Source organism: Citrus clementina, unplaced genomic scaffold (genome assembly GCF_000493195.1).
Source record: "Citrus clementina cultivar Clemenules unplaced genomic scaffold, Citrus_clementina_v1.0 scaffold_4, whole genome shotgun sequence".
NCBI classification, from domain to species: Eukaryota; Viridiplantae; Streptophyta; class Magnoliopsida; order Sapindales; family Rutaceae; genus Citrus; species Citrus x clementina.
The window spans coordinates 11,214,685-11,270,322 of record NW_006262274.1 but is presented as its reverse complement, the minus strand read 5'-3'; the positions used below and the strand labels follow the sequence as shown (position 1 = coordinate 11,270,322).

The 55,638-nt window shown below is 33.6% G+C and overlaps 3 protein-coding genes and 5 non-coding genes across 9 annotated transcripts in view; 2 read left to right on the top strand and 6 right to left on the bottom strand.

Moving 5' to 3' along the window:
• The first annotated feature begins 21,094 nt into the window (after positions 1-21,094).
• Positions 21,095-22,780, top strand: LOC18043598 (S-norcoclaurine synthase 1). Its single transcript, XM_006436714.2, has 4 exons — positions 21,095-21,429; positions 21,524-21,771; positions 21,874-22,198; positions 22,319-22,780. Exons 1-4 carry the CDS (start codon positions 21,184-21,186, stop codon positions 22,559-22,561), a joined length of 1,062 nt encoding a protein of 353 aa, XP_006436777.1. The 5' UTR covers positions 21,095-21,183; the 3' UTR covers positions 22,562-22,780.
• A 14,697-nt stretch (positions 22,781-37,477) lies between these two features.
• On the bottom strand, positions 37,478-37,572 carry LOC112099396. The gene has a single exon (XR_002906200.1). It is a non-coding gene; the product is annotated as a small nucleolar RNA Z101 (small nucleolar RNA).
• A 7,421-nt stretch (positions 37,573-44,993) lies between these two features.
• Positions 44,994-45,088, bottom strand: LOC112099395. The gene has a single exon (XR_002906199.1). It is a non-coding gene; the product is annotated as a small nucleolar RNA Z101 (small nucleolar RNA).
• A 136-nt stretch (positions 45,089-45,224) lies between these two features.
• Positions 45,225-45,322, bottom strand: LOC112099394. The gene has a single exon (XR_002906198.1). It is a non-coding gene; the product is annotated as a small nucleolar RNA Z101 (small nucleolar RNA).
• A 72-nt stretch (positions 45,323-45,394) lies between these two features.
• On the bottom strand, positions 45,395-45,479 carry LOC112099406. Its single transcript, XR_002906210.1, has one exon. It is a non-coding gene; the product is annotated as a small nucleolar RNA snoR14 (small nucleolar RNA).
• An 84-nt stretch (positions 45,480-45,563) lies between these two features.
• Positions 45,564-45,654, bottom strand: LOC112099402. The gene has a single exon (XR_002906206.1). It is a non-coding gene; the product is annotated as a small nucleolar RNA U61 (small nucleolar RNA).
• A 2,509-nt stretch (positions 45,655-48,163) lies between these two features.
• Positions 48,164-49,739, top strand: LOC112099083 (protein FAR-RED IMPAIRED RESPONSE 1-like). Its single transcript, XM_024186186.1, has 2 exons — positions 48,164-48,738; positions 49,337-49,739. The coding sequence occupies exons 1-2, from the start codon at positions 48,164-48,166 to the stop codon at positions 49,737-49,739; spliced, it is 978 nt and encodes a 325-aa protein (XP_024041954.1).
• Positions 49,740-54,151: 4,412 nt separating this feature from the next.
• Positions 54,152-55,638, bottom strand: part of LOC18043596 (ribose-phosphate pyrophosphokinase 1) — a 5,304-nt gene continuing 3,817 nt past the window's right edge. Inside the window, exon 8 of one of the 2 annotated variants that reach the window (XM_006436712.2) lies at positions 54,152-54,575. In XM_006436712.2, the coding sequence (XP_006436775.1) occupies positions 54,395-54,575 (181 nt within the window). In that variant the 3' untranslated portion in view covers positions 54,152-54,394. The remainder of the gene's footprint in view (positions 54,576-55,638) is intronic. The other variant, XM_024185681.1, reaches the window with a different exon arrangement.

Genomic DNA, 55,638 nt, shown 5'->3' with positions numbered 1-55,638 from the left:
AAATCCAACCAAAAATTTGAGATTTATTATAATAAATAGATACATAAATGTAAAGTTGTTAATGAAAGACAACTTGGAATTTCTACACAAATGTTGTAATTCATTTAAAAAATTTAAATATACAAATAATGAATTGTTGGGGAGAAGAGTTAAGTAACTGAACCTATTATTAGGAATAACTAACAATAATTTGGATACAATTAACGCAAAAAGGTATAAAATACTTAACTTGAAATATGTACCAATAATGTTAGAATTCAATAGAGAGTAGAAATATGCAAGTAAAATATGTTGAAGACAGGAGTCGAATAGCCCAACCAAAAACTTAGCATTTATAACTGCAAATTGATAAAGTACAACGTTAAATAGGTAAATGTGCAGATGACTTGGAACGTCCACGCAAAAGTTGGAATTCAATTGACAGGTGGAGAATACAAATAATAAATTGTTAGGAATAGAGAGTTAGGTAGCTAAACCTATTAGTAGGAATGTCTTACCACAAAATAAAGATGATTAACTGGAAAAAGATATAGGGTAGTCTAACTTGAAACATTTACCCATAATTTTAGAATTCAATTAAAATAATAGAAATATAAGACCCAAAAATAGATGAAACAAGATTGGAAATAATTATCCAAAACTGAGAATAACAGACTAATTTTTTGATAAATTAGAGCAGGAAGTCAGATTCTATAAAGCGAACTTAGAATATTCACCTAAAATAATGGAATTCAATTAAAAAAATAGAAATATAAGAGTCAACCTATCATGCAAGGAATGTTGGCTCTACAATTGGAATATAAAACAAAAAAATTGGTAGAAATAAGAGTTGAAGAACTTAACCTAAACGTTGGGACAGTTTACTAATGATTTGATAAATTTCAATGGGAAATATAAACATAAAAAATGAACTTGAAACATTGACATAAATGTTGGAATTCAATAAAAATTATAGAAATATACAACCACAATATGGTGGGAAAAAAGTGAGAGTCAACCAAAAGTTGGAATTTGTAAACCATAATTTGATAAACTTCAAAGGAATTTTAGATGAAAAATGGACTTGAAACTTCTACCAAAAATATTGGAATTCATTAAAAAAAGATGGAATATAGAACAAAAAAATTGTGGGAAAATAGTTGACGAACTTAATCTAAAAATTGTAAAAAAATTTCCAAAAATTTGGTAAATTCTAATTGCAAGTAGGAATATAAAACCAAAAAGTTATGGGAGGAACAACTGCACCCAAAATTGGTAAAAACTCACCAAGAATTTGAGTACTTTTAACTAAAAGTAGGGATACAAAATGTAAACTCAAAAATTTGACCTAAAATATTAAAATTTAATAAAAAGAGTATAAGTATAAAACCAAAAAGTAGTGGTAAAAATAGTTAAAAAACTTAACCTAAAAATAGAAATAAATTACCAAGAATTTGATAAATTTAAACGAGAAGTAGAAATCTATAAAGCAAACTTGAAATATCTACTTAAAATGTTAGATGTTAATACAAAAAATAAGAATATAAAACCAAAAAGTAGTGGAAAGAATAACCTCGTCCAAAATTAGGAACAACTCAATCACAATTTGAGTAATTTCAATTGGAAGTTGGGATACAAAAAGTAAACTTGAAACATCCACTTAAAATGTTGGATTTTAATACAAAGAGTAGGAATATAAACAAAAAAAATGGTGGAAACAATAGTTAAAGAACTTAACCTAGAAGTAGAAATAAATCACCAGAAATTTGATAATTTCAACGAGAAGTAAGGATTTAAAAAGTAAACTTGAATCATCCACTAAAAATATTGGATTTTCATAACAATAGTAGGAATATTAAACCAACAAGCGGTGGGAAGAAAACCTCAACCGAAATTTGGAACAAGGTCATAGAATTTGAGTATTTTCAACTAAAAATTGGGATACAAAAGTAAACTTAAAACTTCGACCTAAAATATTAAAATTCAACAAAAAGAGTGTAAATATAAAATTAAAGAGTGGTGGAAACAAGAGTTAAAAATCTTAACCTAAAAATAAAAATAAATTATCAAGAATTTGACAAATTTCAACGAGAAGTAGAAATCTAAAATGTAAACTTGAAACATCCACTTAAAATGTTGGATTTTAATACAAAGAGTAGGAATATAAAACCAAAAAGTGGTGACAAGAACAACCTCACCCAAAATTGGGAATAACTCAATCAGAATTTGAGTAATTTCAACTGTAAGTTGAGATACCAAAAGTAAACTTGAAATTTCGAACTAAAATATTAAAATTCAATAAAAAGAGTATAAATATAACACTAAAAAGTGGTGGAAATCAGAGTTAAAGAATTTAACCTAAAGGTAGATATCAATTACCGGGAATTTGATACATTTCAACTAGAAGTAGGGATTAAAAAAAGCAAACTTGAAATATTGACTTAAAATGTTAGATTTTAATACAAAGAGTACAAATATAACACCAAAAAGTAGTGGCAAGAGCAACATCACCCAAAATTCGGAATAATTGAACCAGAATTTGAGTAATCTCAACTGGAAGTTGAGATTCCAAAAGTAAACTTGAAACCTTGACCTAAAATATTAAAATTCAACAAAAAGAATATAAATATAAAACCAAAAAGTTGAGCAAACAAGAGTTAAAGAGGTTAACCTAAAAGTAGAAAAAAACTTACCAAGAATTTGACAATTTATAACGAGAAGTAGAAATCTAAAAACCAAACTTGTAACATCCACTTAAAAAGTTGGATTTTAATAAAAAAAGAGTAGGAATATAAACCCAAAAAATGGTGGAAATAAGAATTAAAGAACGTAACCTAAAAGTAAAAAATAAATTACCAAGAATTTGACAAAGTTCAACGAGAAGTAGAAATCTAAAAATTAAACTTGAAACATCTACTTAAAATGTTGGATTTTAATACAAAGAGTAGGAATATAAAACACAAACGTGGTGGAAACAATAGTTAAAGAACTTAACCTAAAAGTAGAAATAAATCACTAGAAATTTGATAATTTCAACGAGAAGTAAGGATTTAAAAAGTAAACTTGAAACATCCACTTAAAATGTTGGATTTTCATAACAATAGTAGGAATATTAAACCAACAAGCGGTGGGAAGAAAACCCCAACCGAAATTTGGAACAAGGTCATAGAATTTGAGTATTTTCAACTGAAAATTGGGATACAAAAGTAAACTTGAAACTTCAACCTAAAATATTAAAATTCAACAAAAAGAGTGTAAATATAAACTAAAGAGTGGTGGAAACAAGTGTTAAAAATCTTAACCTAAAAATAAAAATAAATTATCAAGAATTTGACAAATTTTAACTAGAAGTAGAAATCTAAAAAGTAAACTTGAAATATCCACTTAAAATGTTGGATTTTAATACAAAGAGTAGGAATATAAAACACAAAAGTGGTGGAAACAATAGTTAAAGAACTTAACCTAAAAGTAGAAATAAATCACCAGAAATTTGATAATTTCAACGAGAAGTAAGGATTTAAAAAGTAAACTTGAAACATATAATATAAGTATTGGAATGTAACAATAAAAAGTCGGAATATGACTATTTTGTGATATTTTTATAAATTTTTATGCTATTTATAAATTTAAAATTATTACAATTTTTTTAATCTCATTTGAAGGTAATTTTTTAATTTTCCCTTTTTTAAAATAAAATTTTCGCATTAAAAACAATTAAAAAAATTTGAATTTGCATTTATTAACCGGTTGAAAACCGGTTGTACCCGTACCATGCATGCGCTGCATGAGATGCAGCGGCAGCGCTGCATGGTAGGTTGACTTTTGCGGATTTTCAACTCATCTTTAAACTCATCACCCTCCCAAAATTTTTTGAAGCACCATTTAAATTTGGAAAAGTACAAGCAGTTATTAATTTTCTTATCATCCTCGAGCTTTATTTGTAAAGTTTTCAAGGATCTATGAACTAGCTCATATCTTTACATTATAACAATGTCGTTATTTATATGTTGTCATTTATAAATATAAAATCATTGTAAGTAATTATAATAGACACAATGCTATTAGAATGTTTAAAGGAATCTCGGGTAAAGTGGACCATTTTTCCCCTGCATTCAAGGCATTTTTGACTTTGCACCTTAAATAATAAAATTAAATTAAAAAAAGAAAAAAATAAAACCCAATAAACTCTTTATTTCAAAACAAAATTCACCAACGATTTTGATCCACAACCACAATTTCTATCTAATCCTTCATTACCCACACAAAACAAAAAAACAAAAAAAAAAAATAAATCACACTATATTCTTCCTTATTTTTTCTCTCTCTAAATTTTTAGAGTTCATAAAATTTGTATCAAATCTTTCAGCACTAAATCCTTCAACCATTTGCAGTAATTGACAATAACATAAATTAGGCTATAAAGACCAGCCACTGAGGATTCTTGTGGTGGTTGCAACTATTTATGAGGCTGGAGGAAGTAAATTGAGCTTGATTGGGTGTTTATGAAATCAAATTTAAAGATTGAACCGATTAGGTGTTTGTGAATTATGGTTAAGGATAATTTGTAAAATGAGTTTTATTATGTAAATTTGTGAAGTTAAATTAAGAAGATAAATTATTATTATTTAAATAAGGAAGACATTAGAGTGTAAGTGTTAAGGGTGTGTTTGGTTGTAGTATTTAGGGGGTATTAAATTACTATTTACATTAAATTAATACTAAATCCATGTTTGGAACAAAAATGCAAGGGATTGGGGTGGGGGGCTAATGCGTCAGTTGACGCATTAGCTTTGTTTTTTTTTTTTTTTCTTTTGCTTTTTACTTTATTATTATTATAATACTAAAATAATAAATAAATATATCTTTTAATTTAATATAATATTTTTATTTTATTTGTTTTTACATTATAATTATTAATATAAATTAATAAATAAATAATTTATCATTCAATAATAGTATTTTTTTATTTTTACATTGTAATTTATTAATAAATTTATAACTTATTATAACTAATAAAAATATTTAAATATAAATAAATTTGAATAATATTAATTTAAAATTAATAATAATATAAATAATAACATAAAATATAATGCAATTTAAATATATTAATATAATATAAAACATTAATATAATATACTATTTAATTTAAATTAATTTAAAAAATAATACAGTACAGTGTAGCACCAAACATTGTACAACATTATTATAATACAGTGCTAATACAATACAACATAATACAATACACCAGCATTAAAATAATGCAATACAGCATAATATAATACAGTATGCCAAACGCACCTAAATGTATTAATTTAATATTGGTTATAAAAAATAGTCATTTTATTTTTATATTGAACTCTTAATTTATCTTTTATTTAGCATGCTAAATGTATGAATTATCCTTATGATGTCATCAATTATAAACAATAGTTAATATTTTGGTGGATGGTTGTTACAAATTAAATTGGGGTGGAATATTGAATAATAATAAACTTTTGTATTCCTTTATATGAGAAAAATTCTATAAATAAGAAAAACTTAAAATTTTGAATGATATTTGATAATAGGATATACTTAAGTGAATTACTGATAATTTTTCTTTTATTTTTTATTTAGCATCTAAATGTTTAATGTACTCTTATGATGTCATCTAGAATAAATGATCGGTAACGTTTTGTTATACAGTTAATACAAATTGTAAATTTAGGATTAAAATTAAATAAATTCAAATTTTTATAGTATTTTTTAGTAATAGGATAAACTTAACATGAATAACTGATAATTTTCCCTTAAATTATTAATGTAGCATTAAAAAATGATTAAGAAATTGAAGGATAATAATAATCTAAGCTATGCAACACATAATATGATAAGGACAATAGAGGGCTAACAAAAATAATGGTACACTCGGCCCGAGTTTTAGTAAGGCCTGAAATTATCTGGTTCGACTCGACCAAACCAAACTAAAACCGATCGATTTTCTAAAACTTAAATCGAATAGAAACTGAATTTTGAAAATGAACCAAACTAAACCGAACCAAAATATTTCAATTCGGTTTTAAAATTTGGTTTGATTCAAAATGGTTCGATTTTGTATAATTTGGATGACGAAGCCATTTTACTAGATGAATACTGTTCATTGGTTTCTTGATTGATCCAAGCATTTATTTATAGAACACCAACAAATTATACCCCAAACTAATAAATCCCAACTCACAAATTAAGCAAAAAATTAAAGAATAATCAATGAATAAATAAAAATCAGTAAATTATAGCAACAACAGGCTGCCAACGAAATTATAGCAATGAATTAGAGGGAGGCTGACACGATTGTGATGAATCGGAGGCAAGGCTGACACAAGCAGGATAGAGTGAACTACAATAGGTTGGGTACAACGGCGATGACAGCAGCGTCATAGCGAGATGAACGGTAAAGGGGTGGCTGATAGGTGATCGTGGTGGATTGGGCTGTGTGTCGGCAATAGTGAGAGAGATGGTGATGATTGGTGAGTGTGTCAGCTAGTGTGAGAGACAGATAGGGTGGATGTTGTGTGTACTTGTCTGTGGTTTTATGGTTTAGAAATACTTTATTTATTTTTATTTTTATTTTTAAATACTTTTTAATTTTAAGTAAAGAATTGATTGGTTTGTCGGATTGGTTTTACATTTAACCAAACACAAACCAATTAATTTGTTTATTTTATATCCATTCGGTTTTTACTCTTTGAATCGAATTAAATCGAACCGAGAATTTTCGGTTTGGTTTGACAATACTGAATCATTTACCCACCCCAAATTTTTAGTGTTAATTGATTAAATTTCAATCACCAAGTTAGAGAGGGAGCTAAATGTTATAAAGCTAATTTGTTTAGGTCAAAATGAATTACTAAAAATATATAGAGGCAATTGATGCACCAAATCCCACTTGTACTGACAATGGACGTGCGGATGGCCATCGGATCACGGGCGCACAAACCCATCACAAAGATGACTAGGACAATCAGAGCGAATACTACGACGGCGGTGAATCACTGAGGCAAACTGTCGACAATTATAACGACAACCTCGAGTACAGCGACAGTGACGACGGCCGCCCACCCCCCACCCACTATGACAGGCGGCTTTACGTGCTATAGAATTCATTTTATCAAGTTATTATTTTATAATCTATTTTGTTAATACAAATTTCATGGTAACCTTGAACATGATTATAATAAGGCAGTTTCACAATTATAAGATAGTGAAAATCATAACTGAATTACATTGATTTACAATTCAAATTATAGCCTATATATTGATTGGTACATGTTGATTCATTTGTTAGTTCCCACCAACAACAGAACGAGGGAGTGTTATCAAAATGGATGAATTTGATTCTTCATTTAGAGAACGAACTTTATACAACCACTGCACAGCTGATTGCTCAAGCTAGGCCCAAGAGACAATTCAAAATCCCTTTCAAGCTATTTTTCACTATTTCTAATTTTGGAGGACTCCACCCTCTAAAGTGGAAACTAAAATTCCAGAACTTGCTGCTGCTTCCATTCTTTGCCATCATTTGGTGCTCTCATTGAGAGATGACAAACAATGCTATGCAAACACGATATTGAGTCCTTGAAGAACAGGTCACACAACTCAAAGAATCTACCCAAAAATCTCTTGAGGACCTATGCCAAATCATAATACAACAGCAGCAAACTAACCAAAGTTCACAACAAACCCTACAAGGATCTCAACAAGCCCTACAAAACTCTATAGCAGAGCTTGTTGCCAGAGTTACCACGATGGCACCCTCTCAAATTGGGTCCTCCACAAACCCACCAACCTCTACACCACCTACACCACAAAATACACAACCCATACAAGTTCAACTACAACCCACACAAAGCACAAGATCCATACGATGTGATCTATCAACATTTGATGGATCTAACCCTTTAGATTGGATATTTCAAGTTAAGAAATATTTTTCTTTTTATGAAACCCCAGAGGAGCAGCGAATTGATATCGCCAGTTTCTATATGACTGGTCAAGCACTCTCTTGGTTCCAATGGATGCACAAGAATCAACAATTATCTTCCTAGGCAGCCCTCACCCGAGCTATTGAAAGCAGGTTTTGCCTTTCCTCCTATGTTAATCATCGAGCTACTTTATTCAAACTTACCCAAACAAGTTCTGTATAGGCTCACTAATCATTGGAAACATTTGTAACAGTGTCACCAACCTTCACTCAGATGTCATCTTAGATTGCTTCATCTTAGGTTTAAAACCAACCATTCAAAATGAGTTAGCTATTCACAAACCCTCTAACCTTCCTCATGCAATTGCTTTAGCCAAATTGATTAGAGATAAATTGCAATCCTATAACCAAAAATCCATTTCTTAGAAACCAACCAATACACTAATACCCACAACTAACCGCAATGAAACAAATATACGACCAAACCCACGGCCCCCACTTTTACCCCTTCCACCACCGAATCCACCAAAAAACGCCTTTCCTATCTGTCGTCTCATGGCTGCCGAGATGCAAATATGCCAAGCTCAGGGCTTGCGCTTCAATTGCGACGAATTATTCAATCCCGGTCATTGTTGTCGCACTTGCCCTTTTCTGTTATTGTTGACAGAGGAACCATCAAAAAGTTTTCAAAAAGAAGAGATATGAGTAGAGGATATGGTGCCTAACAAAGAAACAGCGAATCCAAGTCCTGAAATTTCTTTTCATGCTTTGATTGGAACAATCAGTCCCCAAACCTTTAGACTCAGTGCTAAAATTAACAATCAACCTTTATATTGATTGACACTGGGAGTACGCATAATTATCTCCACCCACGGTTGGCTCACTTCCTTAATTTAGCTATTGAGAAGATAATGAGTTTTTTGGTAGATGTCGGCAATGGGGAACGGATTCGCAGCGAAGGTCACTGTTCGAAAGTTAAATTCGAGATGCAAGGTGTTGAATTTGAAGTTGACTTTCATATACTAGATTTTTCTGGAGCTAATGCTGGTTTGGCAGTACAATGGCTGGAGAAGTTGGGGAAAATTGTCACTGATCACAAAGCCCTAACTATGGAATTTACATATAGACGGCAGCCTATTAAACTTGTAGGAGCTCAAAATATTCTGCCTAAGCCCACTCAATCAATTCATCTTCAATCCAGAATATTCACCAGTCCATAGATTCACCCTTCACCAAGATTTTCAAACACTACTAAACCAATATTCAGCTATAGTTAGTGTCCCAAAAGGCCTTCCTCGAAATAGACCCCTCAACCACAAAATCACTCTTCTCCCACAATCTAGTCCTGTGAATGTTAAACCATATTGCTACCCCTATTACCAAAAAAATGAAATCAAGAGGCAATTTCAAGAAATGCTTCAAGATCAAATTATACAACCATCCACCAGCACATTCTCCTCACCCGTCCTCTTGGTTCGCAAAAAAGATGGGACTTGGCAATTTTGTGTTGATTATAGAGCTTTAAATGTCATTACTATCAATGATCATTTCCGATACCTACAATGGATGAATTACTAGATGAATTACATGGGGCCATCATCTTTTCTAAGATTGATTTATGGAGTGGGTATTTTCAAATTTGGATCCACCTATCCGACATTCCAAAAACCGCATTTCGAACACATGAAGGTCATTACAAGTTTCTTGTAATGTCCTTTGGGCTTCCAATACCCCCTCCACATTTCAAGCCATAATGAACTCCATTTTCAAACCTTATCTTTGTAAGTTCATTCTAGTTTTTTTTAAGAAATTCTTGTTTATAGTCGATCCTATGAAAAACACCTTTATCATCTCAAAATTGTTCTACAACTACTCCACCAAAACCAATTACATGCTAAGTTGTCCAAGTGCAGTTTCGGCCAAGCTAAATTAGAGCACCTGGGCCATTTAGTTTCAGCCCAATGAGTGAGTATTGATCCCACCAAAATCCAAGCAGTCTTAAATTGGCCCAAACAAAAAACAATTACTGCAGTGAGAGGTTTCCTTGGGCTCACAGGGTATTACCAACGTTTTGTAAAGGGGTATGCACAAATTACAAGCCCATTAACTGATTTTCTTAAGAAGGATGGGTTTTACTAGGGCGAAGCTGCTGACCTAGCTTTTGAACGTCTTAAATGCGCTTTGACTGAAGTTCCTATCTTAGTCTTACCAGATTTTTCCAAAACCTTTACTGTGGAGACGGATGCCTCTAGACTTACTGTGGGTATAATTCTCTCCCAAAATCGACATCCAATTGTTTATTTCAGTAATAAGTTTCCACCAAGACTTCAATATGCATTTGCGTATAGTCATGAGATTTATGCAATTACGACAGTGGTTCGATGGTGGCAACCATATCTTTTTGGGCGACCCTTCACTATAATTGCTTATCATAAAAGCCTCTCGCAACTCCTTGCACAAACTATACAGACACCAGAGCAATAGACTTGGTTGATAAAGCTGTTAGGGTTTGAATTTGCAATTGAGCTTAAGGCCGAAGTTGAGAACAATGGACATGATTCTCTTTCATGATGGACAACCGAAGCACAAGGTAATTTGATGTCTATTTCTATTACTACTAGCACTTTCTTAATTGAAATTTGAGATGCCCTTGCTTTGGATGACACGACCTAACAAATTCTTCAATCAATTGAGAAAGGCGCTTGCACAGATAATAATTTTTCTATTTAACAAGGCTTACTCTGCAATCAAGGTAGAATTTTTGTTCCCAACAGTATAGAGCTCAGAAAACGCCTTCTGAATCTATTCCATGGCTCAGTGATTGGCGGGCATTCTGGGGAATAGAAGACTTATGCTCGAGTATCAGATGCGCTGAGATGTATATCAACATGTCCGAGAATGTTAATTTGTTAGCAGACTAAACCAGAAAGTTTTTGTTCCAAACGACTTTTACAACCACTGCCGATATCATTAAGAGCCTGGGAGGATATTTTCAATAGGAGGATATGTCCATGGATTTCATTACTTCTTTGCCACAATCAAATGATAAGACAATTATTTGGGTCATTATTGATAGATTGTCCAAGTATGGTCATTTATGTGTCTTGCCTAAGGGAGTTACTGCACAAAAATTAGCTGAATATTTTGTTCACGAGTATGTTCGACTTCATAGATTTCCTAGATCAATTCTTACTAATCGTGACCCTCTGTTTGTTAGTGAATTTTGGCAAGAACTATTTAAATTGTAGGGAATAGAGTTACGACCTAGCACTACTTATCACCCACAAACTAACAGATAAACGAAAGTGGTCAACCGTTGTCTCGAGAGATACTTGCGGGCATTTACTAGAGACTATCCAAATATGTGATCTGCTTTTTTACCATGGGTAGAATATTGGTACAATACCCATGAAATAATATCTAAGCAACCCAAGAAGGGGGTGTATTAGGTTTCTAAAAAATATGTAATTCTTTAAACAAAACTTAATGCAAATCTTAAATGAATTCAAAGTAATAATAAATAAATAAACCAAAATATAAAAAGATAAGGGAAGAGAGATTCAAACATAGAGATTTTTACATGGTTCGACCAACCTTGCTTACGTCCATGCCTCCAAGCACACCGAGCTTGAGGATTCCACTAGTCAAGCCTTCAAGGCTTCAATAACACTTACAATTGACTTCTTAGGTATCAATCAACCTTTACAACCAGAGATTATCCACAATCTCTTAACCCAAGTGTATCCCAACACTTACAATCACTCAAAACAAAGATTACAAATTTGTTTTCTCTCACACAATAGATAAAATACAAATCAATGCTTAATGTGTGAATCAATGAATAAGAATGAATTTTAAGCTCAATGATAACGTTGTGATCAACCTTTGTTTAAATTTGATTAAGTTTATTTATAGTTGGAGCTGAAAAATAGTTGTTGTTGACTTTCTGCCAGAAATCGGATCACCGTTAACCATTATCAGTTAACCGTTTTGACTGGTCTAAATGACCGTTGAGCTGGATTTCAAATAAACGATTAATCGTTTGTCACTATTGGTTTGCCGTTAATTTCCAGAGACTTGTAAAATAAATTTCTGCTATCTGTTTTTGCTAAACGTTTGAAGGTTAGCATGGAATGACATTCTGGAAATTATCGGTTAGCCGTTTGAAGTTAACGGTTCGTCATTTAATTCTAGTAACCTGCAAAACTCATTTCCCTTAACTGTTTTTGCTAATAGGTTCAAGCTTAAGGATTTATTCCTCTCTGAAAATTATCAGTTAACCGTTTCAAAGTTAACGGTTCACAGTTTTCTTCCAGAATCACAATTTTAACCAAAATTCGCAGGGAATGATTTTTCGATTAAAGTTAACGATTATCCAGATTTCATGGAATACATTTAGAAAGATTATACGGCTTTTGAGAAATTGTTTATAAATGAAAACTCCAATATTTTAATAAAAAATAATTAAAATTTATTATCATCAAAATCAATATTAATGAACATATACATGTTAACAACCCGTACACACAGTTCCACAGGGATTTCACCATTCCAAGTTGTTTATGGCAAGCCTCCACCACCTTTTGTAGGATACTCTAGTGAAGACACCCCTATTGATTCTTTAAACTCTGCATTGTTGGATAGAGAAGCTCTATTGGCTACTGTCAAGCTGAATCTTCAGAGAGCACAAGAAAGAATGCGCACCCAAGAAAATCGCCATCATCGCAATACGGAGTTTGAGGTTGGTAACTGGGTTGATGTTAAGCTCTAATCTTACCGACAGCCTTCTCTTGCTCACCGTCTAAGTAACAAGCTTGCTAAGAAGTATTACGGTCCTTACCGAATAATTGCAAGGGTTGGAAAGGTTGCATATCGCTTATTGTTACCACCTAAATCTCATATCCACCATGTGTTCCACATTTCAGTCTTTAATCTATGTCCAAATCCTGCTGAAGCTATTCCCACTCACCCACCACCAACTGCAGAATCATATTCCACACCCCTATGCATTTTGGACCAGCGAACTGTCAAGGTAAATAAGCAAAAGGTCAAGCAAGTTTTAGTGCAATAGTCTAACACCACACCTAATGAAGCTACATGGGAGAACTGGGAACCTTTCCACACCACTTTTCCTCAGTTCAGCCTTGAGGACAAGGCTCATTTCCATGGAGATGGTAACGATACAGCCATTGCACAGCTGATTGCTCAAGCTAGGCCCAACAAACAGCCCAAAATCCCCTTCAAGCTTCAAGATTTTGTGCATGAATGATGGTGCAACTGATTACAGTACTTAGATATTCTAAAGATATTGTGCTGAATTTGTTATTTATTTATTATTGCAATTCTTTTTTGTTGTGCTATCAAGTTTGTTAGAGAGGATATTCTTAACCGTTTCTAGAATTTTGTTGTAGCTCTCTTGAAGGAGTATTTAAAGAAATTAATGAATAAGAAAAGGACAGCTCCCTTAAATCCAAAATATAATTCCTTTGTTTTCTCTAGTCTCTATTCTTCACTTTTTCTAATTCTGGAGGACTCCACCCTCTAAAGTGGAAACTAAAATTCCCGAACTTGCTGTTGCTACCATTATTTGCCATCATCCCCCTGATACAGATCAAACCTCACGACAAGCCTCCCACGCCTACTCACAAAGCTATACTCATAATTATCTCTCTTTATTTCTCTTTCTCTTAATTTGAATATTTCTCATTGATATATTTATAGCTAGTTAGGCAACTAGTCAACACCTGCGGTAATTATAAGGTAAGCTACTTCAGTTACTATGTAATGAGCAACTGAGCATGTAGCACAATTTTGTAACTAGTGTTGAGGTTATGGAATAATTAGTTATAGCATGTGACTATTTCGCTCATTATAAGGTGTTCAACATTGTCATTGTTTGTATTAAGTAGAAATCTAGACCTTGAAATCATAATCTTGAATGCATATGCAAGCATAGAGTTGAGCATTCTTTCTTAGCAAACTTTTGCAATGTTGTTCGAGGTTATACAGGATGTATACACCCGCACAAAAGAATGACACTCCCCTTCCCCCCTACGCCTGCGTGAAGTGTACGTGTAGAAATTGTTTTACATCTATATATATTTGTTAAATGATGTTTTCGTTATGTGTTATGTAGGCTGCGAGATCAAATATCTTGGTTGGCCACCTACTCTTCGTTTGATGTATCCGTCGAGTGAGGCTCCGGTGTATGAGACTCTCGATCTCGCTGATAGACATGAAGAGGTCGAGGCTCTTCTAGATTTTCTTTAGTTTGGGAGCCTGCATTGGGAGAAGACTGAGAAACATATTGATGCATTATTTATTGGAGGCTGGAGGTATGACATCCCCTAATTGTGGGAGTTTTGCGCTCACCATATCCTTTTATCTTTGACCTCATCAACTGCTACTGAGGCTTTCGAATTAGCACTAGCTTGTGGAAATAGGGCATTGTTGAGGGCTGTAGTGGACTGCATTGTTGAAAACATGGAGGAGATAGACTTTCTCTAAGTAATAAATAAAGTTTGCAAGGGTGTATCTGACAATTTCTGTGAGGATTAAAAGGGCTATTCTTATGTGTGCCAGTGCCAAAAGCTTAAAACCTAAAGAGTTACTGGAGATTGATAAATTGTGTGAGAACTCGGGATATATGTCATGTTAATTATTCAGAAAAAAAGTCCCATATTTCTACCCGTACAAATCAATTTTGCTAATCTAGACGAATAATGGCTAAAATGGGAAAAAGCCACCCATCTGTCTTCTTTTGCACAACTCAATGTTTGCTCAGCCTACAGTGCTGGAAAGAAGTGTTCTACACAATCATGAAACATCATTGTCCCAATTAATTCATAGTTTTAATGGTAAATTCAAATATGCACAATGCATTCGGGTGTTGCTTGGCACCCCTCGTTACATGGTGCACCAAATTACTGCATTAGGGTGCATTATAGCTAAACCACTGCCGCATTAGCTTATCTTCTTCTTCTACTTCTTTTTCACTTTGTAATAATAATAATAAATAAATTTTTTAATTTAATATAATATTATACGATATTATATTATATTTTTCATTATAATTATTAATATAAATTAATAAATTTATAATTGATTATTTAATAATATTATATTATTAAAATATAACTAATAATAAGTCTTAAATAATTTAATATAATATTACACTATTTAATTATATTAAAATAATTAAATTAATTATTTTTAAATAATTAAATATAAGTAATAATAAATATTTAAATATGAATAAATTTGAATAATATTAATTTAAAATTAATAATATAAATAATTACTGAATTATTTAGCACAATTCATTTTGTTAGTGAATGTGTTACAACAATTATATCACTTTATTATTTTATAATTATCTTGTGGTATATATAAAATTTTATTCTATCAGCCTCAGATGACTTTTGAACTAATGTTGTGGGTTTTGACTATTTATTTATGTTGTTATATTATTCAGAGATTATTTAATTAAATTATTTGCTTCAATCTTTATATCACAAGTTATAAATTTAGAAAATACTGAAAAATAAATGTTATACTTCAGAAAATTTAAGGCTATAAGTTTCTATTTTTGTGAAGAATTATGATACTCTAAACATTTTTATTAAAAGCTAAATTTCTAAAATTTAAGACTTCTATGTATAGTATTGTTCTAAGCACTAAAAAATATTATTTTCAAAATATATAATTTAAATTAATCACAAAAAATTGATATAGTACGGTACAATACCAAATATAGTATAATTAAAAATTAATATAGTATAATGTAGCACTAAACATTGTATAAAAATACAATATAATATAATACAATATACTTATATTAAAATAATATAATACAACATGATATAATAGAATGTGCTAAATGCATCCTCAGTGAATAATCTGGCCATTACATATAGAATAACATACAAAAGCTTCAGGTTTTCCATGGGTCCCGCTGCGGAGTTTTATCAACTCTTCATATTGCCAAGAAAATATGGCACTTAAGGCTTGGTCCGAGACAAATCAATTACTGATTACATAATGCATGAGTTGCCTTTCTTTTCTGCAGTGCTTCATTATTAAACTATCAAGCAGGGGCAAGCTATTCGGTAGTTTTCAAGGTTTGTTCCCAGATGTGGAAATACTATTTCTTCGACAAGGCGAACGCTATAAGAAAACATTAAATTCTTTCATAAGAACTGGTACCAGATCAAAACGCTTCACCATTTGCCGGAAACTATCAACATCATTTTTCTTTTAAACTTCTTGAGACGGATAAGAGGAATAGTTGCCAGGTGAGGAAAAGATACGTGGTAGCTCCACTGAGCAGTTCGATGGCAAGAAAAACACACTGTTCTTGGAATTTCCGGAATTTATAGTTATTCTAAAATTATTCAACTTTGAATTTTGTGACAGATCACATGCATTTCCCTAAATTAGTGGCTTTTTTTTCCATTTTTATATGATGTCATTTGAGTTTGAAAGGGACTTGGTTTTTTGCTGTGAACAAAACGATAAGAAAGATCAAGTTTTGAAACTTTGGTTCAACTATAAAACCTGTAATTTTGGCTTTTTTGATATGCTTGTAATTGGAATTTGGGGGGTACTATTGTTGGAATTATGTGCACTTTAAAACATATTAATTTATATATTTATGATAAATATATATTATAATTAATAAAATATTTGAGATATTTTTCAAACATCTTAATTGCATTAATATTTTGAATAGGATCCGTTTAATCATAATATATGTATTTATGTGATTATCATATGGATTCACAGAAAACGTAAATACAAGTCATCTTATAATTAAATAAATTAAATTCGCAGTTGATAAGTAGAGTTGGATGCTTTATTTTTGTTTAGATTATAGGATATTTATTGAATGATTTGTCTTAATCATATATAAATTTAGTGATATAGTTTGTCTATATTGAACTAGATTACATATAAGATTTAATTAACCTTAAAATGACTATCAGACTTATTAAATCTCATATGCATTGACTTTATTGCAATCTCAATTTGAGTTAATTATAATTCCATATTTGTGATTGTCATTTCATTTGAATTATTAATAGGCGCGATATATATTTGTAGTCTAAGATTACACAGTATCTTGATAGAAGCAATTATAAACAGTGAGATTATAGATTATTAATATCGAATTTGTACAACACATCTCTTAATGAGTTTTTAGTACTTGATTATAAAATTCTCTGGCTAGAATGTGTCAATATAGTTAGTATGTTAAAATTGATCACTAGAGAAAACCAATAAGTGGCAAGGAAAAAGATGCAATTAACTTGATTTGACAGTTGACATATCAATTTAATTAACGATATAGTACAAAGTATTGTTCAGTAAAAAAATTAATGTGGCATGGTCGAATTATGATTTGGGAATACTATCCTAAACAGTATGCAATTGTGGATCAGTTCCAATCTTTTAGTATGATAGATTTGAAATTAAATAATCGGGCTAGTTTAATTACATGCTTAATTATTGTAGCCACTATTGTATATACACATATGATCTTCGGGTTAGCTCATTTAATTGACTACACTACTACTAGATCGACAAGTAAGATAACTAGTAATTTGGGTAAAAACCCTAAATAAATTATTTGGTGGAAGACTCCATTTAATATACTTGTATATAAAGAGTCTTGTGTTATTTTACAAGTTAGGCCGCTTATAACAAGAATAAGTATAACACCACTTTGGCTCTAATCTTATTTTTTAATTTAAATCAAATATTTTTTATTTAATAGATTTAAGAAGATATAGATAAGGAGTCAAGGATTTCCACCAATAGATATAAAAAGGGTTTATTCTTTCACAAAAGAAGAGGAGGAGCCACAATATACATTATATAAAAAGAAAATTTCCTCTCTAGCTTTGAGAGAAAAATTTTTTTACTGCTAGTTGCATACAATAGTGATAAAGGTGCCCACACGTCAAGTGCTGGTTGAACTTGAGTTATAACTTGGAAGATTGTTGGTAATAAATCGTGATCCAATAAAGTCATTAGTGATAGATCATGATCAATTTATTTAATCATAAGATAATTTATATTTATATCTTCTGTGAATCCATAGATCACATAAATATATATAATATGATTAAACGGACCTTATTTAAAATATTTATTTAATTAAGATATTTAAAAAATATCTCAAATATTTTATTAATTAAAAATGTATTTATTATAAATAAATAAATCAATATGTTTTAAAGAGTATATAATCTGGTATCGTTGGTTAAAAATTGTTTTTGCAACAAAAATATTCGGATCGCAATTCTTATACAATATATATAAAATTACCATAATCTAAAAATCATACCTTTGCTTTCTCGTAGAAATAAATTAGCCTCCTAAGTCTCGATCTTTGACCACCAATTTTATTAGGGTTAGCTCATTTCATTCACTGCATCACTAGTGGATTGATAAGCAAGATAACATGCAATTTGAGTTATAACCCAAAATATATCATTTGGTGACAGGCTCTGTTTAATATACTTATGTGTAATTGGCCTTGTGTTATTTTATAAGGCAGTCCTTATAACAAGAAAAAGTATAAGGCCACTTTTGACTTTAATATTACATTTTAATTTAAATAAAAATATTTTTAATTTAATAGAATTAAAAAGAGATAAATATGGACCTAGAGTTTCCACCAATAGATATATATAGCGCTTGTTCTTTCACAAAAGAACAGAGGAGGCATGACATACAAAACATACAAAACGTAGAAAAAAAAAATTCTCTCTTGTTTTGAGAGAAAAAAAATTTTCTATTTTCTATTGTCAATTGCTTATAGTAGTGATAAAAACGTCCACATGTCAAGTGTAGATCGCACTTAAGTTATGACCTAAAAGATCGTTGGTGATAAATTGTGATCCAATACGATCATTAGTGACATATCGTGATCTAATAAAATTAGTGGTGACAAATCATTACTTGAGAGCTTAAATTACTTCTATGAAAAAGTAAAGGTATGATTTCTAGATTATAGTAATTTTATATGTTGTATGAGAATTGTGATTCAAATATGTTGTATCAGAGTGATCTCATATTAATATCCAGAGGTACTGTAAGAAATCAATCTCTTGTATTATATGTATTAGATCAATGGCACTAGTTTTATACAATATTTTAATATGTAATAAATATATTTGTTGAGTATATTAATAGTTACCTCAATTCATGGTTAGAAATTATCTTGTATTAATTTTATAGATTTGTAACAAGAGGAGTAACCTAATTTCTCCATATTTCTTTCTTGATTATTTTATTTGTAGTGCGCATAAATTCTTTGTAAGCCATTATTTGCGTAGGAGTCTTTGTAAATATTATTTTTGTTATAAAACAAAGCAAAGAAATCAAGAAAACAAAGAAATGGTTGATGCGGCAAAGAGAAGCAGCCTCTGGAATTGGCGGCCGAAAACAGAGACAAATGAACGTCTCCATGGATTGCATGAGGCTCCCTTAGGTTTTATCGATTTTTGTTTCTGAGTAAATTTTAGAAAGTGTTTCATTTAAGTCCAGAAGAATTTGCTGCTGGCGGCTGGAAGAAAATCTTGTGAATTAGGGTTTTGGGTTTATATACGTGGCACCCTATAGTTTTACTATTTTACAGTGCAGCTAAAGTATCTGAGTTTTCGGCAGAAAAAATCAAATTTATTTATATTAGATACAAGCCCATTTTTAGTTGTCAATTGGATAAATTTAATATAAATTTGATAAGCCCAATTATTTGCCCAAATTTATTTATATTGGTCCTAAACCCATTTTAGGATTTCAAAATAGTCATATAAATGAAAATTTGGTGAGGTCAATACTAAAATTTATTTGGCTCAAGAATCTTTGAAAATAATTTTTGGCTTATTTTATTAAATTAATTGGATGGAGACTTATAAAAAAATTTTAAAAAAAAGTAAGACCCAGTAGATTTTTATTTAAAAGGTGCCCAAATTTAATTTTAAAAATTGAACTAAAGACAAATTTAAAAGCCCAAAAGTGCCGAAGCCTATGGATATGAATAGAGATGGTCAATGAGTTGTGCCAATCATCAAAGGAGAACCCATGGTGCTCATGTTTGTGTCGTGCCATATCCACTATGTGCTTCGTATCGAGTCGTACAGTGTCTAATTTTTTTTGCTTAGATTTGGCCTAGCACGCATGCCGTGGGCTAAGCCGCGCCCTGCTTGAGGAAAAAAAAAGCACGATAAGCTTTTACTTTTTTTAACTTTTTTAAGAGGACATGCCAAGTTGTTGGCATACACTTTTTAAGCCTATATACTTTTTAGGATCAATGTGCCTTTAGTCAAATTCAATAGAATAAAAAATTCAAAACTCAAATCCATATTCAATAATAATAAACTAATAATAGTGAGAGATATAACATTAGTTACTAAGATAGATCATACTGTATTAGAATTTTTTTTTAATACTTAACAACAACAGCAACAACAACAATAAATTTTTCTTAAGGGTTAGCTTAGTTGTTAACTTAGACTTATATAAAGTTATAGATCATAGTTCATAATAACATTAACACATATTTATAATATCATGATATTTATAATTTTATATAAGGTTAATGTCACCTGGGTGACATATTTTTTTGACAAATATAAAAATGTGATAGGTTTTTCAAAAATAGGCAGTGAGGTAAACCATTAACTTTTCCGTTAACTTTAATAGAATTGGTTGCCTTTTGATGAAATTATATTTCTACCTCTGTGACTTTCTTTGAATATTAAGAAATGTCCTTGGTTGCTTATTTATTTACAAGTATATCCCACACGAAAAGGAAAAAAATAAAAAAATGAGAACGAAATTCATCTCATACAGAAATAATAATATTACAATAAATTTAACAATATATACATTTTAAAATAATTTCCATATTTAAAAAATTATTTTAGTACTTTACAATCTTATATTATAATAAAATAAATTTTTTAATAAATAGAAATATAATATAAAATAAATATATAAAAAATTTAAATTATTTTCAAAATTATATAAATAATTTTAATATTATTAATGAATGAGAAATTATTTTAATATTTTTAAAAACCTTACCACCAGCAGACCAACTGCCGGCCAACAGAGGCCTCGAACATTGAGATAAGTATGACATTTTACTCCACACGACAACCAGAAAATACAATATATGTGCGTGAGTACATAAAAGCTAGGAGAATAATACCCCAAAAGAGAGTTGCGAAATGGAAACTGCAGTTGACAAGAAAAATGTCTACGGCGGTTCTTTACCTGTAGAAAATGTTCAAGCTCTTGCATCTAATTCCAAGGAAATCCCATCCCGGTACATCCGACCAGAACTTGATGATGAGCAAGTTCTCGCTGATGGATCACTTCATATTCCAGTGATTGATATGAGCAAGCTTCAGGACGATGATGATGATGAATTGGCAGAGTTCCATTTGGCTTGCAAAGACTCGGGCTTCCTCCAGGTAAGACAATTTTGTTTATCCATGTTCAACGAAACTCTATGAAATAATCGAATCTAGCCAAACTGATTGGTTATCTTTTTCGAGTGCTACATAGTTGATCAATCACGGGGTACCAGAAAAAGTAATTGAGAAGATGAAAACTGACATTGAGGAATTCTTTAAGCTGCCATTAGAGGAGAAGATGGCTTGCGCACAGCTGCCAAATAGCATTGAAGGTTATGGGCAAGCTTTCGTTGTCTCCAAGGATCAAAAGCTTGATTGGGGAGACATGCTTTTTCTTCTTACTCAACCTGCCAATATTAGAACCACGAGTCTCTGGCCTACCATCCCTACTTCTTTAAGGTAAATCATAATTTTGTTTTTCTGCCAAAATTAAAAGTTTAGAACCATATTAGATCTCCACCAATTCAATTATGCATTTGTTGGCGATTTTGCTAATGTCAGAGCAACCATAGAGGAATACTCTTTGGAACTGCAAAAGGTTACAATCTTTCTGTTGAAGTTGATGGCTAAGAATTTGGGGATTGAACCTGGGAAACTTGCAAGCTTGTTTGAAGATGGTATACAAGGAATAAGAATGAATTATTATCCACCATGTGCCCAGGCCAACAGGGTTATTGGTCTCACTCCACACTCTGACTCTGTTGCATTAACATTGTTGGTTCAAGTGAACCAAGTACAAGGTTTACAGGTAAAGAAATATGGCAAGTGGGTACCAGTCAAACCAATCCCAGGTGCATTCATTATCAATATTGGAGACATCATTGAGGTAAGTAGCAGTATGCGTGCATCACAGAACTAACTAAAAGAGAGAAAAAAAAAAGTAATTATAGTAAGAACATTTGCAAAATTGATTCTGAAGAAAAGACTAACCTTTCTTCTGAAGCAGATAATGAGCAATGGAGAATACAAGAGCATAGAGCACAGAGCTGTTGTGAATCCAGAAAAGGAACGCCTTTCGGTAGCAGCATTTCACAGTCCAAACATGAATACTACTATTGGTCCTTTACCAAATTCCGTGGAGGACAGAGCAATTTACAAGAATATAACACACGAAGAATTTATAAAGCTCGTTGTAACCAGCAAACTTGATGGTAAGAACCTATTGAGTCATGTGAGACTTGAGCCATAAATGGTCAGAGAATTTCACCAAGAGTGTGCCCCTTAAAAATGCTATGCCATCTAATGCCAGTTACAGATTAAACCTCTAAGCGCTTTTGTCTGCTTACTGAGTTGTGCAATGGCAAGAAAAGATTTTACTCATAATCTAATTTCTATTCATCACAAAAGCCTCATTTCAGTAAAACATCCCACAAGGCATCAAAAACATTGTATTTCAATTTTATGCCAATCTGAGCATCTACTGAGAAAATTCTATCTAAAGCTTACAAGACAAAAGCATTTATATTTCCTGAACATATACAGTAAGCAACATTTACCTGTTTTCACACATTATTACATCAATAGTTCAGAAATTCGCTGAATGATCAAATTATGAGTCATCAAAGTATTAGAAAGTTCAATCTAAATACATCAAATGACAATGATTTAACAATTGTATGTATCAACATATTGACAGAAGATTCTGATGGCTAGATATATCTCAATCATGAAACCAAAGAATTGCTAGTCCATGTTACACCAAATCTAGGTCCAAGCCAAAAAAGAAAAAAAAAACTATGACTATGTTCAACCACTCCCACTTCCATTACAAATCCCAAGTTTTGTTACATATCATAGACCTTTCTATGCAAAAACTTCAGATTTGTAACAAGAACCCTGAGAGTTGTTACAGAAAATGAAAAGGGCTATATCACACTAGTTTAATGGTAGCCTAAGAGTACAACAATCAAGAATAGGGAAGAATGAAGCAATTCAATAGAAATCTTCCTTGGAGTTAAAAAAAAAAGAAGATAATTGGAAAGCGCCCCCCCCCCCCCCCACAATAGCCTTATACGGCCTTTACTGGCCTCCACCGGTCTCCACCCTCTCCGCCGAAGAACGAATTAACTTGAGTTTGAACCCTCCTAAGAAATCATTTAGACGACCCCCAAAATTCACCAATGACCCATCGCCTGAAGTCCAGCTGCCACCACCGCGAATCAAACCGCTCCAGCGGCAAACTGTCCACAATCCATCCACACAACCACCACATATCTCTCCAAACCACTCCCATGCAGACCCTCCATCTCAAATCCAACCCCATGCAAACCAATCACCAACATCCACTGCCTCTATCCTCTCAAAACTTCAGCAACCAACCACACCTAATGCCGTAAGTGAACAAAAAGAAATGTCAATTAATGGTGGCATCAATGACTATGAATGCTGCCGTGAGGTAGCAAATCAATCACCCCTAGTGGATGCACATCTAGCTATCACAGCCCCTATGCACCCTCAAAACCAGCCCGTGCCCCATGGCCATTTGTTTCAAAAATCGGTTCAAGATGCAACCACCAGTCAACCACAATCACCACCCACACGCCAAAAAATCCCATGCAAATCACAAGCAAGCACTTGGGACAGTGCTCACCACCAGCTGCAGCTGTTAACCACCGAATGTTAGTTGCAAGCAACCACCATCGAACCTAGTCAAGGTCAGCAAACATCCAACCAAGACCAGCCCAAAAGTCTGCACGCCTGCGGCAATCCCCATGCTCATGAGCCACTTTCGGCAGCACATGAATTGTGTCCCATGTGTGTCCCCCCCTAGCATTTCCCCATGTCCTGCAAGTCCTGCTAGCCTTTCCCACTAGACAAACTCAAGATTGGGCCGCCACCACCCACATTCCTTTACATGTTTCGGCCACCACTAATCAAATCCAAACTAACTCTTATAATGGAAGCCCACCACATAACCACCCAAATCTAAGTCATCAAGCCCAAATTCAACAATTTGCAGCCCATCCCTTAAATACAAAAACACAAATTCCTAACCCACAATGCCAAGACCAACCACAACCCTATCAACCCCAAAAAGGTCGAACTTTCAATTTCAGCTCACAAGTTCAAAACCAAGCCCAAACTAATGATTCCTCCAATCCACTAACCCATAATCACATTCAGCCCACTTCCATCCTAACATACGCTTCAGTTTTGGCTTTCCTTCCTAATCGGAATCTAAATAAGCCGATCAAAAAAACTTTTGCCGAAATTATGAATGGTCCCACGCACCCAACGGTTCCCATCAAAATCGTCTCTTTGTTTGAGGGAGAGCTAATCGTGTAGTTTCCTGTGGAAGAAGTCAAAGCGATGGCTATTCTATTCAAGCTGACATTAGTTGGTAAGTTTTCCTACAATCACCCTCATATGGAAGTAATTCATAAATTTTTTACCTCCTTGGGGTTAAAAGAAAATTTTTAAATTTCTTTATTAGATAATCGTCATGTTTAATTAAATTAGATGTCGAGGAAAACTACACCCGTCTGTGGGTTAAGTAGACATGGTATGTTAATGGGAGTGCCATGAGAATATTTAAATGGACCACAGATTTTCAGTGTTCTGAGGAGTTGTCCATTGTATCTGTATGGGTATCATTTCCTTACTTGCCAATTCATTGTGTGCAATGCAAGGAAGCATTATTTTCTATTGCATTAGCTGTTGGTAAGTTGCTTCGAATTGACCAAGCCACTGCCTCATTAACTCGTCCATTTGTAGCGAGGATTTTAGTAGAGCATGATGTCACTCAACCTCCGCTATCACAAATTTGAATCGGTGTGGATGATTCTGGTTTTTGGCAGAGTGTAGTATACGGGAAAATCCCACCTTTCTGTACTTCCTGTACTTCCTGCAAGCATCTTGGTCATGCTATTGAGACATGTTATGTAGCCAATCCAGGGTTTTGCCCGCAACGGCCAAATGGGGCCCGTCAGACCAGTACGGAAAAGGGTAAGGAAACAAGGTCTTCGCCTTTAGCCACTCCACAATATACTCCAGACCCGAGCCCATAGCGTTCGAGCTTAACTCTGCAGATTGTGGATACTAGGTCTCCGATCACCATAATTTCTCCTGTGGAGAACCAAGCTGATATTACTGAAGCCACCGCCATTCAAGAGTCGCAAGTTCAAGATACTGGAGCATGGGTTGACCTACATGATCATGGTATATCTCCCTAACAAATTATTGGGAATTCAAATTATCAGGCATCTATAGACTCTGATCTTTATCGGATGTTTTTGGCACGACAGTTGTGGGCTTCAATACCCACTTTACCGGTATTCCTTCTCAATCTGATAAGTATACAAAAAGGGATGAGAACAAACATTTTGAGTTCCTTATGAATTACAAATTTAAGTCGAATAAAGATTGCAGTTCTGACAAGCACTTGATGGATGATGGTTCTTTTTAATCTGCACCTGAGGACACCGAGATACATGATCTAAACCCTGACTTTAGTGTTACTCAACAACATTCTAGGAAGGGCTTCAAATTACTTACATGTCGTAAGCATCACAAACAATTTTCTGGCAGACTTCATTAATTACCAGCCGATTATAGTAATTCAGATATTAGGTTTTGCCTTAATCGATGCATTTTCCTTTTGTATTAACTCTTTAATTTGGAGGTTTAAGTTTATGATCCCCTCCATTTGTATTTTGTCATTTACTATCAATGTTACAGGTAGAGGTCCGCGCCTAACCCGCCACCTCTTGGTGGCTTAATATATATATAAAAAAAAAGAATGAAGCAATTCAATGGACAATTTTTCTGTTTTTGAAAGAAGAACAAAGAAACACGAGATTAGTGAAATCTCAATTCAAACCTTTATATTAAACTATTTTCCTAATAATTAATTGGGATGTCATTCTAATTTCTAGGACATATTGCATGTAAGATTACAGAATGCCTTCTAACAACCTTAGATCATTTGCTATACACTTATATTCCATTTAAATATAAAATAGAAAAATTTCTTTAAGGATTAATTAGATCTCAACAAATAAGCCAAAAAAGTGTCAACCACAAGACAAAGTATGTTGTTGCAAACAAATAAGCTTTGTTTTTTTGTTGTTATTTGCACTCTCTGTTTCAGCTTTTCATTCGTTCATTGTCTTCGGTTTCCTTTTAGTTTCTTGGCTGCTTCGTTTTCTTATTGATTGCTTGACTTTAAGGCCTCTTTGAAATTCTACCTCGTTTGGTCCTTCTTTTTCCTCTTGGTCTTCCTCTGTTTTTGTTCTTTAATTCCTTTGCGGCATTGGCTTTTCTAAATTGAATTCTCGTTGATGCCTTCTCTGTTATTTGATGTTTCTGTTGTTCTCTGTTATTGGCACTTTCCGCTTATTTGTTGCCTCTGTGTTGGCCTCCTTTTTACTGTCATAATCCTGCCCCTTTTTATAGATAATTTTGTGCTTATCAATTACAGATGTCAATACAAGTTACACATGCCCAACACCTTGACTCTCCAGCACACTAAACTTATGTTATTTTATTGTCCAACACGTTGCCACTTCAACACACTAGGCTTATGCTTCATTAATTCATTAACACTAAGCCCCCCACTATATTATATTTTATTTTTAAATATAATGCAAAGTTTTGACAGTTGTTATTGCACGTGTCATTATCCTTGAACCATTTGCATTAGGCACGATTCTAAACATTTAAATAACCTCACTTTGAACTTTGCCTTGATCTAAATTTTCTCCCTAACGCTGGATTAATTAAATATGAGTGGTCATAAATATTATGGAGGAAGAGAGTTTAATCATGATCATTATCCAATAAGATTTGGTGATTTCAAAAGGGATGAAGAAAATCGAAAAAAAAGCCGTCACAAAGTGTATGAAAGTGATCGTTACAGAGCATGTTATGAAGATCGTCTAAGGGTTCGTGATGAAGATTATTCTCGCCACAAACATAAATCCCCATGGTCAGAGGATTTTCTGAGAAGGCAGATTATGAAGTTTCAAAATTAAAAGAAGATGAAATAAGATCAGAAAAATCTTCATCAATTGCTCATCTAAATATCAAAGCTGCTCAAACGGAAGTTTTTCCATCTACTGCGGCTGTTATTCCAGTTTCAGGGTCTGAAATTAATGTAAGACAGATAATTTCTCAACCTATAAATACCCAAACTCGAGGGGATGCAAGTAGTTCTTGTATTCCTGGCGACAATATTTCTTCTCCAAAGGGTGTTTGGAATGAGAATTTTTCTTTACTTAATAATTCCCTTGTTGCATCACCTTTATCAAAGAGAATTATTCCAAATAATGACCGAGCTTTTTTAGAATCCCTCGACGATCATTCGGTTTGTTTGGGGACTGCTATGGATTGTGGAATGTAAGACTTTTAGTTCAATTCCTGACTTATAATTTTTATTTTTATTGTTTTCTAGGCTTTATGCAATCATACCATTCTTCATGAAAGACACGATCGTCTCTTGAGCTTAAATAAGATGTTAAATGATGAATTGAATGTTTTGAGGGAATCGGTTCCACTTTTGAGAGAGGAATTGGTCAATACAAAGGATGTACTTAGAAAAACTAAAGAAGAACATCAACAGAGTTTTAGCAGTTTAGATGATGAAAAGAAGAAGAGAACAGAAATTGAAAAGAAATTGCAAGAACTAACATCTGTTAAGAACTCGGAGTGTGCGTCGATGAAAGATAATGGAAAACAAGAAGTAGATTGCTCAGTTGAAAAAGGTATTGCTCACCGGCTTGTAATGTCTGAAGTTTCGGGTACTGAAGAAAACAAAGGAAGCAAGTTTGCCAATATGGCTTGGATGAGACTTTCAAAACTTTGGAGCCATCCATACAAAATATTTATTGGATGAAAGCCTACGTGGAAGACTTCTTGGCATCGATTGAAATTGAGAAAAAAGCCTAATATCCTAAGCAATGGGCCTAATGCTCAGAAACATCTAATGATCTAAGTCTCAGATAATATTCTATTATTATCTTAAATAGTTTTTGAAAAGTCAAATTAACTTATCAAATGATAAAAACAATAATGCTCGTACCTTTGAGTTCAAGTTTCCGTTGACCTTGTTGGCTTGGTTTTTGTGCTCCCGCTATGATTCGGAGCCAAATATATGACTACCAATTAACTAACTTTTGAGCTTGAGCTTTTAGGTTCACCAAGGATCAACCTTTTATTTTCTAGTAAGGCTAGAGTCTTGAAAGTTAAATTTTCAGCTGCTGAAGCTGTAGGTTAATCATGGATTTAACCTTTTAATTTAATGGTCGACGTTTTAACTTGAAGTAAGGCTGAAGCCTTGAAAGTCAAGCTTTCAGCTGCTGAAGCTGTAGGTTAATCATGGATTTAACCTTTTAATTTAATGGCCAACTTTTTAATTTCAAGTAAGGCTAGAGCCTTGAAAGTTAAGCTTTGAGCTGCTGAAGCTGTAGGTTAATCATGGATTTAACCTTTTAATTTAATGGCCATAAGAATTGATCAATATAGATTTAATTCTTGAAAATTAAATCTGACATTTCATTCTTGTAAACAAAAGAATATTTGTTTTCCAGCAAGGAAGATCATTGTTTTATTAATGCATGTATTTACAGCTCTTCCAATTTATTCATAGACTAACTGGGAGTTCTATACATAGTAGCTGCGTAAATTGGTAGCATTCCAGGGTCTTGGTAAAATTTTCCCTTCCATGTCCGAGAGCTAATAGGCACATTTTGATCAGACTCCGATGATCTTATAAGGGCCTTCCCAATTTGGACCTAACTTTCAGGAAATTGATTCTTGGCTGTTGTGGAAGATTTTCTTGAGGACTAAACTTCCCAGATGAAATTTTCTATGTTTGACATTTTTATCAAAGATCAGCTTGGTTCGTTGATGATATGCTTCTAATCGGATCAATGCTTGCTCTCTCTTTTCTTCTAGCAAATCTAAATTATAGTTGAGCTCTTCTATATTAGACATGGAAATTCCAAACTAGGTTCGAAGCGTTGGCATTCCAATTTCAACTGGGATGATTACTTCGGACCCATATGCAAGTGAAAATGGTGTTTCTCCGGTAGCTTTCCGTTTTGTAGTTCGATATGCCCATAGTGCTTCGGGAAGTTCTTCTACCCAATTACCTTTTGCAGCTTCCAGTCTTTTCTTTATTCCATTCAAGATCGTTCGATTTGAAATTTCTGCTTCCCCATTTCCCTGTGGATATCTTGGAGTAGAGAAACTTCTTTCGATACAAAGCTCTTTGCAAAACTCTGAAACTCGTTTCCCAGTAAATTATGTGCCATTATCAGAAACTAGAATTCTTGGAATTCCAAAACGACATACAATATTTTTCCATATAAAGCTTTTAACTTCTAGTTCTTCAATTTTCGACAAAGGTTCAGCTTCTATCCACTTTGTGAAATAATCTGTGGCCAAAATTAAAAATCGCTTTTGTCATGGTGCAATTGGAAGAGGTCTTACAATATCTAGCCCGCATTGATGAAAGGGCCATGAACTTCTTACTGGATTTAGATCTTCTGGAGGTTGTCTTGGTACCAAGGTAAAACCTTGACATTTATCACATTTCTTCACATATTCTTTGGCGTCTTTATGCATTTTGGGCCAATAATATCCAGCATTTAAAATCTAGTGAGCTAGAGTTCTTCCACCCAAATGGTTGCTACAAATTCCTTCGTGCACTTCGGCCATGACGTATCGAGCTTCTTCAGGAGCTAAACATCTTAAATAAATCCCGCTATATGATCGTTTGTAAAGATTTCCTCCTATTATGGCATAATGAGCTGCCTTTTGGCGAATGTTCTTGGCTACCTTCTTATCTTCAGGCAAAATTCCACTTTGAATATATTGAAAGATCACATCATTCCAGCTCGGAGATTCTGTTGATTGATAAACTTTTTCCTCCACTGAATCCAAACTAGGATTTTTTATATAATCTATAGTGATTGTGCGTTTAAATGAATACCTTACTATTGATCCTAAACTGGCTAGCGCAGTTGAATGGCTATTTTCTCCTCGAGGAATTTGTTCAATGGTACATGATGGAATTTTTATCATCAAGTCACGAAAAACTTTCAAATAAGCTGACATACGAGGTTCTTTAGCTGAATAATTTCCATGAATATGATTGACTATTAATTTTGAGTCACAAAAAACAATCTTCTTCTTAACTCCCAAACCAATTGCTAACTTTAATCCTGAAATCATGGCTTCATATTCTGCTTCATTGTTTGATGCTTTGAAACCAAATGTGAGAGCTTGTTCAATCATCGTTTTTTTCTGGAGTAATTAAAACTAATCCTACTCTGACATTATTGCGATTTGAAGATCCATCGACATACAATTTCCAGATAAATCCATCTTCTTCAATCTTCTCGTTGTTTTGCATTTGACTATCCATTGGAGTAAATTCTGCTATGAAATCAGCCAAAATTTGAGCTTTGATTGTTGTTTGAGGTTGGAAATGAATATCGTATTGCCCCAATTCCACTGCCCACTTTGAAATTCTTCCGGATAAATCTGGATTATACAGAATAGAGCGCAAGGGAAATTCAATTACCACAATTATAGTGTGGGCTTAAAAGTAGGGTTTTGCTTATTTGATGCTACAATTAATGCTAGGATTAATTTCTCCATTTTCATATACCGTGTTTCTGCTGCAATCAAAGCTTTGCTTACATAAAACACTGGTTTTTGAATGTTTGTCTCTTCTCGTATCAGAGCTGCACTAACTGCGTTCGTCGATACTGCAAGATAAAGGAATAAGTCTTCCCCTGTATTTGGTTTCCATAATAACGGTGGCATCATTAAGCACGTCTTAAGTTGAACAAATGCTTCTTCACAAGACTCGGCCCACTTAAAATCTTTATTTTTCTTCAAAGTCTGAAAGAAAGGTTGGCATTTATCTTATGATCGAGAAATAAATCTACTCAATACAGTAATTCTTCCTCTCAGCGTTTGTACTTCCTTTATGGTCCTTGGTGAATTCATTTTCATAAAAGCTTGGATCTGATCTATATTTACTTCAATTCCTCTTTGACTTACCAAATAACCTAAAACTTTTCCAGATTCAACACTAAAAGTGCATTTTTATGGATTTAATTTCAAGCCATATGTTTGCGATATAGAGAAAGCTTTTCTTAAATCTTTCGCATGGTCAGATCGATTGAGACTTTTTACCAACATATCATCGATGTAGATTTCCATTGTTCTTCCTATAAGTGGTTTAAAAATTTTGTTGACTAGCCTTTGATAAGTTGCACCTGCATGTTTTTACCCGAAAGGCATCACTTCATAAAAATAGGTTCCCCTTTCAGTAATAAATGAAGTCTTCTCTTGATTTGCTTCATATATCTGGATCTGATTATAGCCTGAATAAGCATCCATGAAGCTCATGAGTTGATGACCTGCCGTAGAATCCACAAGTGAATCGATTTTCGGAAAGGGAAAACTATCTTTCGGACAAGCTTTGTTCAAGTCGGAGAAATCAATACAGACTCTTCATTTTCCATTCTTCTTCTTAACTAGCACGACATTTGCCAACCATTCTGGATAATGCACTTCTTTGATAAAATCAAGTTCAATCATTTTTAATATTTCTGATTCTATGACTTAATTGCGTTCTGGGGCAAAATTTCTTTTCTTCTGTTTAACAGGTTTCTTACTTGGGTCAATGTTCAAATGATGACAAATGACTTCAGGTCGTACTCCAGTCATATCTTCGGGTTTCCATGCAAAAATATCACGATTTATTTAGAGAAGATTTAGAAGTTGGTCATTTTCATTTGGTTGCAATAGCGAGCCAATTCGAATGAATTCTTGATTATCTGGATTTATCGGGACAATATTTACTTCTTCCACGGTTGGTTTCTTGTTGATCCCAGTTCTCTATTTTGTTTACCCATGCCGTTTGACTATAATTGCTATTTAGCATCTTGTTTGGCCTGATTCTCAAAATTTGAATCTTTTCTCTTAGTTTCTTTTAATGCCAATACCGCACATGTCCGAGTTGTAGCTTGATCTCCTCCAATTTCCTCTATCCCATAAATTGTCTGATAACACAAAACTTGATGATAAGTTGAGGGTACAACTCTCATTTTATGTATCCATTGTCTTCCTAATATTGCATTGTACGGCGAAGTTGCTTTCACAACGAGAAAGTCAGTTAACAGACTCTACGATTTAGCAATGACTAGAAGTGTGATAACACCATCTGAATATGTTACTATTCCACTGAAACCTATCAATGGTTGTTCAAATGGTTTGATTTTATCTTGCTCTAAGCGCATTTTTTCGACAGTTGCGTCATCGAGTATATTCACCGAACTCCCATTATCAATCAAAATCCTTCTGACTAGACAATTTCCAATTTTAATTGAAATTACCAATGCATCATCATGTGGGGACTGAATTAGTTTAAGGTCTTGGGGCAAGAAACTAACTTCTGACTGTACATCCAATTTGACACATTTCTTTGAGAATTCTTCAGGAGCTTCAATTTCTCTTTTTTTGCAATATACATTTCTTTCTTTGGTCATGTGCACTTCCAAAGGTAAGGGAGCCATAATAGTATTAACTATTTGTTCTGGTTCCGATGTTGAATTTTCAATTTGATCTTTCTTCAAGAAATTGTTTTGGTTTTGGGGCTGTTTGTCTTCGACTTTTACAAATTCTTTTAACTGACCCTTGGAAATCAATTCTTCAATATATTTCTTCAAAGTTCTGCAATCTCTTGTATAATGCCTACAATCATTATGGAAGGCACACTATTTTGCAACATCCCAGTTTTGGTTCTTGGGCATTGGTGCTGGTCTCTTTAACCATGGTTCATCTTTTATTTGATGCAAAATTTGTCCAATCGAAATTTTCAGTGGTGTGTGCTTCTTTGATTGAGCTTTTTCTTCTTTCTTCATTTGACTTAAGAAATCCGTCCGTCGGTTTTTAGAGAGCCTTTGCCCCCAATTATTGGTTTTGTTGAATTTTGATGCAAGACTCTTCTTTTCTTCTTCTAGGGTTACATACTTTTGTGCCCGAATTAACAGATCCCACATACAATTTGGTTTATTTTTTACCAAAGATTCAAAAAAACGGGTGATTTGATGGAAGTCCGCACTTAAAAGCCACTATTGCCAGCTGGTCATCACAGTTTTCAACCTTGGCAGATGCTAATCTAAACATTCGAATATAATATTTCAATGTTTCTGCATGTCCCATTTGCACTGTAAACAAATAATTTGATCATTTCTTCATGTCTCGATAGGTTGAATATTGTGCTATAAAGGCTAAACATATTCGTGTATCGAACTTGAAGGTAAGTCGTGGTACCAATTTAATGGTAGACTGTCAAGACTGGAGGGGAAGATACGGCACATCAAAGCATCTTCATGCTCATATAAAGCCATTGTCTGCCTGAAATGTCTGATATGGTTGATTGGATCCGACGTTCCATTATAAAACTTGAATCTTGGTGTAACGAATTTTTTGGAAGTTGTATTTCCAAAAAATTTTGGGTAAGAGGAGAATTTGCAGCCTGCAATATCTCATCTTCAAGTCGTAATATTTTCGAATTATTGATGTGCTTTACTTTTTTTCATTTTCTGTTCTATTAATTTCTCAATAAACTTGGAAGAGAGTTTGTTATTCCGCGAGGTCTCGGAACTCGATGATGATGTCTCATCGGTTTCAGTTGTTAAAGTTGAAATCGGAGATTTGTTTCAATGATTTCGGATTTTCCCTTTCAAGTTCTTCGATGGATTTTCCTGAGTTAATTTTATTTGTTTTTCATTTGTCAACTCCATCGGATGGGTTACTGATTTTCCATCTGTTCGTTGCAACTTGGCAAGCTCTTCTCGATTTAATTAATTCAACCGTGTCTGCATTTCTTTCATTTGTTGCTCCAGAGTTGCCGTAAGATGTTGTTTTAATGAAGCTTCAATCTGGATTAAACTTTGATTTTGGAGTGATAATTGTTCTTTGGGTGAATCAACCCTAGTTTCTTTCTGGAGAGTTTCTGTCCCGTGTTCTTCTGGGAGTGTTGGGTCTCACGATGGTTCTATCATAGTAATTCTTATATCGTAAAAGTTAAATACTATGTAAGCTCTAAGAATTGTGCCTTGAGTTTGTTTGAATCGCCTCTCAACGAGAGCACCAATTGTTGTTGCAAACAAATAAGCTCTGGTTTTTTGTTGTTATTTTCACTCTCTGTTTCAGCTTTTCATTGGTTCATTGTCTTCAGTTTCCTTTTAGTTTCTTGGCTGCTTCTTTTTCTTCTTGGTTGCTTGACTTTAAGGCCTCTTTGAAGTTCCACCTCGTTTGGTCCTTTTTCCTCTTGGACCTCCTCTGTTTTTGTTCTTTAATTCCTTTGCTGCCTTGGCTTTTTTGAATTGAATTCTCGTTGCTACTCTTCTCTGTTTTTTGTTGTTACTGTTGTTCTCTGTTATTGGCACTTGCCGCTTCCTTGTTGCCTCTGTGTTGACCACCCTTTTACTGTTATAATCTTGCCCCTTTTATAGATAATTTTGTGCTTATCAATTACAGGTGTCAATACAAGTTACACATACCCAACACCTTGACTCTTTAGCCCACTAGACTTATGTTCTTTTATTGTCCAACACTTTGCCACTTCAGCACACTAGGCTTATACTTCATTAATTCACTAACAAAGTTAATTAATGGTTGTGAACTTGCCATGTAAAGAAAATTTTATGTTATTTGATTTTCTACAAAATTTTTCAAAACTATCATTGTTCATTCCAAATAGTAGAATGCCAATCGGTAATTCTATTTGCACAAAAATATGCACAGAACACAGACATAAAGGGCAGAGTTTGGGATAAGTATGAAATGCCAATTAAATTGTTGTTTGGAGCTCAAACTTTAAAACTTTTAAAACGCCATGCTCACTTTATGTGCAAATTATAATGGTGCTACTGAAATGTGTTCTATGTCACAGTCATGGGTAATATTAAGGTATTCAACAACATATTTATGTCTCAATTTATAAAAGGGTCTAGGTCAGAGTTTACAAAAGGGTCTGAATCCTCTACTTGTTTTAATTTCTTCTCATCTCTCCTACACTTTTACATATTTAGAGACACATTGCACCACAAAAGATGTGTGACTCAGATTCTATTTTATTCTACTTAACCCAAAAACTTTCCCGAACCTAAAACACCTGATGAAGAGTAGGAATCCATATTATACTAGGATTAGTTTCCTTATTAACTAAAGTTTAAGACTTTTAAATTCCTTTCTAATTTAGAATTTTGTTTCCCTTTCAATTTAGGATTTTGTTTTTCCTTCATGAATTAGGATAATTACTACTACTATAAATAGCTCCCTCTTGTAACCTTTGAAGGAGAGAATTTTGAGTTTAATAATATTTCAATTTTCAAATCTCTTTGTGAGTATTTGAACAATTAATTCTTGGTATTCTACGGAATCAACGAGTCTTAACCCCTAAATTCACGGTATTCTTTTGAATCAACGTGAATTTAGTTGTTCTTTTGTTCCGGTATTCTCTAGAATCAACGGAATATTTTGAACATTAAACTTCCGCTGCATCAACACCGAACTAAAAATTTCATCTATCTCTGATATTCAAATATGGCTTCTCCTTTGTATCAACAAATGGCATTTGATGGCACACAACAATCAAATTGGGGGTAACAGTTAATCAAATACTTCTATGCAAGTAAAAATTTCAGTGTTGTTATATCTCATCCTAACCAAAAAGCTTTAGTATTCTAATCCAATACAGGAATCAAAGAACGTGCATAAAACAAATCAAAGTTATAAGAATTTTAAGCTAACTCATGCAAGTACTTGCTTGAAAGAACACATGAAAAATGATATCATTGTAATCAGTTTACCCGACTTTTTCGATCTTTTTTAATATTTTCCTTCGCAGGTGATTGAAGGCGTGAAAGAAGAAATTAAGAAGGAAAAGTATAGTTTCAAAAAGAGTTTTGAGGTTGAATTAAGTGAAAACAAAATAAAACAAAATCTTCTTTAAAAAAAAAAAATCTGAACCACATAATTACAGTAATGCCAAGTGTCACTAGACTTGTTATAGTGTAGGAGGAACAAAGAAAGAATAACAAGAGGATCCTAATCCTTTAGGATAATAATTTTCCTTGACACATACCTTAATGACCATGTTAACAATTTTACACAACAATTCTTGGTTTTGGATGATAAAATCTTGAAAGGCATCCAAATCTTTCATTCAAGCCATTAAATATATCAAATGGCGAATATTTGACCGTTGAATGTATCAAATGAATTTGATAAGAATCAGATAACTTATGACCAATCATAAGACCAAAGAATTATCATTTTCCAGTACTATTATTCTTGTCTATCAGTACCCTGCTTGGATTAGAGCAAAGCTATTAGAACAACTAAAAAGGAACATAATTCCACCCAAAATCATATGGGCGAAAGTCTACCAAGAAATTCAAACATTTTCACTAATCATAAAAAAGGAAATAATAACCACCCAACTACTAAGTTACAATCTTGTTCCACTCACATGTGCAAGGTATTTACATTGGTGCCATCTATCAATAGCGAATAATTTTTCTCAAACTCAAACCCAACTTTGGAGGGTACCAGCCCACCACTAGGCCACTGAGGTCTTGGCCTAATGGTGGGCTAGTGCCCTTCAAAGTTGAGGGCACCAATTCAAGTCTCCATATCTCCCTAGGTGTAAGGGTAGAGGCTCCCCTCTAATATGAGCACTCCAAAGATCTCCATACTACAGACTCCAGAATTCATCATGTATAATCATTGGATATAAAAAATAAAGTTAAAGACTTTAAGAGCTCTCAATAGTTGGGTGATTCTCACCTTCCTTCTTTCGCATGAGTGAAGGAGTTTAAATCTCCTCGAAAATTTTTCAATTGCTGAGGTAGGTCACAAAGATAATGAGTTATGATTAATATTAAACCTATGTTTGTGATTAAGCTGAAAAGTATACAAGTATGGCATACTCATCTATACTAAATGACTTGGAAATCTTTGAAAATTCATCACCCAATAAAGAGAAATGTGATTAACAAAACAATGAATATTGCAATGCCTCGGTACAAAGACAAAAAAAATCACACTTAAGTGAATTAAAATGAGAAAAATAATAATACAAAATCAGTCCCAACCAAGATGATACCATTAATGAAATAGTTCAGACGCAAATTACCCATTAACAGTAGTTGTGTTCATCAATTGCCCTCCTCTCAGCTGCACCAAAAATCAGCCTTAGACACAAAGCAAATCCAATAAGACATTTTACTAACAATAATGTCAAATACTTCTTCCTAAATATGAATCAAAAGAAATCATATTACATGAAAATAGGACATGGGCATTAGTTCACCATGGAGATATTAAAAAGTTTCACACCAATTACGTTTTAAACCTTACTATCTTTCCAACAAGAATTGGAAGTTAATGGTGTAATTACAATTAGGCCGCTGATTTTTTACTTTTTCCCAAATAAGGACGTGATTTGTTTATTTCTGAGCATATTGTCACGAGATGATTAATTTGCGCAACAAATCCTTGCAACACTTAAATAATTTCTAGCACAAAAGTGCTAAGTAAGTCTATTGTCACGGGATGAGTGTAGTGCGCAACAAACCCGTGTGGCACTTAGACGACTTCTACTACACAAGTTGTTAAGTAAGCCTAGAATACTTACTAAACTAGCCAAGTGAAAATGCTTGCGACAATACTACAGAAAAGCGAGAGTAATATGACCAAATATAATTTTATTACACACTAAAGAATAAATTGCAAGGGAGTTTTACAAAAGAGCTTGAGAGTTTGTGTGAGAGTGTGTGTGCGCTGATGGTTGTGTATGTGCGGTGTGGTGGTAAGCAAATGAGGGGGCTCACCCCTATTTACAATTGTTGGGTGCTAGGGGAGGAAGCTTCCAAGCAAGTTGCCAAAATATCTCTTAAGACTAAAGTGCAAAACTCTAGAAAACTCTAGACTATTTACAATTGTAGAAAAGTCTAGAATTTGGACCAGGCTTGGTTGATCGCTAAGCACACCACGGTTGGCTAGTTATGTTAGGCAGCCTATTACTAATCGCATCCCACTTCTACATCCATCCCGTCTTTAGTGCTGAGCACACCCTGGTTACTAAGCGCACTCCGCTTTTAGGCGGACTTTTACTAAATGCAACCTTAGACGGACTTTTATTAAATGCAACTGCACACACAAAATTATCCTCCATTTGCAAGACATTTGAGCGGCCTATGACAATCACCGTGCAAAGGAAGCAAATGACCGCTTGCGTCACAAGTGGAGGAACCTTCCCGAGAGCGAGGCCACATGGGAACACGAAGAAGACCTATGGCAATTCACGGAGCATGTCCAAAACTACAAGCACGAGAATGCGACAACGGCGCCACGAGCAAAAGCGGGGGAGAATTGTTACGGGTCACTCAAACCTCCCACAAATGGAGGATAATTTCATACGCGCAGTTGCGTTTAGTAAAAGTTCGCCTAGAAGCGGAGTGCGCTTGTAGCCAAGGTGCACTTAGTAGCTAGGGTGCGCTTAGCACTAAAGGCGGGATGTGCTTAGAAGTGGGATGCGCTTAGCAATGGGCTACCTAACATAACTAGCCAATCATGGTGCACTTAGCAATCAACCAAGTCCAACGTGAATTCTAGACTTTTCTACAATTATAAATATCTTAGAGTTTTTAGACTTTTGCATTTAGGTTCTAGGAAGATATTTATGCAACTTGCACCCACTAGCACATTATAAATAGGGGTGAGCATCCTCATTTGCTCACCAAAACACCACACACACAACCACCAGCGCACACACGCTCTCACACAAACTCTCAAGCTCTCTTGTAATTTTCTCTTTAGTGTGTAATAAAATTATATTTGGCCATATTGCTCTCGCTTCTTTCTAACATTGTCGCAAGCATCCTTTCTTGACTAGTTTGAGGAGTTCATAAGGTTTACTTAGTGACTTATGTGCTAGAAGTCGTCTAAGTGTCGCACGAGTTTGCTGCGCATTACACTCATCCCTTGACACTATGCTTGTAAGAAAAATTAGAAAGAAGAAAGAGCAACATAGTCAAAGCGAATTTGATTACTCCAAAGAAAGAGTACAAATGAGCTTTACAAGTATAATTGAGTTGCTTATACTTAGTATGATGTATTGTGCCAAATGACAAGTGTCATGCTCTATTTATAGGAAGGCTTACCTTTGTCTAAAGATTTCAATGCAACTTGCATAAAATATCTCCACCAAGCTTTCGAAAATTCTAAAGCCTAAAAAGTTCTACATACAAATCATGTGTTTCATCTAAAAAAATCCTAAATGTGTACAAATATAGTGTTGTAGAAAATTTTAAAATTGGGCCGAGCTTGCTCATTTGACTTGCATCTGAGCTTAAAATCTTAGGTGGTCCATTGCTTAACGTACCAAGGCTCACTAATATATTAAGCTGCCTATTGCTAAGTGCACTCTAACTACTGAGCACACTTTTATTAGGGGGGCCATTACTGAGTGTATTCTGGCTTGCCAATTTAGCATCCATTGGTGGAAAACTTGAGCGACTCGTGATAATATCTAGGGTTGGCAAAATCCGAATCTGAATTTTCATTTTGATATCCGGATCCGCAAATTTTTTTATGGATCTGAATACGGATAAAATCCACACCGGATGCGGGCGAATATTCCGGATATCCGAATCCGCAAAACTTAAAATTAAATAATTTAAAATATAATTTAAAAATTCAACAATTTAATTAATAATATCAAATAAAATTCAATTACAATCCGACAATTAACAATTTAACATAAATAACAAAATAAAATTACAATCAAACAATTAACCACAATACCCAATTATTAACCAAAGAAAAAGGCCATGTATTTAATAGAAGGAATAAAAAACTAATTGAAATAAGAGAGCAAAATCACATTACCGGCAAATTAATTCCAAGCATGCAAGGCTTTTACGCAACGGCAAGGGTTGACAGTTGAACGACAGCCGAACATCATCACAGCGAGGCTTCAACGAGCATCGCAACGCTTCTTTGACGAGTACCGGCAACGCGAGGCTTGGACGGTGAGGTTTCAACGACAGATCAGGTGAGGCGTGCTTCGACATGAGGCTTCGGTGAGTTGTGACGAAGATGGCGACCGATCAAGAGCGAGATTAAAGGGTTACGACTTACGGCTGCTGGTAAGGTGAGTGTGTGAGGGAAAGTTTAATAAAGGAAGCGAGATAGACTTAAGGATTCAGAATTAGATTTTTTTATTATTATTTGAGTTAATATATATATTAATTTAAAACAAAAAGCAACTGGATTTGGATATCCAATTTTTCGGATGCACTGTAGGTTTTAGTTTTTCAAATCTGGATCCGGATTTTCCGGATCTTTGAGGATGCGGATTTTTTAGCCATCCTTAATAATATGATGCAATTAGAGATGGTCAACAAACCGTGCCATCAAAGGAAGGTCTATGCAGACTCGTACTCATATTATTTCGTGCCCACTATACGCTTCGTCCCGTGCTATGTCGTGCCCTAATTCTTTTTATTTTTTGCTTATGCCTAAAAAGGGCACCGTAGAGGGTGAGAGCCCTATTGCGCCCGGACCCTCTCGCACCACGAGGTGCTGTCTGCAAGTCATGTTGTTTGGGAATGCAGCCCAAATCAGCTGGTAAATTCCATCCAAGGGTAAATACGGGCAAGAGACCAATAGCAAACAAGTACTGCGAGGGAAAGATGAAAAGGACTTTGAATAGAGAGTCGACGAGTGCTTGAAATTGACAGGAGGGAAGCAGATGGGGGCTCGCATGCCAGCAGCGCACGCTCGCGGGCAAGGATGTGCGCTCGCGCGCAGCATGCAACCGGCACTCTCGCGGCAAACTGCCCACGCTCGCTCGCGGGCAAGGATGTGCGCTCGCGCGCAGCATGCAACCGGCACTCTCGCGGCAAACTGCCCACGCTCGCTCGCGGGCAAGGATGTGCGCTCGCGCGCAGCATGCAACCGGCACTCTCGCGGCAAACTGCCCACGCTCGCTCGCGGGCAAGGATGTGCGCTCGCGCGCAGCATGCAACCGGCACTCTCGCGGCAAACTGCCCACGCTCGCTCGCGGGCAAGGATGTGCGCTCGCGCGCAGCATGCAACCGGCACTCTCGCGGCAAACTGCCCACGCTCGCTCGCGGGCAAGGATGTGCGCTCGCGCGCAGCATGCAACCGGCACTCTCGCGGCAAACTGCCCACGCTCGCTCGCGGGCAAGGATGTGCGCTCGCGCGCAGCATGCAACCGGCACTCTCGCGGCAAACTGCCCACGCTCGCTCGCGGGCAAGGATGTGCGCTCGCGCGCAGCATGCAACCGGCACTCTCGCGGCAAACTGCCCACGCTCGCTCGAGGCATTTAGGCCACGCTCGCACGACAAGGCAGCGCACGACTGCGTGCAAGGCTGCCCACGCTCAAGCGAGGCAAGTAGTGCCCGCTCGTGAGCAAGGCAGCGCGCGCTCACCACCAAGGCACACAACCCACGCTCGCGCGGCTGGCACCACACGCTCGTGCGAGGAAGTCGACCCAGGCTTGCACGCGGCATGCAACCCCCACTCGCGCGGCATGCAACCCCCACTCGCGCGGCAAGCATCGTAGGCTTGTGAGGCAAGCTACCCACGATCGCGGGGCAGGCAGTGCACGCTTGCAAGCAAGCCAGCTGACCCAACACATGTGTCGTGCTCAAGCATAGCATGCTCATTTTTTTCATTTTTAATTTTTTTTAAAAAAAGTGTCAAACTATTAACGTACTTTTTTCAAACCTATGTACTTCTTTCGATCTATATATCTTTAGTCAAATTTAATAAAATCAAAAGTTGAAAACTCAAGTTTATATCCAATAATAATAATCATAAACTAATAATAATAAAAGAATGTAATATTAACTAGTAAGTTAGACGCTACAGCATTAGAATGCCCTTTCAATACTTAACAACAACATTAACAATAATAATAATTTTTTTTTAAAAAAATTAACTTAATTGTTAACATAAACTTATATAAAATCATAAATCATAATTCATAATAACATTAATACATACATTTTATAAAATTATAATATCATTTATTCATTCAATAAATTATACACATAAAATAACTAGAGCTTTTTTTTTAAAATTAAGAATTTAATAAATTAAAAAACTTGTGCCAATTAAATATATTATTTTATTATTAAAAGATTCAATTATTGATAAAATCATAAGTTTACAATTATTAAAAATAAAACATATTTATCACATTTTAACCCATCTCTAATATAAACTCAACCCGTATGCAAGTTTAACCTGCATGCGTACCATGCTGCATATCATACCAAAATTTACTCGCACCATACTATACTGCTGGCCATCTTTAGGTGCAATACAAAAATACCGAATTATATGTATTCCATTGTACGAGATTTATCGTTTTAAATGAGATTTAAATTTAAATCTAGCACTTGACATAGTACAAGGTAGTATAAACTTTATTAGTCAAATCAAAATAATATTATTTTCTTCGATCTATTAAAAGAAATTATCATTTTATCAGCCACCATTAGCCATTGTCTTTTTTGTCATATTTATTGTTGACAAAATCCTCGTCTTGTATTTATGATCAAAATTTTGATTGTCAATCATTTGTTGATCATTAGTTAATGAAAGCCGATCAAAATTTTGATTGTCCATAATTAGACAATGGAAGCTCCACTTAGCAATGTGTTTTTCCATTTATTTCTTTTAACTAATAAAAGTGAATTTCTATAACATCACAATTGATTATACTGATTAATATACCTGTAAAATTAGATCACAAATTCCTAAAGGAGTTTCCTCTATCTAAACTTATTTGGAATGTTACTGATGAAAGCACAAGAAATTATTGATAAATTTTCTCAAAAACTACTCATTACCAAAAAACAATCACAATCCACTACTTACGTCAAAATTTTAAAAGCTTAAGGTCCAAAGTTAACCATTTTTATAGATGATGAACAACTAAAAATAACCTAATCCGTTATTCTCATAGATGATGAATGAACCAACCACACGGCTTATCTTAAACATTTACAAGGTCCATAATCTCAATTCAATTGCCAAAAAGCATAATCCATAAGTTTAATGTACAAACTCATGCAAACTATTACTCAAATTTTTTTTACAAACTCTAAGTACAAATTGCAATGAAAATTAATTCAGTCAATAGTGAAAATGAATAATGAAACTCTATAAGACTGAACTAAAAAAGAATTACGTATTCTTATAACTTTTCATTTCTATTTATACCTAGGGTTTGTAAAAAAAAAAATTAAAAAAAATTAAATTTTTTGTACCTAGAATTTGTAGAAAATTAAAACTAACTTATTAATTAAAAAATTTTTAGACTCTTTCACTTGACTAAAAAATTTACAAAAAAAAATCATAATTTAAGTTTTTCTCTATATTTAAGAAATAGATTTATTATTAAAAATATCAAAATTATTCTTCACTAATTACTTTTTCTCATTATTTTACAATCGTATTTTGTCTCTACTTTTACATTCTAGGAATTAAACACTCAATTTTATTTTTTAAAATTTATTTTTAGTCTTTTTTAGTATATCTTGATCTACGTTTTATACTCTGTATATAAGAATTTTTTTTCTTGATATTTATTAGTTTTTATGTTTGGTGAAAATTAATTTTTTTATATTTATTAATTTTTATGGGTGATGAATTTTATTGATGTTTATTTTTAAATAGTGGGTTTTATAACAAAAATAATACCTATGAATGAATTACTGAGAATTTACAAAATTGAGCAGAGAATGAAAAAAAAAATGCATTAATTAAGTAATTTTTTCAAAAATTATTTACAAAAATAAAACTTCTAATTAAAAAGAGCGTGTAGAGCATAAGTTTAAATAGGTCTATGCAGACTCGACGCGGTGGAGTTGAGTTGATTATTTTTATTTTTATGAGCGTAAGTTTAATTATTTTAACTCCATGAACTCAATCTCCTTCTCTTGCAAAATGTTTGTTTATTCATCCAATTATATATCTAATTGTAAATATTAATACTGTAATAATAGTAGTTGTAAATATTTATGTAATATATTAATATGATGTGTGATAGTATTTACGGAAAAGAAAAAAAAAACTCTACGCATAGGATAGTATTTAAGTCCACTGCCAACCTCTCAAAATTAATCGCAAAGCCTAGCCCACGAGATTGAGGCTTTGTGAGTAATTAAGTTGTGAGCTGTTGCAAAGCCTAGTCCATGAGATTGGGGCTTTGTGAGTAATTAAGTTGTGAGCTGTATGTACGTACTTGGCAATGGGCTTAAGTGGAGAGTGTAGTGTGTTATCAGCGACTTCATAATTTTAATTTCGTTAATTTACTCAACAAATACAAATATTTATCACTAAAAAACTATCTAATAAGGTCACTTTTAAATATATTTTTTTAATCCATCTTATATATAAGAATTAACTTACTATATACACAATTCTAAAATTTCGTATTCCAAAATTAACCCTTCAGACTCAACAGGACACAAATCATCAAAAAACTGTCACTATTAAAATAATTTTGAAAATTAATCAAATCATGTGATAGCAATAAGAAAGAAGAATCAAGGCATCAGTTCTCCAAGGTGATAATAGCATCAAAGAAATAATTCAGACGCAAATTACCCATTAAATAATAGTTGTGTTCATCACTTGAACAAACTATCTGACACTCAGCTGCACCAAAACCAAAAAAATTAGATATAAAAAAAGAAGACAGATAAACCATTTTATTTACGAAAGAAAAATCATAATTGTCTCCAAAAATGAATCAAATACATTCAGAAAAGAGAAGGCAAATGGGCATCAGTTCTCCAAGGTGATATATAGCATCAATGAAAAATTTCAGACGCAAATTACCCATTAAAAAAAAATGAGATTCATCAGTTGCCCACTTAAATTAAGATAATATAAAGCAATAGAAAGAAAATTAATTCTATCATAATAAACCGTTAAAAATAAATAAAAGCGATCAGAACCTGTCGGGATTCATAATAACAACACGCTTTTAATTCAGTGGATTGACAGACATGAATTTTTATCGTCACCTCGCTTTTATTTAATTTTCTTTTTCAAAAAGAATATAAACAAAAACTGAAGAAAAATAAGAAAATAGTTAAAAAAGAAAAAGGGGGAAAAGCTCAGAACTTCTTAGAGGGTTGTGTTGCCGTCACAAACGGGCTCAATAGAACCCCTCTCTGGTACACTACGAAATTACATCATTGCATCATTTTTCCTTTTTCCCGAAAATTTGAAGAAAAAAAACAAGTTTATTAAACCCAACAAAACAATTTGAAAAAAGAGTAAAGAAATTTTTAAGTTTCTGAGGAATATGATGGGCGGAATAGAGCCGATTAAGAACTGAGCGAGAACTGATAAGTGAAGGGTTTTATAGACTTGAGGATCAGAAAACCCTAATCGACAGCTAAGTTAACGGGGGTAATGACATTGGAACCCTTCATTTTTCATAATATTGCAACCAAGGACATTATTTGTTCATTTGTAGGGATGGCAAAATGTCGGGTCGGGCTCGGGCTTGGCCGATCAAAAAAATTTAAAACCCAACCCTAAAAAAGTCCGAATACTATTTAGTTAGGGTCGGGTCGAGCCCGGCCCGAATCGAGCCAACATCGGGTCGGGCCCAACCCGACCCTACCGAAATAATTAACCCCACAATTTAATTTTTATTTTCCACCACCATTTCAACTAATTCGGCAATTACTCAACAATTTCAAACACAATCTAATCCACTTTCCACAACTATTTCAATCAATTCCACAACTATTTCAACCCCACACACAAATCAATTCCAAAATCCAACATGAAAAACACACAATGTAATAAAATAAAAAACACACAATGTAATTTCACAACTATTTTACCCATAAACAATTCAATTCAAGAACACAACATAAAAAATAAAAAATAAAAAACTCATGTCTTATATAAATAAAAATACAATGCAATTAAATTAAAAACACACAATATAATTTCACAACCATTTTAGTCATACACAATTCAATTCAACAACACAACACAAAAAAAAAAAACTCATGTCTTATACAAATAAAAATACAATGCAATTAAATTAAAAACACACAATGTGTGATGTTGTGTGTGTGTGTTAACTTGTGTTAGTTTTTTTTTTTTTAAATAGGGCCGGGTCGGGTCGGGCCGGCATTAAGCCCTACCCTAACCTTAAATTTATTCGGGCCTTAAAATCTTGGCCCTAACCCGACCCTAAACTTAAAAATTCGGGCCAAAGCCCTAAAAATTAGGGTCGGGCCAATCGGGCCAAAAATCGGGTCGGGCTAAATTGCCAAGCCTATTCATTTGAGGTCCGTAAATTGTATTAAAATAAATGTGAATTAAAATTATTTTTATATTTAATAAAACTTTATTTTTAAAATTATTATAAGTTTTAAAAGTAACAGCGCTGCTATTTACTCCGAACGTGACCCCGAATTTGCGCCATGAATTTACCAAAACGTTGCGTAGCACGTGTGTTTCGTTTGCTTTTTCCTTTTAATTGCCTGCAGTTGTTCAGCACGTCTGTTTCGTTTGCTTTTTTTTTTTTAATTGCCTGCAGTTGTGCAACACGTGTGTTTCATTTGTTTTTTCCCTTTAATTGCTTCCAGCTATGCAGCACTTGTGTTTCGTTTGTTTTTTCCTTCTATATTGTTTTCGTTTAAACCCAACACTATGTGATGCATAGATTTAATTCATTGCAGCACTGAGAAACCCAAACTGCAAAACCCTAAGTACAAAACTTTACTTCCAAACTGCAAAACGGCAACTGGTTCGTGAAAGTGCTGAACCTCTACATTGCAAAACCCGTAAGCATTTATTGTTTCTACATTAATTTGTTGAGCTGTTTCATTTTAATTTATGAATCTTGACCTATTTCATTTTAATTTATGAATCTTGAGCTGTTTTATTTTAATTTGTGAGTTGAACCATGAGTATTTGTATCTAAATTTGCTTAACCGTGAGCATTTGTATGTCAGTTATTGTATTTTATTTATTTCAGTTTGTTGAGCCGTGATAACTAATTAATAATAATTAATTTGCTGAACCGTTAATTAATAATATATATTTATATTTTAATTTATTTCTAAACTTAATGAATTAGGGATAAGTAATTAATAATAATCAGTCTATATTTTTATTTGTTTCTAAACTTAATGAATTTGGTATAATTAATTAATAATATTATGAATTATTATAATTTGCAGCAATAATGGACGAGGTTGATAAATTGGAGGTTGACGAAGTGGAGGAATTGCAAGATTTACACGAGGCTAATTTTGAAGGAAATAATGAAAATTTGGTGGATAAAGTTGAAGAGCCTAAGGTTGGGAGGACTTTCAATAGTTCGGATGAAATGTTTGAATATTACAAAGCTTATGGCCAATAAGAAGGATTTCCAGTGATGCGGAGATCTTGTAAAAAAGGGAATGACGGGAATATGAGATATGTGACATTTACTTGCGGGCAAAACGACAAGTCCAAAGGCAAATCTCATCATGTTTTGCGGCTTCAACCTAACTAGAAAATTAGATACAATGCTAAAATTGGAGGACGTTTTGTTAGTGGAAAATGGGTAATTGGAAATTTGTTCCTTGAACACAACCATGCTGTAAGTCCGAGCAAGAGTAGATATTATCGATGCAACCGTACCATTAGTCCTTATGTAAAAAAAAACAGCTTGAAATAAATTGAGAAGCATGAATTAAAATGGCTCAAAGTTTTAAGTCTATTGTTGTTGAGGTTGGTGGCTATGAAAATGTCTCATTCTTAGAAAAAGATGCTAGAAATCATGTTGATAAAGCAAGGCGATTAAGGCTTGGAGAAGGGGATGCAACTGCAATTCAAAAATATTTTCAGAAAATGCAAGCAGAAAATGATGGATTTTTCTTCAGTCTTGACCTGGATGAGGAGGGTCGGTTAAACAATGTATTTTGGGCAGATCCAAGAAGCAGGGCAGCCTACAAAGACTTTGGAGATGTTGTTACATTTGACACCACATACCTTACGAATAAATATGACATGCCATTTGCTCCTTTTATTGGAGTTAATCATCACGGTCATTCTATTTTGTTAGGATGTTGGTTGATTTCGCATGAGGACACAGAGACGTTTATGTGGTTATTTGACACATGGCTATCATGTATATTCGGCTCTCCTTCCCTTGGAATCATCACATACCAATACAGAGCGATGAAAAATGCAATTGAGATTGTTTTTCCAAATACTAGGCATCAATGGTGTTTGTGGCATATTCTGAAAAAGGTATCTGAGAAGCTGGGAAGGTACGCAAAATATCATGCCATTAGATTTCCATTGCAAGCTGTTGTTTATGATTCACAGACTCCTATTGAGTTTGAAGAAGCTTGGCATGACATATTAGATAAATATAATCTTTTGTGATAATCAGTGGTTAAATGGTTTATATGAGAAAAGATATCGTTGGGTTCTGTGTTTTGTGAAAATAACTTTTTGGGTTAGTATGTCAACCACTCAACGTAGTGAGAGTATGAATGTTTTTTTTTTTTATGGGTATGTTAACTCAAAAACAACTTTAAAGCAGTTTGTGGAGAAATATGAGAAAGCAATGGAAAGTAAAATTAAAAAAGAGTGGCAAGCAAATGCTAGGTACTTCAGCCAACGGATGCAATGTCGTACCAATTTTGTAATGGAAAAACAAGTTGATGAAGCATATACTATTTCCAAGTTTCAAGAATTTCAACAGCAGCTGATGGATAAGATTTATTGTGAGGTTTTCAGTTGTGGGGGATCAGAATATGAAGTCGTCGAAAATGATGGAAAGAGTAAAGAGAAGATTTTTTAAGTTATTTTTTACAGGGATGACGGTGAAATTCATTGTGCGTGTTTAATGTTTGAATGTAGAGGGATTGTTTGCAGACACGTCATTGCAGTGTTGATACGTAACCATATAACATTTCTTCCTGAGAAGTATATTATATGGAGATGGAGGAAATATGTGCAAAGATGCTACAGTCAAGTGAAAGTCAGTTATGATGTGAGAAGTTCGAGCATTGAACACCAGCGATATAAAGAAGAGTGTGCTGCTTTTTATGATGTTGCTGATGTAGCTTCGAAAAATGAAGAAAGTCATAAAAGTGTTTTGACTTGGATTGAAAAGGCAATAAAGGATGTATCGTTGAATGTTCGCTGTCAAAGCGAAGATGCAACTGTTGTTGGTGGGTCGAGAAGTTGTACAGAAATCATACAAGATCCAATAATATCTCGTCGTAAAGGTCGGCCACCTTCTCAAAGAAAGCAAAAGTAATTTAAAAAGCCAAAACATAAGTCGAACAATACTTCATTGAGTACAACTGCAGAGGTAATTCTATTGCATTCATTTTTAATTAATTCAATACAAATTAATTTCATATAAATTCAATAAAAATTTTAAATGTTTCTTGCTTACTTTCGTATGACTTAAAGGCACACGATTCATCTTCTCCGGCGGCTACTGCAATCCCAACACAATCGGGTAATATGGCTATGGTAAATATTTTTTTTTATGTACCTGCTATTAGTGTTGTTTCATTGTCGTTTGCTTATTAATTTAACAGACTTTTTTTTTACTTTGTGTACAACAGCTAGCACAACAGACACTTCCACAACATGTCTTTTTCCCCCTTTACTATCAGCATTTGATAAATTATGGAGGAGTTCATCATGTAAACTTCCAACAATTACTACAACAAGATTTCGAGGATGCCAATCGGACGAAGTTTTCAGCAAATGATCCCAACACATGATTAAAGCTAGCTTGTGTTTTAATGTATTATTTTGTTTTTGTCATTGTTTGATTTGAAACGGGATAGTCAAGTTAATACTTGTGTTTTGACGTATTAATTTGTTTTTGTCATTGTTTGATTCAAAACGGGATATTCAAGTTAATCAACATCTATATATGCAATTTATATTTATGTTGTTGCAGTAACGATTGAAATAAGTATAATTTCTAGCATAACAAAGTAAAATAACTCATAAACTTATATTTCGAAAGAAAATGTTATTACATGTGTACTAGTCTTTAATTAATACATAGTACAAATTAAAACAACTTAAAAATAACACTTGAATAGATAACATATCACAACAATTACAAGTATTTTAATATAATCATATCTTGGTGTCTGTCTCGTTTGAAGTTCGTCATCATACAATAATTGAAATTTAACGGACAAACACTCAATCTCCAATGCTAACTTCCTAACCTCCTCCATTAACAAGTCAATTTTCTCTTCGCTTGGCTTACGATCTTTTGCCCATTGAAAATTATTACATCCTTTATAAAGCCAAAATTTGCTATTTGGATTCTTTGTTGTACGTGACGTTAATAACTCCATGTAATTACTGCAACCGTTATATAGCTACTGTGAGTTTCAAATTTCACTTGTGCTAATTGACATTGTGATTAATTGAATGTTGAAACTACAAAACAAAAAAAAATTCGAAAATAAATCAAAAAATAATGTAGCAAGACATAGCTGAACAATTTTGGATCTCAGAACAAATAAGAAATCTTATGCTAATTCCAACAACAAGACAATTCCAGCACCAATAACACACAAACACAATCATCCGCAAGGCAATTCTAGCACCAGTAACAACAAACACAATCAACCGCAAGACAATTTACTAATAATATTTTAGGAAACCATGAACAACATTTTAGGAAACAGAGTACCACCAACTCAAACAAAACCAGCTTATCAAACCATTATAACCCAGCTTGCATATTTCTCTGTACATATTTCTAAGCCTGCCAACTTCTTCATTCGTGGGTTGATCAAGCTTCTAATCCAAGACCCACATGCTGCCCTTGTTAGTCTCACTGTCTTCATCAATCTCCACTCTAGCAGCGATTCTCAATCTCAAACTCGGTTTTAAATAATTGTTTATAGATTAAACCCACAAAACTTTTCCAGATGACCCCCACTTTCAAAATCCTAAAACTAAGCAATTTGAAAATAGAAAAACCCAGAAAATAACTAAATTGAAAAATTAAGACAAAACTATAATCAATTTAACACAGAACAGAGAGAAAAATCCAAGTAATAAAAAAGTTAAAAAACTTATTCCAATTTGACTTACAGCCAGAGTAACGAATTGATGCTCACCAAAAAATTGAAAGGCGGAGGAAAGATTACTAAAACAAGTTGAAAATGAACTAAAAGAAGTTGGACGGTAAAGAACAGATGAAAATAGCCAAAATAGGAACTTGACGCTTTAATTCAATAAACAAAAACAATCAAAATTAAAAAAGAAAAAGTTAACCAAATAACAATTGGCGACTGTAGAGTAGAGACATACATGCAAATCAAATCATTATAAAATAATTGAAAGCAAGAATCAAAGAAGCATTTCCCAATCAATCAAAATCTCAATCAGGTAAAATAATCATTTCATTACCTCAGGTGCAGAACTCTCGGTGATGGCAACAGAGCCGTGGTCTGGCGGCTATCACGTGACTGTGAGTGGCAACTGTCGCGTGTGAGTGGATGAGGAGGGTCGTTCGTGTTACCTTTTCGGGGCGGTGTAAAGGTAAGAGAGATCGTTTTCAATTCGGGGCGGTATGAGGGTAAGAGAGATTGTTTTCAATTTGGGGCGGTGTGAGGGTTAGAGAAATCGTTTTCAATTCGGGACAGTGTGTAAGAGATTTCAGTTCGTCAAAAGAATTCGATTTGGGGCGGTGTGGAATAGAGAAAAGGAAAGGAGATTTGTGTGGTTCGTAAAAAAAGCAAGAAAAGGAAAGGAGAAACATGTGTAACAGAGAAAAGCAAGAAAAGGGAAAGTGTTAAACGCCGTTTTCAGTTTATTTAAAACGATGCGTTTTAAATTCGGGGCGCAAATTCGGGATTAAATTCGGGGTAAATAGCTTTTTCCTAAAAGTAACAGTATGTGTGTAGTAAATCTTACTGTTAAACTTTTGTAAGAGGCGATTTTACCAAAAATAATTTCTAAAAAAATTTGTTAAATATCAAAATTAATTTTTAACTCTTGAAAATTACTTTTGAGTCATCTAAAAATAAATCTTAAACGGGCCCTAAATAATAAAAGGTAAATATCAATGTTATAACAGGACAAAACTCGTAAGCAAAAGAAATATAACTCTGAAATAAATCATAAAATAATTTTGAATGTGCTTAAAATAATATTGGATGTGCATAAAACTGCTTCGTTAAAAATTTGGTTGTAACATTTGTAATTTAAAGGTCGTTCGCATGTGCTTTAAATGTGATATGTTATAGACCTTAACCTAAAAAATTTTTGCAGTTGCTTTATTAGAAAAAAATTGCAGAGGGTTCCATGGTGATTTGAGAATGGGCAGATCGAATTAGTACCCAAATAACACATAATTAATTTTTTTTATTACAAGAGTGTTAAGTACGTATATTACCTCTTTTTTTTTTAAAAAAAAAACTTTTTTGATAGGTGCTAACAAACATTAAGGACATTGCGAATAAAGCTTCAAAATTGAGAACGATTTTTTTTTCTTTCAAAGCTAAAGGTTTCAATGAAAATAAGATGTTAAAATAATTGAAGAAAAAATTAATTGATTTTGATTTTTTTTTTCAAGGATAAATCTATTGATCAAGAGGAGTTCCATTTATAAGGACAAACATTGTGGTATTGTTATGGCATTGGTAAGAAAGTCATGCAAACAAAACTCCCAAGTCCCATAAATTTATGTGATGTTTATTTATTAGAATAGGAGTGGAGAACGTGAATTCTTTCTACTCTAATTTTTATTTACTTATTTAAAGAGGAGAGTAAAAATTTTGTTCTGTAAGTCCCACTTAGTTTTAGAGTGAGAAGTGAAATTCCCACTCCCATAAGGAGGTGGAAGTTGATCTTCCTTTTTTACCCTTCTTTTATAAAATTTAATACAATTTATATTTATTAAAATAAAATAATATTAGATTCACTTAAAAAGAATGATATTATATTTATTTAAATAATATAATTATATTATTAAATAATATTACATTTACTAAAAATAATATTATTAAACTTATTTAACTATAATATTATTATCTCTTAAAAAAACTATAATATTATTATATGTAGTTAAAATAAATATGTAATCCAAGTTAAAATTATTTAAAAATAATATTATTATATTCGTAGAGAATTAATAATAATACCTTATACTATCTTTATTTGCAAATATAATATTATTATTATTTTTTATTTTAATAGTATTATATTTATTTGATATTAATAATTAATAATAATAAATATTTTATTCTAAAGAAAATATTAATAATAATGTTTCATTTGTTTTGTTCTTATCAATAATTTTTAATTTACATAATTAAAATTTAAATTAATAAAAAATTATGATATACATAATTAAGAATATTAATAATAATTATTAATTTATATAATTAAAAATAATAACAAAATAAATAATTATTTGATAAATATATTTTTGATTCACTTTGTAATTAAAAATTACCGTCTTTTAAATGAAGATAAAATTATAATTTAAAAAAATTCACTTCCAATCCAAGACAAAATAAACATATAAATAAGATTATGATTCTTATCATTCTAGTGTAAGTAAACAACCTACTCTCACTACCACTCCACATGTCCAATCTTAGGATTCCCACCCCTCAAGATACCCAATCTAATCCAAGAAGCAAATGTTATCTAGTTCAGTGCAGAGCCATCCAAATCTTTAAGATACATTTGCAATTGAATTATTATAAAAGATGTAAGACAATCCATTAAATGGGAATCATCATTCATGATGAAACTTTAATGCCAAATAAAAATGTAGTGAAAATTAAAATTAAACAATGAGAAAGCATATAAGATTAATTTTCCCCTTATGCTAGACTACCTAAAGATATGAGACCTACTCGATTCTACGCCTTTTACCAGTTGAAGCAGCTACCATCACTCGATATCTCCCTGACTTCATTGAAAAATGCTACTTACGGAACAATCATCGTGAACACGCCATATAGTCTCACCCAACAGGTTGGCTATAGAAAGAACAGTCAACTCAGGGAAGTAGTTCTTCTCTGCCACTGGGATTGTATTTGTAACGATCACCTCTTGAAACAGGCCACCTGACAACCTCTCTATTGCAGGAGGGCTGTGATAAAATAGAAACAATTATAAAGTTCACACGAAACGCATTCTAAATAAAAATTCAATTTTAATCTGCATATCCATTCATAATAAATAATATGGCGTATAGTGGTAAAATATGCAAGAAAGAAGAGTCTGATCAATGCAAACATTTGGAACATTTTTAAAGTTTTCATTTTTCAACAGTCTACACGACTAAGATGCCACTACAAAATCCACATAAGAAAATCATTTTTTTTTAATTGTTCATTCCTGGGAAGAGGAAGAAGCAGACAAAGCAAAGACTCCCTTTTCCATCTGCTCCTTCCAAAGTGAGCAAAAGATGAGAATTTGAAGTAGATAGAATGAAAGTCTCCATCTCACCGCTTTCATCTGGCTTGATACCCCGAGGTTCTTCCTCTAGTTAGGGGCTGTCACCCTCTCCTCATCATCAGGTGTTGAATAGATGCTCGACCAAGGAAGTATCAGAAGGTGATGGCAAAAGAATCAGAATTGCGATCTAATCTATTTGTCGGAATGTTAATGGGTCAAAAGAGATCAAGTTGATAAATTTATGATTTGTAATCCAACCTGCAACTCAAGAGCATCCCTCTCAATACCTGACTTTGGTGGAACCAATACTAACTAATGGCATTTTTTAAATAGTTTACTTTGAAAATTCACTTCAACTTGTCATCAGGTGTAGAAAGGAACTACAAAGTAGTCATGGAACATTCCTACAAGTTGTCATCGGAAATAAGAGGAGGGGTGTTTTTGTCGGTTTTTTTTGTTGGGGGGGTGGGGGGGGGGGGTGGGTGTTGGGTTGGAGGGAGAGAGAAAGATCATAAGATGGAGTTAAACATTTCACAGTGCAAAATAAGCTGGCACCAGATAGCAACTTCTAGTTAGTATCAAAGCAGACCTTCTGCTTGGAAAATAACAGAATCTTTCCCAAAAGGTCCCATCAACGTAGCCTTAATTTATCTCTCTTCCCAGAAGAGCATTAGCTACTCAGGCTTTTGCTTCTAAGAAGAATCAAGAGCTCCTTAACCATACCAAACTAACAGGGAGTATACTAACAGCAGATT

Bases quoted from the DNA above. Each gene is read 5' to 3' on its own strand.
- LOC18043598 (XM_006436714.2), top strand. From the start codon at position 21,184: ATGGAAACTGCAGTTGACAAGAAAAATGTCTACGGCGGTTCTTTACCT. The intron at 21,430-21,523 runs GTAAGACAATTT...AGTGCTACATAG, and splicing joins AAGACTCGGGCTTCCTCCAG to TTGATCAATCACGGGGTACC. The intron at 22,199-22,318 runs GTAAGTAGCAGT...CTTCTGAAGCAG, and splicing joins ATATTGGAGACATCATTGAG to ATAATGAGCAATGGAGAATA.
- LOC112099083 (XM_024186186.1), top strand. From the start codon at position 48,164: ATGGCTCAAAGTTTTAAGTCTATTGTTGTTGAGGTTGGTGGCTATGAA. The intron at 48,739-49,336 runs GTACGCAAAATA...GTTTGAATGTAG, and splicing joins GTATCTGAGAAGCTGGGAAG to AGGGATTGTTTGCAGACACG.